Source organism: Betta splendens, chromosome 4, assembly GCF_900634795.4.
Source record: "Betta splendens chromosome 4, fBetSpl5.4, whole genome shotgun sequence".
NCBI lineage: Eukaryota > Metazoa > Chordata > Actinopteri > Anabantiformes > Osphronemidae > Betta > Betta splendens.
This window is the reverse complement of record NC_040884.2, coordinates 1182051-1243012: the sequence shown is the minus strand read 5'-3', so window position 1 is coordinate 1243012 and position 60962 is coordinate 1182051. Positions and strand designations below refer to the sequence as shown.

General features: G+C 48.4%; 4 protein-coding genes across 13 annotated transcripts in view; 3 read left to right on the top strand and 1 right to left on the bottom strand.

Annotated features, from left to right (window-relative positions):
* Window positions 1-253: 253 nt before the first annotated feature.
* Window positions 254-1957, top strand: LOC114854534 (phospholipase A2 inhibitor gamma subunit A-like). Of its 4 annotated transcripts, none has more exons than XM_029149034.3 (5): window positions 254-407; window positions 565-660; window positions 871-924; window positions 1137-1259; window positions 1342-1957. In XM_029149034.3, exons 1-5 carry the CDS (start codon window positions 344-346, stop codon window positions 1563-1565), a joined length of 561 nt encoding a protein of 186 aa, XP_029004867.1. In that variant the 5' UTR covers window positions 254-343; the 3' UTR covers window positions 1566-1957. The 4 variants fall into 4 exon arrangements, with proteins under 4 accessions (XP_029004867.1, XP_029004862.1, XP_055364438.1 ...); XM_029149029.2 differs by having other exon boundaries at window positions 258-407; window positions 763-924; XM_055508463.1 differs by having other exon boundaries at window positions 270-407; window positions 568-660.
* A 1621-nt stretch (window positions 1958-3578) lies between these two features.
* pomgnt1 (protein O-linked mannose N-acetylglucosaminyltransferase 1 (beta 1,2-)) lies at window positions 3579-12039 on the top strand. Of its 5 annotated transcripts, none has more exons than XR_008694552.1 (23): window positions 3579-3735; window positions 3884-4112; window positions 4518-4620; window positions 4832-4947; window positions 5129-5194; window positions 5405-5518; window positions 5632-5749; window positions 6093-6191; window positions 6295-6422; window positions 6583-6653; window positions 6761-6836; window positions 7245-7328; window positions 7488-7529; window positions 7615-7673; window positions 8419-8491; window positions 8588-8716; window positions 8842-8967; window positions 9058-9122; window positions 9236-9280; window positions 9367-9502; window positions 9594-9703; window positions 10582-11040; window positions 11171-11212. XR_008694552.1 is itself a non-coding variant. In XM_055508368.1 (23 exons), exons 2-23 carry the CDS (start codon window positions 3993-3995, stop codon window positions 11382-11384), a joined length of 2193 nt encoding a protein of 730 aa, XP_055364343.1. In that variant the 5' UTR covers window positions 3579-3735; window positions 3884-3992; the 3' UTR covers window positions 11385-12039. The 5 variants fall into 5 exon arrangements, 4 of the variants coding, with proteins under 4 accessions (XP_055364343.1, XP_055364345.1, XP_029004480.1 ...); XM_055508368.1 differs by having other exon boundaries at window positions 10942-11040; window positions 11171-12039; XM_055508369.1 differs by having other exon boundaries at window positions 3615-3764; window positions 10942-11040; window positions 11171-12039.
* Window positions 12040-12883: 844 nt separating this feature from the next.
* LOC114854213 (tetraspanin-1) lies at window positions 12884-20896 on the bottom strand. The gene is given in 9 exon segments (XM_041070466.2): window positions 12884-13191; window positions 13297-13380; window positions 13453-13596; window positions 14009-14107; window positions 17470-17544; window positions 18500-18615; window positions 18618-18699; window positions 20080-20142; window positions 20487-20896. Coding segments are annotated over 8 exon segments (732 nt in total). The 5' UTR covers window positions 20137-20142; window positions 20487-20896; the 3' UTR covers window positions 12884-13116.
* A 29819-nt stretch (window positions 20897-50715) lies between these two features.
* The window catches only part of pik3r3b (phosphoinositide-3-kinase, regulatory subunit 3b (gamma)), an 83460-nt gene continuing 73213 nt past the window's right edge, over window positions 50716-60962 (top strand). For 2 of the 3 annotated variants that reach the window (XM_055507761.1, XM_029149448.3), the window contains exon 1: window positions 52460-53780. In XM_055507761.1, coding sequence (XP_055363736.1) covers window positions 53450-53780 — 331 coding nt within the window. In that variant the 5' untranslated portion in view covers window positions 52460-53449. Of the gene's footprint in view, window positions 50927-52459; window positions 53781-60962 lie in introns of those variants that run through there. The other variant, XM_055507762.1, reaches the window with a different exon arrangement.

The following is a 60962-nucleotide window of genomic DNA, read 5'->3' as shown; positions in this document are numbered from 1 at the left end:
ACGGAAGGGTTACTCGCAGAGTGCTTTATTGCGTGGCGTGTCCGTGCGGTGCCGGAGGCACGTCGGCCGTGGCCCTGCACCCTAGCTCCGTGAGAGCCGTAGCTTCCCCGCTCGGAGCGGCTGCTGTCGTTGTTCCATCTCCACCGCATCTCCTGCCCCAGGGTTCCGTCAAGCCCGGTTCAGAACCGACGGGGCGAGTCCGCAACATCTTAATGATGGAGTTTTGCATGTGTGGTTACACGTTTAACCAATCAGGGCTTCAGACACGTTTTCCTGTTTCTTGCACCAATAAAACATGTTGTTCAACTTAAGAGGAGAAACTGATCTGCTAGTTTACTAGCAGATGAAGCTGATGAAGATGAAGCTGATTCTGTTTCTCTCTCTCGCCTGGATGATCTGCAACACAGGTAACTGGGCTCACAGATTTGTGCAGGTACAAGAAGTTCTAACTGCATGTTTAGAGAGTGTGTGTGTGTGTGTGTGTGTGTGTGTGTGTGTGTGGCTCTCACACAGATAAGGTCACACAGAGTCACTTATTATCTTACTGTCTGTTCCTCGTGGCAGCAGAAACTCTCCGGTGTTTCAAAGGTTTTGGTCCTGGTGTTCTTGGCCCGTGTCACTTTGCTGGTGATTGGTGTGCAACTTTTACAATTACTTCAGGTAAAAATGATGAATCTGGTTAACTCATTTACTTGATACTAAATCTCTTGTGTGATGATTTTGTTATTCACATTCGAAACCTGTGCTTTGTTTAAATAACAGCTTTTGAAGGAAGTCCTGCAAAAGATGTTGAGAGGTCGTGTCTGCCGTCTTTTCTTTGTTCTGCACCCAATCAGTTTTTGTCCTTCAGTAACGCAAAGTTGTCTTTAGCTGAACATCTTCACTGCTGCAAAACAGGCGGCTGCAACCACCAGGATTTCCCATGTGAGTGAACGTGGCCTCAGCTCGATTCTGTTGTTTTGTCTCCCACCGTTTTGGACTTGTCTGTTGTTCTGTCAATACATCACTGCAGTGACACACAATTGTCACAATCTGCTGTTGTGCAGTGTCTGGTCTCCGCCATCCAGATGGCATGCAGAGACAGCACTGATGCCTTGTCTTCCACCGATTTGGACTTGTCTGCTGTTCTGTTCCAGATCCAGAACTCGGCAAACCAAACGGCCTCAAGTGTTTGACCTGCACTGGTTTGGGTCCTGATCATGTGTGTAACAGCACCGTGGAGTGTGTGGGAACACAGGACCGCTGCGTAGACGTCTACGGTAGGTTTGATGTCTGACACGTGTTCCTGTCTGTGAGCCAAATAACAGCCTGAATAATCTGACTGGTGTTTGTGATTCACAGTGAAACATGGACACGAAGTTGCTCCTTACGCTGGCTGTGTTTCTTCAAACGCGTGTGATTTGGTTTCTCAGTTGAAATTCCGACAGGATTTTGCTGCTCGTTTTAAATACACCATTACACCACGAGTTGCAGGAAGCAGCTTCTGCAGCTCCGCTCACATTACACCAAGCTTTACAGGAAGCAGCTTCTGCAGCTCTGCCCAGGTTTGTCATTATCAACCCTGATGTTGCTGCTTTGCTGCTTGGTTTGTTCACTATGTTCGTTTTTCAGAACCACTGTTAAACTCAAGATCAGACTTTATTAATCCCACGATGGGGAAATTCGTTTGTTTGCAGCAGCGATATAACATTGAACAAAAACAGTCAAAAACAAGATAGAAACAAACAATATTAAGATGTACAAGAAAAGACAAGGCACTCGACTAAAACTGAAAAATACAGAAAGAGCACGTCTCATCTTATTATGCTCTGCTTATATGATCTTATTTCTGTTTTGAATCTGTATGATGATGCTGTAATCAAATCATGGTTTTTGCAAATTTTTCAAATCCTGTCAAACATTCTTCTGCGTCTCATATTAAAGCTTAAACTTCTTCAATAAAGCCTTTTCATATTCAGTTTCTGATCCCAGTGTTTCTTTGCTGATATTAGTCTTGCCTTTTTTTATATTACAGTCATAGTCACAACTGTAACATCATATTTTGTGACGGTTTTGCTGATGACATACATTTATGTATGACAGAAGCATCTAAATCGTAAATATACAAACATACTGCATGTATACAGTACGTAGAGCATAGACTTTGCTTTTCCTGTGCAAGAAAACCGTACCGTTCAGTTGTTTTTCGAGGAAGTTTAGACTTGTGTGGTATCAACCGCTCAGTGTGGTCAGAGACTCTGCAACAGGTTTAACCATGCACCTCCTTCAGCTGCTCTGCCTACATACACCCAGTATGTGACCTGCCCCACCAGAGACAACAAAACCCTGGACTTACTCTATGCCAACACCAAAGAGGCCTACGCTGCATCCTGCCTCCCACCGCTGGGCAGAGCTGACCACAACATCCTGCATCTCCTGCCTGTGTATAAACCTGTTGTACACAGGCAGCCGGTGGGTGGTGCCCCGCACAGTGAGGAGGTGGACAGCTGAGAGCGAGGAGGCTCTCAGGGACTGTTTTAACACCACTGTGTGGACGGAGCTCTGCGAGCCACATGGGGAGGACATTAACGCAATAACAGACTGTGTAACGGACTACATAAACTTCTGCTGTGAAAACACTGTTCCCACCAGGCGGGTTCGGTGTTTCACCAACAACAAGCCGTGGGTCACCCCTGATATTAAAGCTCTGCTAAAGGAGAAGAAGAGAGCATTTAAATCAGGGGACAGGAAGGTGTTACAACGGCTGGCTAGTACTGGTACCCAAATGCAGAAAAGCAGGCGGACTACTGAATATGTTTAGGGCATTTAATAAACAAGAGAAAATATATACAAGCGGCTTGCAATGGTAAGGTAAAACACGAAAATAAAGTAACACAAGGAGCGTGCAATGGCACGGTAAATATCACACAAATGGCAGTACTGCTGAGTACTGGTTCCCCTTAACACATGTAGTCATCAATCAAACAAAACAACATCTGGAGCATGGCAGCAGGTTCAAAAGCAACTCACAAACGTACATCAGACCTGGGTCGAGTTCTAGGCAGGACAACTGGCTTCTCAAAGACAATGAGCACTGAGACTCAGCTCTCCCTCATGGTGAGGAGAAGACCAACACCAGGAGGAAGATGGAGGAGCAGCTGCAGCAGAACAACGTCAGTGAGGTGTGGAGGAGCCTGAAAACCATCTCAGGCTTCAACGCTCCACACCCTCAGACTGAGGGGGACCTGAGCTGGGTCAACGAGCTGAACTCACACTTCAATAGGTTTGACCAAGCACGGTTCTGGAAGACCTCCTGTGTGGTACCAGTGCCCAAGACACTGCACGCCAAAGACCTCAGCAGCTTCAGACCAGTGGCTCTGACGTCACACCTGATGAAGACACTGGGAAGAAAATTTCCCCATTGTGGGACTATTAAAGGTTTTCTTATTCTTATTATTCTTATTCTAATCAGACCAAGTTAAGACTTGAGGATACGAAATAATTTGATTCACCTTATTTTATTCAGAATGTTATTGTCTCCAAACGTTTGTTTGACGCTTACGTCAGTAAAGAGCGACGCAGTGTTTACGCAGAATCACAGACAGAGAAGTAGAAACGCGCTATATGACGTCATTTGCTCTGCGACACAAACACTGAATGTAACATGTAGCATAAGACCCATGTTACATGCGGCTTTTCTGGATTTGAAAGCTACTATGAGATTGTTCCAGTGACCAGACGATTACAGACGAATCTGTGAGTGCGTTTGTTAAATCACAGCAGAGGTTAGACGCGTCAGAACCGGCGGGGAAGCGCCGAGCGGTTAGCTAACGTCTGCTATTGTTGCCGTTAGCTGCCTAAACTTTATTTGTGATCCGTGTGGTGTTTTATCCGCGTGCTTCAGATGACGATGTGACGGCCAGTGTAGCTGGAGGCGAGGAGCAGCACATGTTGAAGCGGCGGGCCTTAGACGAGGACAGGCGGGCGGTGTGAGCTCCGTGTCGGCGTCCGGGATGGAGACGTGGACCCCCAATCCCCGAGCCAAGCCGTTCGTCCCCCGCCAACAGAGGAGCTTGTACCTCAGCTGGAAATACAAGATAACCAACAAGAGGACCATTCGACGGCTTTGCCAGGTTGGTCAAACGTCCATTCCATAATGAGCATTACAGGCTTTGAGAATCATTTGCAAACTGTTTTTCTTTCCCTTTTAACTCTGGAAAGTGATTTTCTAACCCAGAACGAAGCCCCAGTGCGTTGAAGACTAGAGAAATAAGGCGCATCTAGAAGCAGCTGATTGGTTTAGTTCTCAAACTCAGTTTGAAAGACTTTATTCAAACAGTATGAGACCTGGACGTGCCTTGACTGCACCCAAATGCTGCTTCTCCACGTAGTTTGAAATGTACCAACCTGTTGTCACGTTTTCCTTTACTAACGAGAGGCGTGAACTGTGCCCAGCGTCTAAATTGTGCAAAGTAGTCGAAACACATCCCAGCTCATTCACACTCATTAGTACTGGACATGTCTTCTCCCTTCCACAGGCTGGTGCCGTGCTGTTTCTTCTGATAACGGTTATAGTCAACATTAAGCTCATTTTGGACACAAGGCGAGTAGCTAATGAAGATGCAGAAGCACAGGAATATGGTGAGAAACACGGCAAATTATATTGTTCACTCCCACCACTCTGTTTGCTCCAGGCTCTGCTGAAGTTAAGACATGACGCTAACAGCCTCACCTTTGGCAGATGTCACGGCTGTGCTGTCAGATCAGCCTTTTCATTTGGGTTCATGGAGTTTTTGAGTGAACATTTCATCCTACGATGTTTGGCTTCATTTTTATAGCTTTTATTTTTCAGAGGATGCAGTGCCCAACATGGAGACACCACGCAGGCCTGCTAATGGACGGAAAGTCCTCGACATCGAGGTCTACTCCAGCCGCTCCAAGGTCTATGTGGCAGTGGATGGAACCACGGTGAGTTCATTCATTGTTTTTGCTAACCTAGTTGAAAGACACCCCACATATCTTTGAACATGAAAGTTAAATATTATTATTCTTTTCATCGGTTTCTGAAACTCTCAGATGAAATTTCAGGTTCAAGGGAAAAACAATTAGCACAGTTTACATGGAAAGCCTTGTTGGTTGTTACCTGCAGGTTTTGGAGGATGACATACGGGAGCAGGGCAGGGGCATCCACGTGATCGTTCTAAACCAGGCAACTGTGAGCACTTACCGTTTTATAATAATCACAACTAATTTCTTTTTATTTTATGCATCGTTCTAATGACTGTAATCTATGCCTCAGTTTTCCCTTGTAATAATTTTCCAGTGTGATATGATCATCATTCAGTAAACAGCAAAGAAATGAATACATCAGTATGGACACGCTTACCTGTTTCTTCTCCTAATGGTGTGTGCGCGTGTGTGTCAGGGTCATGTGATGGCCAAGAGGATATTCGACACCTATTCTCCCCATGAAGATGAAGCCATGATCCTCTTCCTAAACATGGTTACACGGGGTCGAGTCCTCATCTTTACTATAAAGGTCAGTTACAGCTTCTGTCTTAGTGAAACCAGGGGTTTTAAGTTATTGCTCTTTATGAACTTTAAAGGAATAAATTCACAATGAACATTTGAGGATTTGGGTTTTTGTTGCAGGATGAGGGAACATTTCACCTGAAGGATGCTGCGAAGAACCTGCTGAAGAGTCTCGGCAGCCAGGTGTCACTCGGCTTGAGCTGGAGAGACATGTGGACCCTGGTGGTGAAGAAAGGAGGTAGTTACCATTTGCCTTCAGTAAACTCTTGTTCTTTTAATCTCGAAGGTTTTCGTGCTTTGGCTTCTGTCTCCACCTCAGTGAAGTTGTTTGTTTCTTGTCATCAACATCTGGAAAAGTCAATTTGTAAATTACATTTTTAGAAGCTTCATTGATGCCTTAACCAAGTCCATTAAAATAAGGTTGAGAGAACATTTACAAACCTTCACACATTTGTATAAACAAACAAGATTTCTAGATTATATTTCATTGTCCCCCATTGTGTTATTCTGCTCAATACAGTCCTTGAGATTACAATCAGTCACTGTGTTAAACCTACCTGTTTGTGTGCGTGTGTGTCTAGGTCAGGTGTATGGCGAGAAACAGTCAAAATCTCCAGCTCTGTCCACGTGGGGCGACCCAGTGCTGCTGAAGACCGAGGTACAACTCACTGCCTCAGAAGGTAAAATACAGAATGAGAAAATGAAACATGTATTTATCCTGTCATGATGTCTTAACTAAGATAAAGGATACATTTTATCCGTGTGTGATCCTCCCACCTGCAGAGGCAGAGTGCCACTGGGCAGAGACAGAGCTGAATAGGAGGAGGAAGCTGTTCTGCAGCAAAGTAGAAGGATACGGCAGCATCTGCAGCTGCAAAGACCCGGCACCCATCGAGTTCAACCCTGACCCTGTGAGACACCGAATATTTTTATTGTTGTTTTTGTGGTGTGTTTAGTATAGAGTGCAGTGTGTCGTTCGAACAGTTGGTTAAATCAGGATTGTAGCTACTGTGATTACTGACCTGAGGCATGGATTCGTTCATTGGTCAAATAATGTTCTTTCCCCCTCAGCTCCCCAACAATAACGTCTTTAACGTCCCCGTGGCCGTCATTGCAGGGAACAGACCCAACTATCTGTACAGGTAGGATCTTAAAATCGAGGAATAATGTGCTGTTCTACCCACTTAATTCATACTTAATAAAGATGTGTAGATGGAAGGAATCACACTGACTACTGCCGTGTTTCCAGGATGCTCAGGTCGCTTCTTTCTGCTCATGGTGTGAACCCTCAGATGATCACTGTCTTCATTGATGGATATTATGAGGTAGTAGTTTTGTTTTTACTTGACTTTCAATCACTTTGATCATTTCACTCAGTCCGTAGTAGGTCAGACATTGAAGCCATTATGTTCATTCAGGCTGTATATTTTTGTGACCCACTCATTTGAGGTGTGTTCTCATTTCAGTTACCAATATCGATGTTTGTCACTAACAACTCACTCACTGCAATGAATGCTCTGGACAGGTCCACACTGGCTGGCTTTTCAACCAGACTGAGCTTTAAGGGGATGGCAAAAAAATTAACATTCAATAGTGAAACAGGATTAATTAATTGACAATTTTTGTTTAATATTTTTAAAAGCTAATTGCGCCACAGTGCGGAGCTCAAAGGAGCTCATGTTCTATGTACTGAAGCATTTTCCACATGCTACCTGTTTGTTTGTTTGATCCAGGAGCCTATGGATGTTGTGGAGCTGTTTGGTCTAAAGGGGGTTCAACACACACCCATCAGCATCAAGAATGCCAGAGTGTCCCAGGTAATGAACAGAAGGCTTGACTCACTGGTTTTGCGTTAAGGCTGAACTGTGGGTCAGTCAGACGGAAAGCAGTAAAATGAGAGGACATTTAGCAGCTAAAGCAGCTCTGGAGTTGAGTTGGTGATTATGAGCTCAGGTCTCGTTTTTCGTCTACTGCAGCACTACAAAGCAAGTCTGACTGCAACCTTCAACCTCCACCCAGTAAGTTCCTCTTTCCTATAGAGCAACAATGTTTCACAGGTTTATTAGTTTTATTATGACTGTTTGTTTGTTTGTTTGTCATCAGGAAGCTAACTTTGCCATTGTCCTAGAAGAAGACCTGGATATCTCCATTGACTTCTTCAGGTACTGATGATAAACTGAATGACTGTTGGAGAAAAACAGAATAAATCTTTTATTTTATTAAATAAATTACTGATATAATTTTTGATGGGTAGAACAGGATTAGCAGCCATAACAATTTTTTTAGATGAGGTTTATTTCGTTAAACCATTGCGTGATGAACCTCGCAGCAACCACATCATCCACTAGGTGGCAGGAGATCAGCAACGATGAGCAGTTTAAATCTTTAACCTTCCTTTATTGGACCAGTTCATGTCTGGACTGTGTGTTTGCTGATTAAAAGCTTCACTCATCCTCCTGGGTTCACCACTGTGGTGTATTTGTTCAGGATTGCTTGCAGCTGTTAAATTGGTCTTATAGTGTTGGTGAAATGATCTTCAGGCTGTTGGAGAGCAGTAAAAAGCTAAGGTGGACAAGACAACACAGCTTTATGTTTCTCTTTCTTTCCTCTTGAGAGAGAGAGATTTCCGCTGCAGAATCTTTACTTGTCTCATTAAGAGTCAATTTAAACCTGCTTCATTACCCTCACAGACAAATCTGTGTTCTGTTACAGCAGCAGGATCTTTATTACAAACATGACATTATCCATGTCTTATTCTTATTATTGTTTGCTATAGTTTAGAAGAATAAATCTGAAGTTTGTCTTAAATGACGTTTTACAGCTAAAACTGTTTTAGTGAAGCACAACAGTTTTCTGATAGGGCTAAATTTGTCTGCACTGATTTGATTTATTTTGCATTTCCTGCAGTTTTCTGAGTCAGACCATCCACCTGTTGGATGAGGATGACAGCCTGTACTGCATCTCAGCCTGGAACGACCAGGTGATGCTCTCCATGTCCTTCTGCTTCATGGATGTAGATTTAGACTTCATGTTCTTAGAAAGGTCGTCACTGACGGGTGTTCATGTTCTTGTGCAGGGCTATGAACACACAGCAGAGGATCCAGCCCTGCTCTACAGAGTGGAGAGCATGCCAGGTTTGGGCTGGGTGCTGAAAAAGAGCCTCTACAAGGACGAGCTGGAGCCCAAATGGCCCACACCTGAAAAGGTGTGTGTGTGTGTGTGTGTGTGTGTGTGTGTGCGTGCGTGCGTGCGTGCGTGCGTGCGTGCGTGCGTGCGTGCGTTGGACTCTAAATTTCGGTGTCAAATTGTGAGTTCTGCTCTGTCTTGTAGCTGTGGGACTGGGACATGTGGATGCGAATGCCTGAGCAGAGGAAGGGCAGGGAGTGCATCATCCCTGACGTGTCCCGCTCGTACCACTTTGGCATCATCGGCCTTAACATGAACGGATATTTCCATGTAAGTCCTGAACAGGACTTGTACGGTGACCTGCTGGGGACTTTATTCAGTCTGATTTGTTATCCTGCTCTCGTCTTGTCTGTCTTATAGGAGGTTTATTTTAAAAAACACAGATTCAACACCGTCCCAAATGTGCAGCTGAAGCATGTTGAGAGGTGTGTTTCTCACAGGTCACATTGAAACCTGCTCATTTTCACAGGAGCTCCTGAATTATATCTGAAACATAATTTGACAAAGTGGTTAATGCCTGTGGGTTTGAATTCTGCAGCTTGAAGAAAGATTCTTATGAAGTGGAGATTCAAAACTTGCTGAAGTGAGTCAGACTTCAGTGTCTGTGAGTGTGTGGATGTTTGTTAGTAACTGTTGAGGCGGTGGGTGTAATCGTTCATGTACTCCCAGAGAAGCCGAGGTGCTGGACCACAGCAAGAACCCGTGTGAGGACTCATTTGTGCCAGACTCTGAGGGGAAGGTCTACGTCATGTTCATACGGATGGAGACAGAGACGGACACGTCCACCTGGACCGAGCTCGGCAAGGTGCAGATATTTGTGGGAGCAGGTCATTAATTTAAGTACCAACTTTATAACGTGTGTGGAATGAGCCGCGTTTGTCCTCTGTTCCCTTCAGTGCCTGCATGTTTGGGACCTGGACGTGCGAGGCTACCACAAAGGTCTGTGGAGGCTTTTCAGGAAAAGGAATCACGTCTTGGTGGTCGCTGTGCCAATCTCCCCATACTCGTGAGTAAACTAAACTCTTCTTCTCTGTTGTGACTTCTACACGGCCCGATGGGAGCTACAGACGTCTCAGGGTTTAGATGCTAAACATGGAACTTCCTGCTGTATTGATCCACTTGCTGGCAGCTAATTATCTGTGCAGCACTGAGCTGATTGAGCTGGCGGAGCTCGCTCGGCTGCAGCCTCTGGCTGTGGATGCATTTAGCCACCGCTTTGCTGTGCGCTGCCGCCGTCATGCTGCTCTGTTAGAACTTAACAACTGCGCTGTGGAGCCATTTGCTTTAAATCTGCAAAATGTATAAGAAGCTGGAACAGATGAAAAGATGAAAATGTTATCGGACCAAAACCTTGTGACACTGAGACTTCCTTAAGCAGATGCGTTTTACATCAGCCAAAAGCCACACAAAATCAGAATGAAATGAATTTCTATATAAACACGTAAAAAAAACATGCTTCCAGCCTTGCCTGAGGTAGAGGAGTCATCCAAACACCACTAACCTGGTAACTAGCGTACAGGTTAACGCGCTGAACATCCCTATGTGTCTGCAGAAGGCATTGGCTGCATGTTTGCCCAAGTTTACGACTCTTGCCCTGTTGGCTTTTCTTTTCTTATTCTTTTTGAGAACTGAAACATGAATGAAGCAGAAGCCACCACCTGCTTCAGACACATCTTACAACCTAATGCTGCATCTTCTCCTGTTGTCACTGCCTGTCCACTCTCAGTGTGAAGAAGCCGGCCAGTGTCACTCCTATTTACTTAGAGCCTCCACCTAAAGAAGAGGGCGCCCCCGTGGAGCAGATGTAGACCAGTGTCACTGAGTCCCTGTAACCAGCCCAGGCCTCACTCCACTCATAACCTGGCTGGCTTGTGTTGTGTGTAGGAGGGACGTGGGCTCAGCAGCTGCACCACTGAAGCCAACGGTGACGCTGGAGCCGGTTCTGGTTAAACGTGCAGATGCTCAAGCAAAATGGAGGAACTGGACTGTTTAATTTCAAATGTTGACGAGGGTACGAATGACAGGCACTGAGCAGAGCCTCTGTTCTTCTGTCTTAGTTTGTCGGTTTAACTACTGAGTTATACTACTAACTTATTTATTTCATCTGTCAAACGACTGTCACAAGAGTTTTTTTTTTACAGAAACATTCACTTTTATCAAGAGCATTTTTAAGGAGTTTACAGATAATGAAATATTGTATATACCTACTACATATATTTTTGGATGAATTGATGTATTTTTCAGCATTAGTGAGTTTGCGTCAAGGAGCAGGTGCTCGGGTCAGATGATGATGAGTGTTGAGCCTCGGCACTTCCACAAAGTGTCCAACACTAGAATGGAACGGTGAGCCACCGCTAACACTCCAAACAGACAACACTAGTCCCGTTTAGTATTTAAGACTCTACAGAGAGAGTTTCTACCAAAATGTCCTCCTTTGTCCTGTGTGCACATCCGGTCTGTTTCATCCCTGTAGCAGCTGGGGCTCTGCAGCGACATTAGCTACGTCCTGCTCCTCATCCAGACATGATGGTGCAGGCCCTGATGCTGCCGATCACCCGAACCAGGTGCAAAGAGCAGCAGGGTTGGCTGCTCCCCGGTCTGAGAGGCCACACACACTAACCTGCTGTGACCCAGCAGGAAGGAGCAGCAGTCCCATCGGCCGCGTTGGTCAGGTGCCATACTCTTAAAATCTCATTAACAGCATTAGTTTGGTCATGGTCACTGCTACGGTATTAAGTCAATGTTCAAAATTGCAACTTGAATATCAGAAAACACATTTTTGTGGATTGCGTTACATTTTTACAAATGGAACTGGGGACACCAGATCTGAGGATAATTAATGAAGTCATAAATCCTGTTTGCCTCCAGTTAATGACAATTTAATCTCAGAGTTGACCTGCTCTCGTCACCAGCAGCGTCTGACTCGGGCTTCCCCTCGTTCACCAATGTGTGGATCACATTTCAATGCAGCTCCAATATTTGCACAGTCATTTGAATTCAATGCCGAATTTGTGTATTTAGAAACCACCTATTTACTCTGTGCAGATAATCCTCAGACAGAACCACTGTCGGCTCATCTTAAGTAATTTGTGTCCTGGACATTTCAGTGTTTTTTGATAGATTTGAATATTTTTTTTTATAGTTTCATCTCCAGGGTTTGTGGTGTTGTGTGTTTGTCTTCATTGAAAAGTTCAAACTAAACCATTGTTCTCTCAGCAATACTGTTGAATATTTTACTGCTATAAAAAAATGACAAAATCCCTGAATGATGCCTTTGAGTGACAGGCAGGTTGTGTGGACATACTGTAAAATGAAAATAATAAAGAGTTTTTACTGATGTTTCTTACGGCTTCTTCTTTGGAGCTTGGCCCTTAAATAATTCATAAAGCTGGGTTTATTATTAGTGCGTATTATTCATGGAATAAGCCTGCGGCTGTTATGGTGGAGTTATTCTAAGCTCAGATTTTTGTAGAGATGCTCTGATTGTCTGGCCTTGTGGCAGATTTCCCAGGAGAGCAGCAGTGAGAGGAAACTCGCAGTCAGGGAAATGTATGCAAATCCTGGGCTCGGATCCAGCCGCCGCGGCCGCCGACCGGGTGCAAATGGCTTCCTGTCCTCTGACCTCTGGCGGATCAGAGCTTCCTCCTGTCAATAGGAACAGTAAACGGCTTAATCCATTCTTAAGTATCTTTCTTTGAAGCTTCATATTTGAAATCATTGACCTCCACGTTATTTTTAGTTTTTAATAAGTCTGTCCAGCGCCTTTATCAGCGTGTCGGTGTCTGTCTCTCCTGAGTGAATGTAAAGTAATATTCATGGAGTGTCCTGTTGGGGCTGCGGCCTCGTCCTGTCTGTGCCGTGTCTACGTTAAATGACATTTTTGACCTACATCGCGTTCTGATTAGCAGAGCTTGGAGGCTGCGACTGAGATGTGGATGAAATATTAATTTATTTGTGTGTTCTGTGGAGACTGTTGAACAAGGAGCCCAGCAGCACAGAAGATGACGGATTGAACTGTAAACACGTCTCCTCTAACTAGTGGGAAGAGTGAGCAGCTTATGTTAGAGCCTTTGCTGTTGCTTTGCTGTTCATCTGCTCAATGTGTTGCTTTGAGTCATTGAAATCGTCCAAAACCTCAAACAAAAGTAAACAGAGATGTGAATGTGTTAAGCTTTAATCCACACACAGCGTCCACAGAAACTCCTACAATTAATTACGTGTTGAAACAAATGGTCTCCGTGACTCGACCTCAAAGCCTGTTTAAGGATCATACACTGCAGTTAAAGATGAAGCTCAGGGCCCAGAAAGCAGAACCTGAGAGATGGACTCGTGTTCGCGTTACAAACAGGTGAGATTTAGAAGACGGTTCCAGTGACGCCCAGTGTTGATGGTGATGTTGCTTTGAAAGCAGCTGAGGCATCAACCCGTTCCTCTCAGTGCGTCGTCGTGGTCCAGGTGGAAGTACAGGTACATGCACATGCTCATCAAAGCAACCTGAGGAGTCGTGAAGCAGCTTGTTCTTAAACCTGCTCCATGTTGCTGATGCGCTGGTGGGGTCTGATTTGGCCTAAATTATTGTTGTGACTTTTATTATCTCACCTGTAGGATTCCTGCTCCTGCTGCGATGCTTCCCACGATGTTGGCGTGAGCTCTGAGCGTGGTCAGGATGCCTTTAGCACAGCCCTGATGCAGAGGTCAAAGGTCAACGTCACCAGAACCCCATCCCAGTATTTCGGGCCGCTGGTCCGGTCTCACCTGAACGCCGCTGCTCCGCGCCGCGTCCCGACTGCAGGCCGTGCTGTGGCTCCAGCAGCAGCTGAGCGGGAGGCGGCCTCCAGTCTCCTCCTCAAACATGGAGCCAACAAAGTCTGTGTAGTTGTTGAACCCGCAGCACCTCAGCTGGGAAACCAGTGTAAACATACTGTTATCGCAGGAAAATGCTTGAGGCTTTTAATCACGGAAGAGCGCTAAAACCAGAACGCCTGCTCTCTGACGGTGGAAAACCCACGGTCTGACGCTCAGTGCTGTTGTACTTGACCAAAGCAAACGTGTGCAGGTCACGCTGCTGCGTCTTATCTGCAGCCAGGGTTTGGTTTGGTTCCGTTTAGAACCGATTGTAGCAGGATGAAGTGGCTCAGACTGATGAGTGAGATTCATCCTTCGGCTGCTGATGTTTGTTCAGTTCGGTGAAGGACAAAGCACAGTTCCTCTGGAAGGAGAATGTGCTGCTTCAAATCTGAATCGTGTCTAGGACCAGAGTTAGAGTCAGAACCGCTGAAGCTGCTCATCCAGCTGCTTCCACATGCTGTACCTCTGTCATGGTGGCGTTCCAGATGCTGGTGGCCACAGGGTCTCTGCCGTATTGGTTGTGTAACACTGGAGTGGCCCAGGCCCTGAGGATCAGCGCCGCCTGAGGAGAACGCGGCTTTAGACATTACATCAAGCAACAAAATATACTTCCCAACACAAGTCTCTTCCATCAAACATCTTTCCAAACTGTCTTAAAAGGACATTGCTGCATAAATCCTCACATCAAAAAGTCATTTAAGATTCTAAAATATGCCCGGCGTTTGTGTCCAAGTGGCCGACGCTCCTGAGTGTGAGCTTGTATTTTTTAGGGCTCATTATGTAGATGAGGTCTGTTGTGGATGGGTTTAAAAGCACATCACTCCCTGGTGGAGCTTTTACTGTCACACACACACACACACACACACACACAAAGTAAAACAGCCGAGCTGATTTCACAGGCAGTGGGAGTAATTCTGTGGGAGTCACCTATTCATCAGAAATTAAATAAATCTTCTCTCACACAAAGCACCTGGGAAATAAACAGCCGCAGGCTGGCACCCGGGAAAAATGAAAATAAATCAAAACATGCCCCGACCATTACTCTCCATTCTTCTTCCCCTTTCCTTTTTTATGGGGACATTTACATATATATTGATGCTCCTGATGGCTGTGGTCAGGACACATTTTGTCTGATATCCGTGTTTATTCAAGGTGCCGACGGCAGGTTGGGTTTCACTCTGGCCGCGCTCCTTGTTTCCAAAGCAAACACGCAGGTTAGTGTTTCCTCCAGTGTTTCTGCGCTGTTTTCCCTTTTGATTAATAATCCCGTGGCAAACTGTCAGGCCGTTTGATGAGGAGCGATGGTGTGTGCGTCACTGTGTGTAGCGGAGGGGGCGGGCGTCTGATGCCCAGAGGCATGCTGGGAAACACGCCATAATTAAAAGTGCCCCCCAAGAAGCCGGGAGCGCGGCTGGAATCAGAGCGTTATTAGCAGTCGGCCAATTCATCACCGCCACGCGCCACGCGGCGCCACGCGGCGCCACGCGCCACGCTACGTTAAACACACGCCCGCTCAGGCCGCGGACGCAGGACGAAGCTGCAGCAGGCGATAACTCATCTGTCAATACACCTTCCACAAACAGGGCACAAATCTTCATCTGCACCATCGATCCCTCGTTGCTGGAGGAAATTAACTCGCTTGTTAATTTGGGGAATGTTGATCTGAATTATTATGCACACTCAATTTAACCACATTCTCCCACAGAGAATTAACTGTAAATGAGTGAGGCAGCGAGTCTATATGAGCTGGGCCTGTGATGTGAGTGTGGATACAGCCAGGTTTACGTCCTAACAGTGAAGTAGTCATAGCTGGTGGCTCATGCGTGATCCGGCATTGGCCAACGAGGGAGTTCCACAAGGCTGTTGGCAAATGGACTCGCCGGGCTCGGCCTGTTGTTCTGTGGGGCCATCAGCGATGGTGACCTAAGGTCCGTCACCGTGCTGATGAGAGACGCCTCTGGCTGCATGGCGTCTGTTGGGTTTGGCTCTGTGGAAGTCTGGTGTAGTAAGTGGCTGGTTCATGGGGTCAAAGACGCCCAGCTGGGTGGTTAAAGACCCTCTGACCTGCCTCGTTCAGCCTGTGGTGCTGTGATAGGATCCAGACAGCTGCTTGGTTTAGCTCACTACTGCCACCTGCTGGTGCGGAGGCTTTGTCCTCCTGCATCTTGGCTCAGTCAGGTTCATCTTCTGTTTTTTTAATGTTTGTCACACACTTCAGGATCCAACAGATACTGATAAGCTCCTTCCCTTTTAAGCAAAGCTAATGATCAACTCAGGTCACTACTAATGAGCGATTAGCAGATCCTGCTCTGGACCGTGCTAGGCTTCCTCCACCGACATCTGCGTGATTCATGAGGAGCCACAACGTCCTTCATTAATCCACCGGCCACCGGTCTATACGGCCCCAGTCATAAATCCACACTGTGGTCACTCGGGGGAGAAAGAACAACCATGACTGCTGACAACCTCTCATAATGCCGCCTGGAATTGCTTATTAAATCTCAGTTATTCTGGCCACCTGAAGGTTATTGGCTCTTTGCTTAGATGAGCTGCAGAGGCCAGGCGGCCATAAGGCAGATTTATGCTGCAGATAAGTAGATGAGAATAGATCAACGCTTTATTTATTGTCTCCCTTCATTGTCGACGCCTCGCTCTCTTACTTATTGACACGGGCAACTATATATATGCATATTAGATGTACATTGAGCATATTCATTATTCTAATGCTGCTGTGTTTACTGTGTCTTATCAGAAGCAGGAGACGGACACCTCCTCTCACACTCGTATCCGCGATGGCCCAGACGATGTCCTTTGTGTTTGTAATGAACAGACGACGCTAAAGCCAACAAACAGCGCGTTAAATTGACTAAACCACATCTGCAGCGTCCTCGTGGAAGACAAACCTAAGAGGTTTCACTGAGCTCCAACCATAGCCGGCGCCGGTTAGCGGCTCGGCGTGTGGACATGACAGCAGAGAGACGGGCAGATTGATTTCCACAAAGCTGCTGCCAAGGACACGCACACGTTCACGCTCAGCTTCTCTGTGTGATGTTGAGAAGACAATAAGATCTGTTTACTGCAAAACCAGACTTCATTTATTTGGAAGCCTTAACTGTAACCTGATCCAGTCCATCACGGGCTGCGTTCGCACGCGTGTCTGACAGTCTGTGATGACGTTGCTCTGACCTTTGGGACTCCAGCAGCTTTTGTTGCTCGTGCTGCAGTTACGGTTCGTTCCTGATAATAGATAATAAGGCTTTGGTTTCGGTGAAGGAACAGTGACCTTCGGTTTCTGCTGCCGGTCTGGTTGAAAAGTGCTCTTCATTCGTCTTCGGAGCAGAGCGCCAGCGGCCTCCGTGCTGTTTTTCCAGGAGCTACAGCTGATCAGCGTCATTTATTCATCCCAGAGCAGCGGCGTCCAAACGTCTGATGGTAAATGCGTGGAACGACCTGCTGCACAAAAGCTCCAGCACTGAATTCCCCGAAGGTCTGCTCCCGTCTGCACATGGACACGTGTTCCATCAGCTGCTCTACCTGGGGACCCAGATGTGTCTCTGATTGGATAAAGCACAACTTTTTATTTCTTTATTAGGATCCGAGGCTCCTTTAAATCTCATCTGAAATCCTCGTAATTATTTTATGTGGCACTAAATTGAAACGGAGCGTGTGAGAGAGCAGCAGATATGTAAATAGGCTCTTCTGCATATAAAAAGCTTTAGCTTCAATATTCCCCAGTAATAAATTGCTCAAAGGCAGAGACAGCTCGTAGCCCAGGGCTGTCCCGGCCTCATTAGGGCTGAGTGTAGTGAGCTGGACATAACACCAGTAACACAGTAATGGAGGACTGACATGAAGATAACACCTAGAGAGTGAGACACAACTTCAGAAAGACAATCGAGGACCATGAGGATAAATGCGACTTACACCAGAAGAATAGACCAGAACCAGGACCCCTGCTGTCACTTCAGCCATGAAAATGACGAGGATGATGGAGAAGAACTGCAAGAACAACAAGACAATGACTTCCAGAACAATCCTCAGCCTCAGCTCAGTCACGTTCAGTGAAACACTGCACTGAACCTTCAGCTTGACATTTGAATTCAACCCGACGTCTGCTGCTGCTTCATTATTGACCAGCAGCAATAACACAGCTGGAGGTGGTATGTTTGTGATAGCGTCATCTTCTGCTGCATGGCTCCTTCCAGCTGATTACCCAGTAGGTCAATAGCAGACCCTCCTATCGGCTCATTCCTTGCCTTTATTCATACTGGGTCCTGGATCAGCACCGGCATCCGTCACCTCGATGGGACATGATGGGGCTCTGTGCTGACTGTGCTGCTCATTAGGTTCACTGCAGTGGACTAAGAGGCATAACTGTCAGTAATGGGACGTCTAGCGCTGCGGTGCCGTGCGGAGGCTGGAGGTTTGTCTGCGACCGGATGAGCAGCAGGGATTGGTGGAAGCACCTCATGAAGCCTCACCTTTTCTTATTATTGGTGGCAGAAAGTAAAATCACTGGAGGGACGATGAGAGCATGAGCAGATGATTGGTGTGGACCTTTGCTCTGTTACTTCTGCAGCATTAGAGTCTGACAGAGGCGTGTTCTACAGTAGGTTCACCGTCACTGTCATTGTTCTAGTTGATGGCAGCGGTTCATTGAGGCTTGTTAGATGAACGTCGCTGCCTGCAAACACAGGAGGAGGGACGACACAGCACTTCCCCCATCAGTAACAGGAGAAGGCCGGAACCCCCAGACCAGCTGCCTGGACTCTCCAGGTCCGATCAGCCAGTTAACCCCGTGCTGCTTGGACAGTCCATGCAAAGCAGAGCCACAGGCAAAGCAGAGCATGCGCCACAAACCTCCACTGGTCAAAGGCTGCTATGGCATCAAGTCACCATCAAGGACTCAGCAGCAGCGCGATGGAGTGAAGCAGCTCACGTCCTGGTCACCTACCATCAGCAGCAGGCACTTGCTCTCCCTGTGGGCCCCGCAGCCGCCCAGGAGCCCCAGCAGCAGCAGCAGCGCCCTGGCGGCGGCGCTCAGCGCGCCCACGTTGACGGCGTGCGTGCGGAGAACGGAGCCAGCGTTTGCAGGAAGACGCTCCCGTCCAGGCTGGACCACACGCCCACGGCCAGCAGGCGGAGCCCGGACAGCTGCAGGAGCAGGAGCACAGTGGGTCAGGGCGTGGAGAGGCCGTCACACATCACACAGGAGACTCTGATCAGTGGCTCTGACTCCCACAGCAGGCTTCACTCTCCCCTGCAGGAAAGGCCCCTTTGCTGCCGCAGCCTTCATGTCTCACAGGCACAACGGACAGAGTGAGGGGAGCGAACGTCCTCCTCTGCTCCTCCTTGGGTGGATTCACCCTGAACCCCTGGGACTGGTTCATCCTCCAGTTCTCTCATCTCCTGTCTGACGATGACGTCTCCACTTTGCTTTTATCTCTTTTCATTCCCACTGTGTGGCGGCTCTTCCTCTCTCCACCTCCCCTTCCCCTCATCTTCATGAACCTGCTCAGTGCCATCATTGCAGCGTTGGCTAAATGTGATACGACAAGCATATTTCCCCACTAAGTCCATGTCTGCCACCATCACCCCCCACCGGGTGTAATTTGACCTGGCAGCAGAGTCATTTTTAATGGTGCCTCTACAGCACAGGTGAGACGCCTGAGGGCAAAGAGACGAGGTGGAGCAGCTGATGAATGAAGACGGGACTGAGGGCAGGTGGGAAGAGAGACATGTATGAACCTCATCTTCACGGCTCAGATCAACTGACCTCCACTTCACAGGGATTTGCCTCCCCAAAATGAAATCTTTGTTCATTTACAGTGTAAAGTGGTTCCAAGGAAAGACGTGACCTTGGAGCTAGAGGTCAGCGCTTCTGTCTTCTTCAGGGTTTGTGTTGAAACTGAAATCTTTCGTTTATTGGATGAAGAGGCTGCTGTTCATCCAACCTCTTTTCTGCTCAGAGCCGCCTAGAAACCTTCAGCTTCTTGGCAAAGTAGCGTCACTTCTCAGAAGGAGCTAGAGAAGATGCCGCTGTGTTTCTGTCTGTTTTGGATTTAATCAGCAGCTTCGTAATCAGAGCAGGTTCCAGCTGATGTTGTTTAACTGCATCTACACTGTTTAACTGATCGATGGGATCTGAATTTCGTCCACAAAGTGATTGTGAAGTTGATGTATTTGATGTTAGCTCACGTCTTTATGGGCTGCAGAGAATCGCTCCATCCTTCTGCTCAGCTGGTTCACGTGTCAAAGGGATGTCAGATGTCTCCAATTTTTTTTTAAATTAAAATTTCCATTAAGCTAAAGGCGTTAGTGGTAGAATTAGACACTTTGAAGATAATGAGGTGGAAATTGCTGCAGTGAGAGACAGACGGTGGCCTGTTTGCAGACAACAACAATGATTTCTCACCTGAAGTTGTTGTTTTTAACTCCATACGTGACTTCTAGTGTAAATACTGTATTTCACACCGTAAATGAACCCAAGCTCTTCCTCACGCAGTCACGTAATCAAAGCAGAAACATACTCACAGAGATAAGCAAGTTGAATGAGACCGTCATCAGTCTGACGAGTGTGAAGCAGCGCATTTTAATCTGTAATAACAGCACAAGATAAATTATAGCATTTCTTCTATCTTCAGCCCAGAGCTTCTATCTCGCCTCCACACACACACACACACACACACACACACACACACACACACACACACACACACACACACACACACACACACACACACACACACACACACACGTAAAGTCTATATGGCTGCGCTATTACATCCAGCCCACATCCTGTGAAATTACTGTGAAAATTACAAGGCTAACAATAAGCCTAATGATAACACACAGCTATGAGAAACAGTAAAGATATCTGTTAATGGAAGATCTACAGAAGAAAGGGAAGGAAATTGGAAATGAAATTGTAAAGTGTTTACGTGTAGCAGAAGCGTGAAGGCTCAGAAATCTCCCCCTTAATCCAATCAGTGCTTCCTTCTTCCCAGAGCAGGTTAACTCTTGGCTTCCTGGGGTTCAGAGAACCGGAGAAGCCGCCGTGTCAGCGAAGCAGCTGCCTGAGTGTGTGAGTGCAGGGATCAGAGGTCAGCGACGCAGGAGCAGCTCAGCTGCAGGCGCTCACGCCTCAGTCATCGAATACGCAAATGTGCAGAGTCACGTTAAAAGCCAGACCCACGGAAGAAGCCCAACAGTGCTCCGTCTGGACCCAACACCACTGATGCGTCAGCCGTTAACGAATGCACACTTTATTTATGTGGAGGCGAATAACTGCACAGTAACCGTGGGCAACAAGCACAACACATAATCTCTACAAACACGTCAGCGTTTGGGACAGTTTACGAATTTAAACAGAGCCTGAAACAGAAGTGACTGGTCAAATAGTCATCAGCTAAGTTGCATTGTTACACCATTATTACATTATTATCATCCTATAGTTTGCGTCAGGCTTCATTTGACTCGTCGTTTGACTTCTGTTCCTATGAACCTTTTCTGTCTCCGGCTCCATCGGTGCCTTTGCTGTCGCCTCTTTGTTCCTCCTTCCTTTGTTCCAGGGCTCCGGAGCTGCTGTGGCCTCTGTTGACCACCAGAGGGGAGTAGTGAGCTTCCTGCCACAGCTCTTCTCGGATGTAGAAGGTAATTACTGCTTGTGTGAGTGCAGGAATGTTCCCTCCTTTGTACCTGATGAAGACAAAGATGTTACTTGTCTCCACAACCACAGGATCTTCATTTCAGTCATGAAGCCGGTCACTGCAGGCTGTGGTTCTAATGGTCCAAGCGTGGCCTCAGTCAGATGCTTGATTCCAGTTGCTGTGGCTTTGTTGCCTCTTGTGTTTCATGGTTGAGTGCAGCAGCAGGAGCTTTGAGTCTCTCTTTGTCTCATCACTGGGTCTTATCGGGATTCAGTCCATTTTCACTGAGCTGCAGGCAAGACAGGAAAAAACTGGAGAGATTGGGGCCGTCGGCCAGAGCCTCCTCGGTGCAGAGTTGCGCCCATATCGTGTGAAGTCTTTGCGCGTAATATTACTTTAATGGCCTTATTGTGAGTTATGACGATCTTAGCCACACCGTCATTAACCCGGCGGTGCTTAATCTCAGCGAGAGGAGCACCTGTCAGGCCATTAAACTGTTAATAATGTCTGCGGCGTGGAAAAGAAACGATTAGACAGGAGCTTTTTAATCACCTCTGATGGAAGCAGTGACAGGCCACCGACACCTGCTGCAGCCGGAGAGAGGAGGCGCTGAGGTCACACTCACTTCCATCTACTGCCGGTGCGGCTGGACCTTGGGAATCCCTCGCCATTTCATGTACTATCACTGTGCGCCGAGACCTAATGCTCATTAAAAGCTCTGAGTCCTCGCCGGTTTCACTGACCCTGTGATCAGTCTGGAAATGGGCCACAGTTTGTTGTCTGTAGCTAGTTACAGTCTACAGTCCTTTAAGTGCTACTGTAGCTTCTAGCTAAGAAGGAGTTTTAAAACCTCCTGGGGTGATTGTCTTCTGATAAGAAGCCGAGAGGCTGCAAAGTCACTGAAGCACAACGACACAAACCAAGCTTTATAAAAACAGGGTTTCCTCTGTCATGTTTTCCCATGAAGCCGCTAATATCTGCAGCCAGGGTGACGTCACAGCGGTTACGGCTCGTGACAGCGACGTCTTAATCACCACAGTAAAAAACCTGGAGGCAGAAACGTCAACGTTGATTGAAGAGTCTGTCAATGATTTTCCACTGGTCTCAGCAGAAAATGCTGAAGGTAGAGAGCACTGTTGTTTTCCTTTACTTCCTGAATGTGTGTGTGTGTGTGTGTGTGTGTGTGTGTGTGTGTGTGTGTGTGTGTGTGTGTGTGTGTGTGTGTGTGTGTGTGTGTGTGTGTGTGTGTGTTGTTTACGAGCTCTTGAACCATAAACCACCAGCTTGACTTGACATAAATAGCCTCTGGTTATTGTGTGTGTGTTTGTGTTCGATGATGATGATGATGATGATGATGATGATGATGATGATGATGTGACAGGATGCGTCTCTAACCTCTCTATTGTTATCCTTACATAACAAAAGGAGACTATGAGCTGATGAATCATCTGACAACGGCCTTTGGTTCCTACAACAATCTTTTTGAACTTCCTAATTATTTCCACGTGGCCGACGATATCGAGAGGCTTCGTATAAATGAGCGCAGCAGTCGCTCTATTTTTCTTCATAATCTATTACTTCCACATAACAAATTGATCACTTTGGAATGAGGGATGAAATTTGGAGTTTGAGCGGCGCCGTTTTAAACGCCATCAGCACAGAAGCGGCTCCTCTGTGACCTCTACTGTGTCCTCTGCTCTTTAATTTATCACGCACACACACACAGAAGCGTCGCATAGTAATTGGCAGCATCCATTAGACGGCAGGAGGTCCGCGTCCATAAATCAAAACTAAAGGGCTGGCTAATTGACTCACACACAAAGGATCAGAGTGTCTGCAGGCGAAGAGCCGAGGAGGAAAGGGTTAATGGGAGACAGCGGCGCAGCAGCCTCTGACCCGGAGCCTCTTTTGCTCCATGACTGATGGCGTCTGATGGCGCTGACACACGTGGAGCCTCCAGCTCCAGTGCAGCTGCAGCACAAGGCCAAACCTCCAGCCGCTGCTAATTAGCTAAAAGGGGTGGTTTGTCTGCGGCCTCTGTTATCTGAACTGGTCTCAGAGTGTAACGAGTCTAATAATTAACATAACGCAGGTCTAGTTGACTCATTCCATCAACGTTCCCAACGCTGATGCTTGTATCTGTTTGTTAAGTTGATATGGTTGAACACACAATCCAATAAAATAAATGAGTTCCATGAGCAAATAAAAACCCACACTGTCCTCTTATATAATATAACATTGTGATGGATGGACCGTTGACCTGTCCAGAACCGGACAGGGACCAGAGACTGCTCTGAGGATGAAGTCAGCGCTTAATGAAAATGATTAGTGGAAGTCTCACTGTGACGTTCTGGAACACGAATCAGAAAGTCTGAAAATAGAAAAGTAACAGGGAATCGTTTCACGTCCTTCCAAATCGTTTTGACCTGTTGAATGTACAGATGCATAAAGAAACTCATGGAGACGTCTCTGTCCTCAGACCCCGCGCTCTAATTTAATTTGTTCCTTTTCTCTGATGCAGCGTCCTCCATCTGTTCCTCCTGCTTCTCTCCTTTCTTTCTCCTCCTGCTTCTCATTTTTTCTCCTCCTGCTTCTCCTCCTTTTTTTCTCCTACTGCTTCTCCTCCTGCATCTCCTCCTGCATCTCCTCCTGCTCCTCCTTTCTTTCTCCTCCTGCTTCTCTTTCTCTCTTTCTCCTCCTGCTTCTCTTCCTTTTTTCTCCTCCTGCTTCTCTTCCTTTTTTCTCCTCCTGCTTCTCTTTCTCTCTTTCTCCTCCTGCTTCTCTTCCCTTTTTCTCCTCCTCCTTCTCTTTCTCTCTTTCTCCTCCTGCTTCTCCTCCTTTCTTTGTCCTCATGCTTCCCATCCTTTCTTTCTCCTCCTGTTTCTCATTTTTTTCTTCCTCATGCTTCTCCTCCTTTCTTTCTCCTCCTGCTTCTCCTCCTGCTTCTCATCCTGCATCTCCTCCTGCTCCTCCTTTCTTTCTCCTCCTGCTTCTCTTTCTCTCTTTCTCCTCCTGCTTCTCTTTCTCTCTTTCTCCTCATGCTTCTCCTTCTTTCTTCTCCTCCTGCTTCTCCTTTCTTTCTCCTCCTGCTTCTCCTTTCTTTCTCCTCCTTCTTCTCATCCTGCATCTCCTCATGCTTCTTTTTTTCTCCTCATGCTTTTCATCCTTTCTTTCTCCTCCTGCTTCTCATTTTTTCTCCTCCTGCTTCTCCTTTTTTCTTTCTCCTCCTGCTTCTCCTCCTTTCTTTCTCCTCCTTCTTCTCCTCCTGCTTCTCATCCTTCTCCCTCCTATCCTGCTCCTCCTTTCTTTCTCCTCCTGCTTCTCTTTCCCTCTTTTTCCTCCTGCTACTCTTTCTCTCTTTCTCCTCCTGCTTCTCTTCCTCTTTTCTCCTCCTGCTTCTCTTTCTCTCTTTCTCCTCCTGCTTCCCCTCCTTTTTCTCTCCTCATTCTTCTCCTTTCTTTCTCCTCCTGTTTTCTCTCTTTTTTCTCCTTTTTTTCTCCTCATGCTTCTCCTCCTTTCTTTCCTCCTCCTGCTCCTCCTTTCTTTCTCCTCCTGCTTCTCATCCTGCATCTCCTCATGCTTCTCCTTTCTTTCTCCTCCTGCTTCTCCTCCTTTTCTTTCTCATCCCTTGTGCTCCCAGTTCGAATGGGAGTCGACCCTGGGAGGCTGTTATGGACCTCGCTCCCTTCCCTCCACTCCTCCTGCCTTTTCCTCCTTCCTTCCTCTCCTCGCCCCCATCCTTCACGCTGATGCATGAGCCAATCTGCCAGTGCTAGCAAAGGCTTTCCCAGGACATCACTCCTTGTCCTCCTTGCAGCATGTCTCCTTCCTCCTCCATCTCCTCCTCTTCGTCTCTTTGTTTGGCTAGCTGAATGAGTTATTTCCCTGCGTGGTTTCATCAGGCGTGCAAAGTGTCTCATCGCGGCATCATGGACAATGAGTCCCCGTGGCTCATGAAAGGTTAATGCGTTGGATGATTGTAAATTGTTCGCCTATTTCAGCGGCTGTGAAAGGGACAAGTCAAGCATAAAATTTGATCGTCCGGCTCCCTGCTCCTCCTGCTGCACCTCGTCGGCAGCTTCCCCTGTCACTTCCTTCAATCATTCTAATTTCCTTTCTGTCTAGTTTTTCTCTTTCCACCTCTTCCTTGCAGTTCACTTTATCTTCATTTTTTGGCACTTTCCCATTAGTTGCCTGAACAAAGGCCCGTTCAGAGAGCTGGGCCCGGCTCCCTGTGCTGCCCACGGCGCCTTTGTTCCACCTTAAGGGGTTTCATGAAAGTTGGGACTCTCGTGGTCCATCGACCACGTTTTACGGCCTGGGGATGTGAGCACCTCTCTGCTGCAGTGGAAGCTGATTCTGTTTCTTTAATCTGTAGGATTTGTTTCCTGGGCGTTTTTGTGGTTAAGGTGGAGGTTTGATCACAGCCACGTGGCTCAGTTCAGGCCCAGTTATAGCAAACATCTACGTATGTGTATATCATTCTCCATGTTCCGGGCTCCATAAAGGCCCATTTAATTCCTTGGGACGAATATGTGACAAGAAAAAACACATTTCCAAACAATCCATGACAGCAAATGAATTAAACTTGTAAATTCATTCCTTTCATCGTCATTCAGCTTTGAAGACAGATGCTGTAAGAACAAATACACAGCCAGTGTTACTCAGCGGCGACCTTTTAACCTGAAGGTCCAGAGGTTAAAGCCGTCCTGCAGCTGATATGTAGCAGGAAGACGGGTTTAACAACTAGCACAGGAAATGCTGTAAATCCACATGTGACACAACCAAGCCAAGAATGTCTATGTTATGACTGGGCCTCCACACCACCAGGGGCAGCCTGGATTCACCCTTTGGTTTTGTGTCCTTGTTCTGTCCTGTGTTTCCTGTAATTAGTTTGATTGGGTTCACCTGTCTCGTCTTGTCATTGTGCTCCCTGTGTGTGTGTGTGTGTGTGTGTGTGTGTGTGTGTGTGTGTGTGTGTGTGTGTGTGTGTGTGTGTGTGTGTGTGTGTGTGTGTGTGTGTGTGTGTGTGTGTGTGTTAGCGTTCTTAGTAGGGTTGATTTTTTTTCCTGATCTTTAGTTACCCAGTGAGTTATGTGTTAGTTTTGCGCTGTTTAGTTTTTGGCAAGTCCTGCACATGCAGCGTTCTTAGTTTATTTCCCTCTGTCTGTATGTCTATTTATTAAACCATTATTTGTTGAGTCCTGTCTGCGGCTCGTGCATTTGGGTCCTCCTTCCTTGTCTGTTTGTCGGCCGTAATAACCCGTTCCCGGCTCATAGTGAGCGCAGTTCAAGTTCAAGTCTTAAGTTCAACTTTGCCCCGTGCTGGTAACGGTCTAAGCTCTGCAGATACTCAGCGTTATCTTTAGCCTCATTAGCAGCTAGCAGATAAAGAGTAAATACATACCAAGGTCCAAAAGACGAAGCCACAGGCTCATCAGCCTGAAAACGCTTCATTTGTATCAGTCTCCCTGTTCAGCTGCTGAACTGGATGCAGATAAACACACGATTGAAACCTATAAATACTGTTTATGAAACTCCTTAAAACAGTCAGAGATGAATATTTCAGCGTGTGCACGTCCTTCATTTGCAGCAAATGATGGCAATCGGCCGTCGCCAGGGAGCATCTTTGTATAAAGAGCCTTGGGGCATAATATGGTCATAATCACCCACACGCCATCACGAGCTGCAGCGATCTGTGTCTGCACAACACACTGACACACTTTCTCTCCTCGACTTCATTGGATTAGACGCCATATATATTCCAGGTCTCATGAAGTAGTGAGAAAGCGAAGGAATCTGTTATAGTTTCTCATTTCATGCTGGTTGAACCACGTGCATCTGGACCAGGACGATGTTTATATTAGATGAATGTGCAGGGTACGATTTATGTCAAATGTTAATCTGGTGCTGGTGCAGGAAGCAGCGTGACATTTAGACAGCGACACCAAGAGTATGTGTGATATCTCTGGACTGGATACACACTGGAGCGTGGTGAGCAGTAATTAATGTCACCTCAGCTAAATAATTACTGAGTGTGAGTTCACGGGTTTGAGGAGTAAAAGCATGGGGTCGACAGTGTAGCATCTCTGCTGTTCGCTGATCCTTTAGAATCCTCTCTGGTGCTGGTGGAAACTGAACTGCTGGTTGTTGCCACTCGTGACGATTGAAACTGGACCCATGAGATCACGTGACCTTTTTCCCGAGGTCATTAGCTGCTGGAGGCCGAACCCGCTCTGAAGCCATCACACACATTCGGCTCCAGATTAGTCAAAGTCCTGACTTTGGAACCTACAAAACTTTTATACGTGCAATCAGCTCTGTGTCCAGATGTTGGTGTTGGATGAAGACAACGGTGAAGCAGAGACACACAGCCGTCATACTGCAGGGATTAACAGCACACACAGCGTCTTCTTCACACTTTGAGCTCTGTGTCCTCCATACTCTAAAACCTTTGACTGAGACGCTGAGCAGAAGCTAAGAGTCCTGCAGGGACCCACAGCAGGAGAACTACCTCCGGCACCAGGAAGTATGTAAAAGTAGATATTTACAGTTTATTGGACACTCAGAGCTGCTTGAGGATTGTTAATCATCTGCCGTGTACATGGCTGTCGCAAGGAGCCGTACCGTTGAGTTATGACAGCCATAAAAACCGTGCAGGCCCTATGAGGGAGCGGGAGCCGAGCCACGTGAAGGCTTGTCTTTGATTGCACCAAGTTGGCTGTGAATCTCTTTGTCTGCGCTCAGCCCCTCCCTCCCTCCCCTTCACCGCATCTGCCCTTGCAGCTTTTTGTTGTGCATCTTCTGCCCTCGCTGCCGACGGTCCCCTGTGCTCCTTGGCTGCTCAACAGATGGCCCGCTGGCTCATTAACTTTAATAAATCCAACATCAATTAGACCGGAGGTAATTGGGATGCCGCGGAGGTGATTGCAAGGTAGCAGAGCTGCATAAGAAGCTCGTGGCCCTTAATGAATGGCTCTCATCACGCCCAAACGTGGCAGCAAGTGCCAAAAGTGTGGCATTGGAGCGCAGCAGTGCCAGGATGGCGGCGGGTGAGCAGATGATTGAAGGACAGAAGAGACATGCGTCGCCCCAGCGTCCTTGATGACACCTTCTCTTTGTCCAACCCTGTCCCACCGCTGGCCTCCCGTCCGTCCATCGCTGGGAACAGTATAAATCAACTCCCGTTTTCTACCTGAGCTTCGTTCAGGCGTGGTCACAGTGACACATCTTTGCCGGATGGTTTCTTTGTTTTGTACCCGTCTGTATGTATTTGTGTATCAACATTATCTGCTGCCAGCTACCCATGTATCTGTCAGACGATGGCGCTGACTCAGCCAATCGGGGCCGCGTACCTTCATAAGCAGCAGATGCACCTGCCAAGCTGCCTGTCAGCGCTGTAAATGTGGAGGGATCGTGTGTTTGTGTGGACGCACACACTACAGTGGATGATTACAGATGCTCCAGTGCACGGCGCTGCAGAGAGCCACTGTGCTCGTGCTCTCGCTCCTGTCTTAATCTGAATGGATTGTTTGCATGGATCCCACTGCTCTGGGCTCTGCAGCTTTCAGCCTGAACGCAGGAGAAAGAATGGCCGCCTCCCGTTCGCAGCGTTTGTCTGTGTGCTGAACAAAGCACATTCACTGAGCTGCTGCAGGGAGCTCACAGCGTCACAGGACTGACCCGTGAACACAGACCTGATTGAAGGAAGGGTTGGAGCAGCCGCTGTGTGGAGAGGTTGAAACACCCTGATCAAAGGCTCTCCGTGGTTGTCTCAGCATGTCAGTGTGCTGGGGCTTATGTGTTTGGCTGCTGTTGGTGTGAATCATTGTGACTTTTAGCCTGTTTTTATATGGCACATCCTCCGTCTGGCCACTGATGCACCTTTCCACCTTGGCGGCAGCTGGTGCAGTTTCTCCTCATCTCTGTGTAAATACCAGGGCCCTCTGGGCGCCTGCATGTGTGGATGACAGATAGGCTGATGGGGGTGGGGACGGAGCACAGTGGAGAAGGTGTCTAACAAGGCAGACAATAGGGAATGGCGTCTACGCTGTGAGCTTCAGGGGCTGCACTCTTATTTCCATGTGTTCAGATTTGAGAAACTTTACTTGTAAAGTAGAGTCAAATTTACCCATATCAATTTATTTACTGAAAAAATGTGCTGCTACTTTAGCTACAGCTCTGCAGGAGCTCTGAAACAAGACGGCTGTGATTTTGTACGACTATTTGCTTGTATCCAAATCAAAACAAAGTGACACTATCGTATCACACTGTTCAAAGTGAAGATAACACTAACGAGGTGGCAGTTCAGCACTATCTGACTGATCTGATGTATTATCAACCATATGATTACATGGTTTCTGTGCCTAAATACAGGGAGAGAAGAAATAGAATAGAAAATAACAGGACATCCTGGATTTGAACATATGGTTTCAGTGACTGCTTTATATTATTAGTTTTCATGGATAGATATAACAAGGTGCCCATTTGTACAAAAGGAAATGAATGGGCCTAAGCACAGAACCCTGTGGAACTCCTTAATCTTAAACTGGAACCTAACAAGATCAGATCAGATCGAACCTCTGTAGATTGTTGTCTGGCGCTGAAAGAAAATCGTTACGACTTTGTGCTGCTTCTGGACTATGATTAATTGTAAGCAGGACCTTGAGCTTTTCAAGTGAGAGTAGCTTTACTTTGCTTTTTTGACAGAGCAGTTCCATCAGTTAAACATTGGACCAGAACACGAACTTCAAGAGTGAAGCCATAGGAACAGGATGCAGACTCTGCTCGGTTGGTTGTTATGTACATTAAATTATGTTATTTGCCTTCGATCTATTTCAAAGCGTCTTCACACATCTAATGCAAACAGGTTTCAAACCAGCGCCTTCACGAGCTGCATTCCCATTTTAATAATGTGTGGGGTTCTGAGGCCCGTGTGTTCCCACAGGGCTGCACACACCGTATGACTTCTTTATTATTCTAACGCAGCGGTGAGAGCATCAAAGGGCAGCGGTGAGAGGAGACATGCATTTCATTCGCTCTGTGATCCAATTTAAAGCTGCATGACTAACACCTACCACTGCTTGTGTGGCTTAAAGTTTGACTTGCAAAGAGTGTATTGGTTTATGTGGCCCTGGGCAGAACATTACAGTGTGTCTGTGTGTGTTCTAGGGATAAAGACGTCCACCTGGGAAATAAAAAAACACACTACAGCTGCTTTAAGAAGCTCATATTACATAAGTTGGTAAAACAATGAGCCTTGAGCTCAGTCAGCTGAGAGAGATGAATCACTGAGGAAATCAAAGGAACAGAGATGAGCACACGCACCGACAACAAAGATATTACTGACTCTAAATTAAAAATGGTAACTCCATAAATTATTAAGTGAAACCCAAAAAAAAACAGAAGCAACTAATCTATAACTAAAGAGCCATAACTTTACACACACATGCATGGTGTTCTGTAGAAGGGCCGAAATAAACAAACAGGGAAATCAAGTGGAAAAATGAGTCCTTTATTCAGCAAAAGCCACAAATTACTCAGGTTCCAGCTTCCAGCCATGAGATTCCCTGCGTTTCTGTTTAATATGTAAATTAAATACTGTGTTATTGGGTTTTGGACTGTTGTTCATGAAGAGGAGTAATTGTAATCATGAGCAATGCTACGGCCGGAGAGGAAAAATATGTAGTGCACGTAGGAAAACATATGCAAAACACCAGGTTTCCAGTCATGCAGGTGGATCAGGACTCAGTGGAACGAGGAACAACATGTCAGTAGAGTGTGACAGCAGCAGCATTAGCTCTGCAGGTGCTCAGCCTCAGAATGCAACCTCACAGTCCACCTGACCTCCTGATCTAACCAGTCATTGAACGCATCACTTCACGGATGTTACAGCTTCTGGATGTTGCTGTAAACTCAAATGACCACAACTACACAAACAGTCAATTGGAGAAATGCTGCTGTTGTTTAGACAAACCTCAGGGTTCCCTAGTTCCCGGGTTTCATGTCGTAGTCGTGGGGCCTGAAGTTTTACAGCGTGGTGTCGGACTGTGTCCTGTGGGAGCTGAGTTGAAGTGATGGGGAGAACCAAAGCAGCAGCGTTAATCCTGCTTCAGACACAGCGCTGGCTCTGAAATCATCAGCATGTAGCAGTGCACGCGCTAACATGCATGGAATCAACAATGTGGCTGTGATGTGTGTGAGACGCGAGGAGCCCAGGGGGCGTGTGAGGCGGTGGTTCTGGGTGGTTGACATCAGGAGGATGTACCAGCTGAACCACTGTGTGTGTGTCTGTCAGTGTTAATTCAGACCAGCACAGAAACACATTCTGCCCATTTGCATGCTCACTGACTGTAAAATTGCCAACTCCCATTGAATCAAGTTTTAACCGTATGCATCTAATGGTTGCACATTACAATGAGATGGTTGTTGTTTTTCCCAGCTTTTGTGCCGTTTAGTTTGGGGATCTGGAGCTTTGGGGGTGGAGGGTGTGCGTGGAAGCTAAATTAAACCCTGAGACGTGGAGAAAGAAGAACTTGAATAGGTGGCAGATGGAGGGTTTGTGTGGGTGTGTTTGTTTTTGTTCCTAACATTTGTGTGTTTTGATTCATGCGGAGACTCTGGGGAACACGCAAAAAAGCCGTAGGAGTGTAACGCTCTCGGAAGTCTCTCGCTCCCTGCTCCTATTGTCCTGTTAACTGCTTGGATTTGTCTTCTGATGCCTGGCTGATGCTGCACTTCACTGCAGCAGCTGGAACAAAGAAGGCGCTCACAGCAGGTCCCCGCAGCGCCTCTAGGGGGCACTGTAGGACACGGCTCTGCAGAGCACAAAGGCGCAGGATGGAGCCTATAGGACGCAGCCTCCTATACACGGCTGCCTTCACCGCGCATTACGGCTCCGCGCTGAACCTCGGAGAACTGAAACTAACTTTAGTGTCGGATTTCATTTTTGCGTGACTGTCAGATAAATGTTCCACCGCTTTCTCCGAGCTGCATGTATGGAAACGTCAACCTATCGTCCTCTATTTATCTCTGTGTAAACCTTTGTAGTGATGAAAGAGTGAGGAGAAACCAGCCGATGACAGGAGAGCGAAGGACGCCGTTGGCTGCAGCATTTGGTCATTGGTCGGATGCGGCGTCCATCAGCCTGTGTCCTCGTTGAGGTTTGAAGCTAATTCCCAGACTCACAGGAAGAACTGTGTCATCGCTGTGTCCCATCGTTTGCTGCAGCCACACGCACTAACAGCAGGCTCATTATCTGAGTATCTGTGGGCACTTCCTGCCTCGTGGTGTCTCATTCTGAGCCCACCTGTGTTCCTCTCGCTAAAACCAGCGTATGACATGAAACACTTTCAGTGTGCAGAGTCGCTCTCGTAGCGAAACAGTGTTTTCAGACATAAAAAGCTCCAGCCAAAGATACCGCTTGACTAACGTGGATTCCTATTTTCAGCTTTATGGTCCTTGTTGGTGTTAATGCAGCTGTAAAAGGCTCCCGCCAAGACTCCAGCTATTAATAAAAGAACACACTCCTTGGGCGAGTTTTTAATTGGATATAAAGCAACTCCCCAAATTTATATGCTAATGATGCCTTTGGTGGGTGTTGGAGGGAGGCGGGATGTTCAGTGGGATGAGACGTCACCTGTTGGGACTTCTCCCGGTGCTGCAGATGGATCTGTGGCTGTTCTTCTCCTGCACTTCCTCGCTGCCTGGAGCGACTGCTGGGAACGCTGCGTTATCAGTGACAGCAGCTAACAAGGACGCTGCCGGAGCCGCGGCGCAGGCGCCCGCACTTGCGCCAGGGGTCATGGATGAATATTTAAAACCACTTTCATATCAAATTAGATGTGACCTTGGAGCGCGCAGCCTTGTGCCCGAAGAAGCCTAAACAGAGCCTAATTAGCTCTAAAAGCCTCCCTCTGTCATACAAATGCCTGGAAGGAATTCCCAGTGCATGAAGCTAGAAAAATCCTAGGCTCCTCACAAACAGAGTGGAGACGGCAACGGAGGCCGTGTCAGTGTAAAGCACCAGTACGTGATGATGCTTGAGCACAGAGACCATGCTGGAAAAGCAGGAAGCTGCTCATCGAGGGCTAAAGACTCTGGTCACAGTTGATGCTTTTAACTAAGGCTCAACCTGGACATTCCTGTATGGAGCGAGGTCTCAGTCACCGCTAGTAAATCACAGTCCAGTTCAGCCTCTGAGTCATCAGTCATATCTTCATTCATTGCCTGAGCATAACACGCATTTCACACGTTTGCTGTCTAATTGTCTCATTTGATTGAGTCAGACAGAATCAGTTCCCTTCCGTTGGTCCGACAGCCCTGCCTCCTCCCGGACTGGAGCAGGGAGCTCAGGTGATCCCCAGCGCCCGGCGCCGAGGCCCGGTGGTGTGTTTGCGCCTGTGTGATTAAGGGTGTGAGTGCACAGATGGAGGCAGAGTCGCGGCTGTCGAGACTCTATTTCCCCCCATTTGTCTCCTTAACGGCTTTGCCTTAGGCCTCGGCTGCAGAATGGATTGTGTGTTCAGACTCGGTTCGTTCTTGGGTGTGTGTGTGTGTGTTCATTTGGCCTGGCTGCCCCCATAAATATATATATTTACAAAGGACACATACTTCATGCTCAGAGTGGCTGCTGTGTGGGCTTTAATGCCCGGTGGCCAGATTTCATTTCAGCACTACGTCTTCATCCCTGTTTAACTGCAGCTGCTTGTCGACATGTGGCTTTAGCTCCGGGTCTTTTCAGCTTCAGGTTCATTCTGTAGCTACAGATGCAGACGTAACCGACCCTGATCCAGAACCTGTTCGTCACCAGCCTCGGACCCACAGACCAACACGCTGAACGCTGGGTTAGAAGCAGACCTGAGCTACCACAAAAAGCAAAGCCGCATGAAAAGGGAGGGGAAAGGCTGGAAATTGGTGTGCTGGGCTCTGATGAATGAACCCTGACGCTGGTCTGAGGGGTGAGTGGCCCAGGTCTGAGGGGTGAGTGACCCAGGTCTGAGGGGTGAGTGACCCAGGTCTGAGGGGTGAGTGACCCAGGTGTAAGGGGTGATGACCCAGGTGTAAGGGGTGAGTGACCCAGGTGTAAGGGGTGAGTGGGCCGTGACTCTGGCCTGAGGGGTGAGTGACCCAGGTCTAAGGGGTGAGTGACCCAGGTGTAAGGGGTGAGTGACCCAGGTCTGAGGGGGGAGTGGGCCCTGACCCAGGTCTGAGGGGTGAGTGACCCAGGTGTAAGGGGTGAGTGGGCCGTGACTCTGGCCTGAGGGGTGAGTGACCCAGGTCTAAGGGGTGAGTGACCCAGGTGTAAGGGGTGAGTGACCCAGGTCTAAGGGGTGAGTGACCCAGGTGTAAGGGGTGAGTGGGCCGTGACTCTGGTGTAAGGGGTGAGTGACCCAGGTGTAAGGGGTGAGTGGGCCGTGACTTTGGTCTAAAGGGTGAGTGACCCAGGTGTAAGGGGTGAGTGGGCCGTGACTCTGGTCTAAGGGGTGAGTGACCCAGGTCTGAGGGGTGAGTGACCCAGGTGTAAGGGGTGAGTGACCCAGGTCTAAGGGGTGAGTGACCCAGGTGTAAGGGGTGAGTGGGCCGTGACTCTGGTCTAAGGGGTGAGTGACCCAGGTCTGAGGGGTGAGTGACCCAGGTGTAAGGGGTGAGTGACCCAGGTCTAAGGGGTGAGTGACCCAGGTGTAAGGGGTGAGTGGGCCGTGACTCTGGTCTAAGGGGTGAGTGACCCAGGTCTGAGGGGTGAGTGACCCAGGTGTAAGGGGTGAGTGACCCAGGTCTAAGGAGTGAGTGACCCAGGTGTAAGGGGTGAGTGACCCAGGTGTAAGGGGTGAGTGACGCAGGTGTAAGGGGTGAGTGGGCCGTGACCCCGCCTTAGGCTGTGATGGCTGTGAGTCTGGACCACCAGCTGAGGCCTCTTTGGTTTCTGAGCTGCATTCCTAATTCGTCCATTAACAGTGTTTTGAAGAGAGTTGAAGTCGCTCTAAGCTGCTGAGGTGGATTCACAAAACACTCGGTTCTGGAGCCAGAGACTCCAGAGAAAAAGACGCATTCAGCTTCACATCAGCTCAAAATGTAGGAACTGAGACCAGAGGGATCTGCTGTATCTGTTGCTCTCTGGAGAGTTTAACAGAACAATCGTACCAATAAATAGCGTAGAGTGGAAGCAGGATCAATGGTCAGTACAGTCCCTGTTCATAGAATTTACTAACTGTGGTCTTAACTCCAGATAAACCACTCAACTCCAAAATCAATTCTTAATCTTGTGTGCACGTAATAAAAGGCAGTATGGGAACCGGAGGCTCATCTCCGCCGTACGTCAGGACATCAGGCCATGAGCAGCGTCTGTATCTACAGTAACATTATAAGGTACGTGACAGGATGCTTTAGGCTCCTCGAGGGGAACCTGCTCTTGGATCCGGGGCTGATCCACCATAATTACGAGCTCTCGTAAAACTACACAGGAATCAATGGAGCGGCCGAGCGTCCGATCAATAATAATATCCACAGCGCTGAATATTCCCTCATCCTCTCAGACGTTAAGGCACGGGCGCTGTCATCGCTGAGGTTAGAGCTCTAATCCACTAAAGCTGAGCAGGAAGAGGGTCTGTGTCTGCGTTAGCTTTGAAACCTGCCTGTGGTCTTGGTTTAGCGACTGTTTTTATTCTGATGCCATTCCCTGTGAGGAGCTGTCGTATTGACACAACCTGCTGGTTCCTCTCACACACATGAATTAAATAAAGCACTGCTGGGTTTTCCAAAGCCTTCCACCTTCACTCCATCACTCACTCCTCTTCGTCACCGCTTCCACTTTGCCGGTAGTAAATCACAGTCCAATTAACCTTTCTCTCTCACTTCTTCTCCCGCCAAGGTAAATAATTAAAGGCTGTGTGTTCCTGACAGACTCACGGCTCCGCTTTCCTAATTTGATTAGAGCAAAGATTAATGTGCAGCAGGATCCTGAGGTCGTCAGCAGAGGCGGAGCAGCTGGACCCACAAAGACAGACGCACACAGTGAAGACGCAGTTTTAGGTGATGTGATTAAAAATGCTTTCCTGTTGAAATGACTGAGACGACTGAAATTTGGGAAGAAGAAAGAATAACAACGTTGTTCCACAGAGTTGTTCTGGAGTCGCGCCATCAAAGCTTCGCTCTTGTAACTAAGGACTTTGAGGCAGAACATGACACGTTTGCTCTTGAATGAAGCGAACGCGTGTTAAAGCGCTCAGCATCCGCGCTGTCTGTTTAACGGAGCGCAGCCGCTGCTGCTGCGATGGGCTTTAACGGGACGGGGGCGTCCAGCTCCTAACGACTCCACTGGGCGCTCAGTGCTGATGGCTGCGATCCACTCACTCCCAGCGGGACGGACGCTCTGAGCCCCGGGGCCGTATTGATAAGTGGTAGAACGTGTCCACGCGGCACCTGCTCCACAGGTGTCAGAGCACACGTCTGGGAGCCTGTGGATGTGCTGTTGTGCTCCTCAGTTCATTCAAATATTAAAACGCGAAGGCAGCAGTGAGAAAAGCTGCTTGACATGAGCAGCGGGTCTCTCCTCCCCTGAACACGAGCACCCACATGAAGGAAGCAGGGCCTCAGTCCATGACTGCGTCATTTCCATGGAGGTTCTCAGCTGACCTTTGGAGCCCGTCGAGGTATGAGCGTTCGGGCTCATCAGCTCATCGAGCACAGCCGTTTGCAGCCGCTTGGGGAAAAGGTCATTCGTAAACTGCTCTCATCACTTTCCGGGCTTCGTTCTGCTCCGCGGGTGTTTGATGGAGCTGATGTTTGACTGTGAGGCTGATGTGATGCTGTTCCTCAAAGAAAGCGATTACATGCGTCTGTCCACCACCACGCAGAGCTGTGCAAGTCGGGGGAGAGTTTGCTCCAGCATCAGCAACTGGAATCTTACAGGCGCAGGAGGCAGACGGGGTTTCTGATGTTTGGTCCCTCCTGTGGATGCTGATGTAGAACATCACGCCTCATTTGCAGCTGTGAGTCTGTGGAGCCTCCAGAATGAACAGCAAAGCCTCCTGCCACCCACCACCTCCACCTCCACCTGTGTGGTGAAGTGGGGGAATGATGCAATGTAAATGTGAGGATGTAAGCCAGCTAACAAATGGTTTCACTAATGGTCACTGAAATGGAGGCTGACTCGATTAGCTCACTGGTGCAGCGTCAGTGATAGATGTGACCCTGGTGACGGGCTCCTGAGCAGCAGTCCACACAGATTACATTATCCCAGACAGGCTGTTATGATCAATCTGTCTGCTTTCTTAGGGTCTGACCATCTAACCGTTGCATTGGATTCATAACAGCAGCACAGGACAAGCAATTAGGCTCCACTAACACCGAGCTGTTCGATTCAGCTTCACCACGTGTTTGCAGAGGCGTCAAACTGATCAATAGAGTGGGCAGAGGACATTATGACATCATCAGGGCAGCGGACACGTGTTGAGACGCATGAGCTCAGCATCGACGATGAGCAGCATCGACTGCAGCGTCGACTGCAGCGTCGTCTGCAGCGTCGTCTGCAGCAACGGAGCATTAGTCTGAAAGAAAGAAGTTAGCATGTTAGCATGTTAGCATGTTCCTCAGCAGGTAGGAGGTCGCCCAGACTTCTCCAGCTTCCTCCCACAGACAAGCAGTCAGGATAAGTGGAGACTGTAAGTATCAATGTGTTGGATAAGGACTGGAGGAAAGCGTGAAGTTAAAAGATAAAAAATATAGAAATTATAGGAGTAAAGAATACAGACAAGCAGAAACTCATGTGCAGTATTTGAACTTTTTCATCCCATGAGGGATGATTAGCACACAACAGGAAGCAGCTTATTGATTATAGACACACTGAGATTAGAAGCATGTTGTGACCTATTGACCTGTTCTTCACTGCAGAGACATGGAAGACTAATGGTTTTGTCGCAGCATCGTCACACTTTTCCTCACACTCATGCTAAACGTGCTGCAGCGTCCGTCCAGCTTCGCTGTATCTCTGCTCAGTAGCAGTTCTGGTTTCATCCTGGCTGTGAGTGAGGCTCATAGCCGTGGAGCCGCTCGACCTTTACGACGGCAGCCTTCAGAGTCGCTACGACACCTGCTAAATTATATCTCATACATCACTCTGAGCCTTTGTCCGTTTACATGAGCTGCAGTTATGGCTCCTGTGGATGACCTCTTCCTTCACGTGTGATGGATTCATATTAAACTGGGTTCTAACATTAAAAATGCATCTAGTTGAACTAAGTTGTCAGGTTGTCACAGTAACCATCTTTATTCATGGGGAAGACATGAGCTGTGGCCGTTCCTGCGTCAAAGGGTTCACTCTGTTCATTTGCTCAGATTAAAACCCCATTAACAGTAAGAGCCAGAGTCCAGGACGAGTGCATCCTCTGGAGGAGCGAACGGCGCATCTGGGTCTGTTTGCCTCGGAAACCAGAGCTCACCTCACATCAACTGCTTTACATAACCAGTGTCATCCAACAGAGGAAAATGTTTTACATAACCCACAGGAGTGAGTGTAATCCTGGGCTCCTCCAGCGCGGCTGCCATCTGTCAGCCAGCGGTGATGGAGGCAGCAGCTGGGCCTTTTAGTCCTCGTATTCACACCACACTCACAGAAACTGTTCAGGCTCTGTGCTCTGTTGACCTGTAATGCCTGCGTAGACATCACATCAGATTCACAACAGAATCACATGCGGTCATTCGGACATCCTGCTTCCGTTTCCCACTAAAACAGTGTAACGTCTGTCATGCGACAGCAGACGTAGTGGGTTTTATCCATGTTGAGGCTGGGCCTCAGTTAAAACAGCTTCATTTTCCCAGTGACGCGATGCGTGTCAACATGAGCGAAGCAGGAACCCTCTGACTGTCCAGAGCACAGTGATGTCCTCTGTCTGTACCTCAGCAGACGCTTTATCCTCCACTTCTGCATATCAGTGAGTTCACCTCTGCAGGACATAAACAGTGCATAAAGCCGCCTGCCACAGCTGTGGGCCATCACAGAGACAATAAAAGCCGTCTTAAATTGCTCTGACCTTTCCAGAGAACATTATTTGTTCCACATCAAATGGCCTTCTGGTTAACTTGGCCCCTCAGATCCATGTGTTTGTGTACGTGCGTGTGTGCGTGGTTAGCAGATGCTGCCTCTATCTCAGCCCCTCCATCATAGAGGTTTAATAGGCCATAACAATAAAACAGGCATATTGAGGCAGCCCTGGGGAAATCAGCACCGGAGTGCAGCAACTTCAGACACACCAGAAGGATGCAAAGAAAATAGTGGCGGGTTCATTTAGCACCGCTCCATCGCTGTTCCTTGCTGCTGATCAGCGCAGACGACAGCAGGACGGACGTCCACTCGTGTGTGAGCGTGAAAAAGCGCGTGAGCAGAGGTGATGGTGCCACATGTGGGTCCCTCTGCGCCGCCCTTCATCTCCCCTCAAACAGCCTGGGCTTCGCCTTCTTTCCTCCTCTGCGCTTTGTTCTGTGTGTTTCATGTTCCTTTCTTCACGAAACACAAGTTCAAGGTTAATGTTTGTGCAGCAGCGGATACACTGCACCCACTAATGATTATTACCCCAATACCCTCATCTGTGAAGAGCATCACCAACGTGTGCTTCACTGTAGCTCTTTCACTCTTCACTCTTTACTGGGCTGCACATGCGTGTGTGTCACGGACTCTGTTCACCTCCTGAAGACGTTCACTGGAGCTGCCGACCTCAGGGAGCCTCAGCGAGGCAGCAGGTCGCTTCAGGCAGGAGGGTGTGGACCGTCCACAGCATCACGTCTGCATCAGGTGAGCAGTCTGTCCAACGTTTATCATAACCAGACGATGAAGGTCAGGTCCACCGCTTGTAGAGATGCACGTTCATACTGCAGACATGAATCACACACTGACACGCATTCATATTGGGCCGTTCATGTATTCATCAACTGTGGAGCGTGAGGTCGTGCAGGACGCTGCCCAGACAATCAGGTTGCTCCATATTCAAGGCCACAGCTTGCTGTGGAGTCGATGGGGCCACAGGGAATGAGCTGCCGCTGACATGTCTGCGGCGCTGGTGCTGATGAAGAGCTGACCCTCCACATTCTTTACTGAACCGCTGCCAAATGAAATGGTCCACAGGCTGCAAATTGAAACCGGCGGTGTTCGGCCGCTGATGGGGTTGGGCGTGATTCATGGGCCTGTTATCAGCCTCCTGGAGACGCGTGTCTGTGATGGTGGAGGCGCTGGGCTCGTCACTGGGCGGATGTGAGGATTCACGCGCATTATGGGAGCTTTAATAGAAGCGCGAGTGTGTGAGAGCGATGTTTGAGCGGCGGAGGACGGGGTCCGTGCTCCGACACCGCTGAGCTCAGTGGGAGGACTCTGCACACGCTCCGTCCCACAGCTGAGCTGCATCAGGCTGCACCGTCACACGCCGTCTCACAATCAGAGAGAAGCTGGTGTGAACCACATCACTGTCGCCACTTTATCCTCCTCAGAGACGTCTGAGCACAAACAGCCGGCTCATCATGTGACAGTGGGGACGTTTAGAGAAGCTGCAGCTCGTGGTTAAAAGTCATCAAGTCGCCCGCTTTAAATGAAAAAACGATGAATGAAATGTGCTTCAGTTTATTAAAGAGAAAATCAAACCCAGTCATGAGCTGCACTAGATTCTACACAGTGACAGAAACGAGATGATGACGGACGGATGGACAGATGAGCGTCCACCAGGTGTTTATTACTAGTATTGATAAAGTATTAATGCTATTGTTCAATGAATTCCGTCCCCTCTCAGGTCACGTCCACGTCTTGTGTTTTATGCTGCATGTGGAGAGAGAGGAGAGCCTGGTCCTACATCAAGCTGACAGCTGATTACATCCTGCTGTCCTCAGGCAAGAACCATCAGACACACAGGAGATGATGAGGCCAGCGCCGCATTAGCGTCGTATTTCATCCTAGTAAAGTGGGCTGAAGACAATTACAGACAATTACAAACCATGTCTTCTTTATGGAGAACAGACTAACACTCCATTGTTTGGCTCCGAGGCTGTTTGGAGGCAGATGGAGTCCTGGACAGGTCGGGTCCAGTGGAACCTGGACATCATGGGTGTGATCAACACTAGTTTCTGCAGCCGCTGGACACATATTAACGTTAGCGAGTGATGCCTAAATAAAGTCAAGGATGGATGGTGGGTGTGTGTCTCCCAGGGCGGTAGGACACCTCCATCAGCACAAAGGAAGGAATGAAGTACACGTCGTGTGGGTTTCGTCGCTCCAGAAACCAGAGAGTACATCAGTGTGGGTTTATCTGCAGACAGGAAGCGTCTCCTTGGTTCAGCCTGTTTGTGTCTGTGTGTGTTTGTGCTCAGCCATTCGTATCGATCGGCTCCACGTGGTCCTGACGGAGGAGAGGAGGAGGTCCCTGCTCAGCACGAAGGCGCTGATGACATCGGATCTTCAGGTGGAGACAGATGGAGGCTGATGGTGGTGAAGATGCCCTTGACTCCTCCTCCTCCTCCAACCACCACCACTCCTTCAACACTTCAACACACTCACTTTGTCTGCTGATTGAATCTCTTTCTGACGCCCGCTCATTCATCTCAGCTCTATTCCAGCTTCTGCTCCAGCTGCTAAAGATCTGATCAAACTGTTTTAAGTCAGACCATCAGTTACAGGCGACTGAAAGCTGCTTTTGCGGTCAACCCTTAGATGCACAGCCTACCAATACCTGCACTCTTCCACGAGTGCGGTCAAAAGTGACCCAAGTAAAGTGAATGAGTTTATGCATTAACTACTATAAAGATCTTTAAGACGAAGAGTTGTAATATTTTCATATTCCAGGTATTCATCATAAAACATGTCTTTGACATGAGGCCATTTGCATCATTATGATTTTTTTGATACATTTTTAGAAATTGTTTTTGTATAACTACCCCACTGAATTAAAATCAATGCATTTTTTTACAATAAACTAGGCAATTCTTTCTTTTTGTGTTAAGATGATACATTTTGTTGGAACAAAAGAGTAATTGTATTTTTGACATGCACATATTTTACTTTTCATTCACATTTTAGCACTTAATCAATCAATCAGGTCCAACAACATGTTTGTGTGTCTGGAGGACAGGTCCAGAGACATACAGTGACACTGTCCATGTGAACACACAAACATCTGATCTCCTCTCACTGTGTGCAGCTGTCACAAACTACTTGCTTCTGGACAGGACTACTTCAGGACTACTGCATTTCCACCAGCAAACAGTGGCGTCGTTTCGTGGACACAAATGGAACCTCTTTCTCTTTGGCCTGGCACCTTCCAGTCGACTTTTCATGTGAGAGCTCTATGAGGAAGTGTTGTGTTGTAAAATTCAGGGTGCGGAACAGGCCTTCACCATGGGCAGCTCTGCGTCTGACGACCAGCTGGTCCATAGTATCTACCCCTCCGTTGGTCTGGTTGTAGAAGAGGATCACTTCAGTTTTTTCTTTGGGCTGTTTTCACGTAGCTGATCGTGGTCATGCTGCCACTGAACCCAAACAGAGCTACAGTATGGACCTTTGTGGACCTGAAAGCCTTCATGACTGGAGGAATTTCTGGCTTGTTCTGTCGCAACGTTCCCACAATAGTCAGATCCTTCTCCAGGAGGGTCACACTGGTGAAGAAGTTGTCAACATGTCTGTTGCTGTGTAGAAATGACGTCCTGGGGGGTGAAACTGCTGACATCAGATGTGTAAGTGGGACAGTCTGTCACGATTTATGTCAGTTCCTGTTTTATGTTGAAAGGACTTCCTGTTTCATCTCAGCTGTTTTCTGTCATCCCGGTTCACCATGCACACCTGTCAATAATTAGCAATCACACCCAGTATTTGAGCACCACCTCAGCCAGCAGTCAGACGCCAGATTGTTGAGTCCTAGCACCACTTTCATGACCCTCATCTGTACCTCCACCCTGGATTGTGATATTTGTTTGACCGTCTGACCCGTGAGTTTTGCCTAGCAAAGAAGGACAAGTCAGACGTCATTGTAATAATGACAATACAACCTCCTGACATCTATATAAACAATATTATATATAGTAGCAATATACAGTAGAATATATACAGTACAGTATTGGAGAAAAAATCATTGTCACGGCTCAAATTAAAGATTAGACACTGGTCCCTGAAGGCTGAGGATCGGGAGAAGAATTGATTTTTGTGAGCCAGACGAGGACAGATGATCACAGAAATCAGCAGGGAGGAGGAGAGGATGAGGATCAGAGGAAGAGTGGAGCTGATCATGTTAACATGGTGCTGAACCTGCTCATGTTTGACATCACCAGACTCGTTTCCTTCCACGGGGACCAAACATTTGGGTCGACTGGAACTGTGGCATCAGGATTTTACCTCCCGCCTGCTTCTGCACACAAACCAACATCAACTTCATAATGATTTAACCATCTTCATGGTGGCATCCTCATCATTAGTGGACCTGTGCTGTCTCTCCCCCGCAACAGGGAGTCAGATCTGGCACAGTGAGTCAGATCCAGCACAGGGAGTCACATTCGACACAGGGGGTCAGATCCAGCACAGGGAGTCAGATCCAGCACAGGGAGTCAGATCCGACACAGTGAGTCAGATCCGGCAGAGTGAGTCAGATCCGACACAGTGAGTCAGATCCGGCACAGGAAGTCAGATCCGACACAGTGAGTCAGATCCAGCACAGGGAGTCAGATCCAGCACAGTGAGTCAGTTCCAGCACAGGATGCTAATCCTCCCTGAGCCTCAGTCCGGTCATCCATCCATCGCCAACGCCGTCTCCCTCACAAGCATGATTACTGTGGCTCCATGCTGGGCCTATATGCTCATCTGTCTTCCCTTCTAGTGAGAAGGACACGTGAGTAGGAGGCAGAGATGGAGATGTGGAGATGCAGGACAGAGGCAGGTCCTCCAGTGACTTGTCCATCGCACAGGGAGTCAGATCCAGTACAGGGAGTCAGATCTAGTATAGGGAGACAACCCAGATCTGTCTCCGTCATGTAAACAGATGCCGCCACGGGCTCACGGTGTGTGAAGGCGGTGCCGGTGACGTTCCACTGATTTCCCCTGGGACTGGAACCTGTGGAGACACATTTCTTTCTACTAAGTGTTTGTCTCTGGGGATCATTTTACATGCGATGCTATTTTTGCCGGTTACACTGAATCATTCAGTCGGTTCTCCTGCGAACTGTTGCATTATGGGTCATCTCAGTCCTCACCTGCTCATTGTGCCTGCATCCACACGCTCTGATCACAGCCTGGTGACACACACATACTGTGTGAAAGTCCAAACAGCCACGGCTCAAGTTGCTGCAGCTGCCGCTGAAAACCAGGCCGTTCCACGTCTGCTCTACAGGCTGAACCTCGACCGTAAACTTGCTGCCTCTCCGTGAGGATGCTTCTTCAAGTAGCAGCGCATTGTGAAAACATGAGCTGTGAAGCGCTCTGGCCTATATCCTCCTACCTGGAAGGAAAGTCTGTTCTCTAGAGAAATTATTCATGACTGCAGAGAGATGCGGAAGACACGCTTTACTTCTCCATTTGTGCTTTAGGTGCTTTGAGCCTTTGTGGGATCATGATGTACATTCTGAGTCTGCAGCTACAGAACGAATCACCATGAAACTCATAAATTAATCCTGAGTCCAGATCCTCTGACTCTGACTTTTCTTTTAATCAATTTCAGTTTGATCAGTAAAATGGTTCCTTGATGTTAAACCTCAGTTTTCATCACAGTCTGATCAAAGTTGAGACCTACAGTCACCTCTGAGTTAACTTCAGCCACTGAGCCACCAGGTAACGCTCAGCTTTCTGTGTTATCATTGGACAAACTGAATAAAGGAAGGTTTACCATCCACAATTTTACTCTCGAGGTCCTGGTTCTGACGGGACCCATTTGTCTCCTGTTACTCACTCATGCTGCTGATTCTCTGGTGCAGAGATGCTGAGATGTGGGTGAATAAAATAAAATAAAAGCCACTTCAGCACTTAAACCAGTTGAACCAGTTTGAACTGTTTTTACTCAGCGTTCTCTGCCGCTAATTAGAACCGAAGTAGAAACAATCCAATGCAAATCCTCTTATGACGCAGGAGCAAGGAGATGATGAGTGCATTGTAATAAAGCAGAGAGGGCTTGACAGCATCTTTATTCTCCTCTCCGTCTGCACGTTTGCTTTGTGCCTGTCTTTGTTCTCGTCACTGTCTCTCTTGGCAAACTGGAACATGACCCAGTTCTTTAATCGCGTCTGCTTTCTGACAGTGTGTGTTAGAGAGCACTGCGTGTGCTGCTCGTCGTGTCCCTGGATGCCCAAACATCGGGTGGGGGGGGGGTGGGGGGGGTACTGTAGAAGTCCAGTGTTAAGGAATGTGTTTTGAAGTGTGACCTCGCTCCTTCCTTCCATCAATCCCTCTGCTCTGAGCTCGTCTTTCATCTCACCCCCTGCTGGGCCCTCGCCTCCCCCCTCTTTCATCTGCCGAGCCTCAGTCCGGTCATCCATCCATCGCCAACGCCGTCTCCATCACGAGCATCATTACTGTGGCTCCATGCTGGGCCCATATGCTCATCTGTCTTCACCTCTAGTAAGAGGGACACGTGAGCAGGAGATGTGGGGCTGCAGGACGGAGGCGGGTCCTCCAGTGACCGTCCATCGACCACACGCGACGACTGTGTACACAGCTGCACTTCTGGTGAACTCTCAGATGCATCTGACGCTCAGCATCACCCTGTTCACATCAAAGCCCTGCAACCGCTGCTCTTAGAAATCAATACTGACGTCGATACGTGTTCTACCTTCGCCTCTGAGTAACGAGCTTGAAGCTCGACACTGCAGGCGGTTTCTAAGCACTAATTAGAACTGGATCAGTGTTGGATCGACCAAACCGGGCTAGAGTTCCAACCCAGCCATCATGAAACAGGGCGGTCCAAGCCCAGAAGCGTCTAAACCCTGCAGGTGCTACTTTCAGCATCCCCAGAATCCTGGCTGTGGTCGGAGACTGGAGGTTGATATTTGAAGCTGACGTGACATCGCTATTGGGTCAAACTGCTTCTAGAACTCAGTACTTGATGTTCTCCTTTAGCTTGTACAGAATCTGCACACATTCAGTCACTGCAGCTCACACAGACTCAGGTTTTGCCTTTGTGCCGTGGCCTTTGAGGCTGACAATTCAAAACCTTTTCACTCTGTCTCTGAAGATTTCATTGATTTGTAGACCAGGCCCAGGCTCTTGATGTGGCAGCTCTGTGTCCACCATGAACACGAGCCCACAGGATCAGGAAAGAACATTTATCCTACATTCAGTAATGTTTGTTACTGTGAAGCTGTAAATTTTATTTTAATTACCCAAGTGTGTTTCACTTCTTACAACCACTTCAACCCATTTACCAGGTCGTGAAGTTTGATTTATCTTGATTAAGAAATTCCTACTTTAGTTTTAATTTATGCCAATTGTGTTTTTGCTGCTTTTGTATTAATGAGGAATAGTTTCATTATACCCTTTGCCAACACAAATTTAATTATACATGAAATGCACAAATACAATTCAGATACTACTGAGACTGTGTCTGTGTGGTTTTAACCTGCAGTCTGGACAAAGCTACGTGACTAAAGCCGCTGGAGCATTTGTGTAAATGTGACAGTGATGCTGTGGTGAAATACGACCTGATGCCGGCGGAGCCTCAGCCATTAGAGCTGTCTGCTAGTTTAGAAGCCATTCATCACAAGAGACACAAACAGGAACAGACTTTTAAAAAAAAACACAACTGGACAAACGTCAACCTCAGGATGCTGATACGTTAGCATGTTAGCACGTTAGCACGTTAGCACATTAGCATGTTAGCACGTTAGTGTTGCCTGAGCAGCCTCTATGACAGTTCAACAAGCAGCATGTATTAAGCTGAATGTGATATTTCAGTGTATATAAATAATCTAAATATTTCTCTTGATTACTAGTTTCTTCTTTGTTTAATTGGTCCTGTCTGGAGTTCACAGTGATGCCTTCACTGTCTCTGAGGCTCACGCGTAATTGCTGTCACCCTGTCGTTGCCGTTTCCTGACAGGAGTTAAAAGCAGACCTGAGACGCGAAGAGCTTGTATCTTTGTAACCCAGTTTCTCTGTCGTCCCTCATGAGCTGAGATGGAAGAAAGAGAATGAGATATTCACCTCTGAGATCCAAAAAAGAGCAAGAAAAACCCCACCTTCAATCCCATAAACTTTCAGCTTTGAAACTCCTTCTTTTATCGGTGTTTGTCGTGCTGGCACAGCAGGAGTCGTGCACTTGAAGGCGTCGGCAGCAGACTTTCACATTTCCATCTCCGCTTTGTGTGAACGTGTCATTTTGTTCCTGTTACTGGTGCCTCAGACTGTGGCTGCAGCGAAGCCTTGTGCTGTGGTCCCGTGTATCTGAGCTGAGCTGTTTCCAGCTGGAGGAGACAAAAGCAAAATGTGCTCTAGCTGCACAAAACCAAAGCCTGGAAATGATGCTCACCAGAAAACAGAGGAGCATTTAAATGTAAATGAATTCACCCCGACCCGCTGTGGCAGATGGACGCTCACCTGGAGCCTGGTCCTGGTGGAGGTTGCTTTCATTAGACGTTTTCCTCCCACTGTTAAGATTTAATGAAATGGATTCACGCTTGAGTCTTGCCCGTGTGGGATTCGCTGGGTTTATAGAGTTGTCTAATAATAAATCAGATGAGGGTCACATTTAGCTACTGGACGGTGGGTTACAGAAGCACAGGGCCAGTGATCAGAGCTTAGTTCTGTTTCAGCAGGACCAAACCTCTTGTAAATCATTGTACAGTAATTATTATTACTGTAACGTAAGCAAAGGGCAAAAGCTGTAACTAGACTAATTATAACCACAGCGGTTCAGGGGCATCGTGCTTGTGTTAACTCTGGGATGAGGCAGCGTCTCCTCCCTGTACTTTGATAAAATCTTTCATAATGTGTAAATACATTTTCCCTGATGCATTGGTTGTGTCGCTTTTTCATTTCGTTTCGTTTCATCTGTAGATGTTCAGCTGTGTCTGTTCACTGCGAATCTGCCCCAAAGGATAAATTAAATCGTTGCTTGTTTTATCGTCGCTTGATTAAAATGTGTCACATCTAAAAAAGCATTTCCCCCCTTTGACAGTGAAAGACGAGTTATTAGCTGTGCTTTCAAAATTACCCTAATATATTCCAGCTTTATGTCATCATTTGTGTAAGTGATATCGGTTTTAGTGTCATTTAAATTTTTCAAATCATCTCAATTTGAAGCTCAGGCTGCCTAAGTGACAGAATGAAATCACCCGGCTGAAGTGCGGCTGCGTCTTAAAGGAATATTATTTATGGCTGCGTGTCATTTAACTTTCTCTCTTCACTGATGACATAAATCACAAGGAACGGCTCTGGGGGAGGGGGGCGTCAACATGGGGCGTCTGATTTCATTTCCGCTCGCTCTGAGGCAATTTGAGAGCGTCCGAGGTGCCATCTCTGATGCAAATGGAACAATAAAAGCACAGCATGCAGAGATGGAGCGAGGTAAAACAAGTCTGTTATTGCAGTAATGTTCGGCGCTGAGGGGTCGAGCGCTGTCACAGCCACCGCTGATGAGTTCACGTGACGTCCTGTTTTGGCCGTCGTCCTCATGATGCCAGAAGCTTCCTCTGCAGTCAGTGTCCAGCGTTTAGGCCTTTGGTCCTTTAACAGCGACGGTGAAGGGAGAGACATCGGTTTCCTCTGTGTTTCTGTGTGCAGGAAATCAGAGCAGGAGCTGTGCTGATCAAAGCATGAACAACGAGGCGGCGCTGCCTTTGTGCGGCTCGTTGCAGCAGCATCAAAGCAGAGGGCGCGTGTGGCTGCATCAGAACCAGGCCCAGATGAAGATGCAGATCTCTCCTGCTTCAGCTGAACCCCTTCTCTGTGTTGTGGGGCCTCTCAGAGCTGGAACAGGCGCCATTAGAAATGCAGACCTGCGTGCTTCATTTGAAGCCTGCTGCACAGAGCTGCCTCACTCAGGACCAGGACGGTGAAGCTGAGTGAGTGTGTGTGCGTACGACGGCCTGGTGACCTGGAAACGTTGATGGATGGATACAGTTAGACTTCATGGGAATTTCTGTTTGTGCAGCATGAATTTCTGTATGATGCCCTCCACTGGATCGACAGCTTGGATTCTGGTGTGTCATCGTCCTTTTCTTCACAGCAGCTTTCAATTAAAGGCCTTGAAGTTGAGCAGCGAAGGTAAACTGGGGGAGAGAAGGTGAACTTCTCATCCCTGACACAGACGAGGCACAGTCTCACTCCACTCATCACTACCTGATCCCGGCTCGTGTTTCAAGCCGCGGCCGGCGAGGCGTCACTGAAGCCACGTGAAAGCGTGGAGGAGAGAGACTGGAGTCACTGCACCACAACCTGCAGGTCTCCTTCATAAGAGATGAAGTCACTGAAGGTTTGAACCAAACCAGGGCTTTAATGTCAGACAAACTCCACGTTGAGCTCTCATGAATCAGTTGTGAGTTTCTGATACATCAGGGATGAGATGACGTTGCACCATGACCTGCCTGCACCGAAGCAGGACGCTGTGACGGCTGCAGCAGCTGGAGTCGTCCTCTGCACCTGTGGTTCATCTGCAGTGAACTCTGGGCCGTCAGTGTATGGCTTCAGGAGAAGCTGGTTCAGGGGACGGTCCCAGCGTTCATGCCTCTGCTCACAACACGCCTGGAGCCCTACAGACCACAGCATCAGCACTGTGTCATCACTGTGACCACGCGTGTTCACGCACAGCGTGAGTGTCACAGCCCGTCGCACAAACGCACACAAAGATAATAATAAACACCCAGGAGAACGAGGAGCCAGCGGCAGACGGGAAGAAGGAGGCTCATGGAAGGAGAAGGGAGCAAGGAAGGAAGCAGGGAAAGGAAGGAGGAAGGAAGGAGAGAAGACAGCACTCATACTGTACATACAGAACATGAGGAAGGAACTGAGCTGTGATGACGTCAAACTGAGAGAAAGTGATTCCCATTTCATTGCTATGTTCTTTTCTTGATTAGCGTTAACGGGTTCAGGTCCTTCCAGCTCAGGCAGAGGAAGCCGGTCCTGGTTCTGAGGCTGCTCCCGCTGTTCTGCTTGATGTATTCAGCACATAGACGGCGTGTTTCCACTGGCGCCTGCTGTGAGCGCATCCATTTTTCAGTGATTCTGCTGTTTAAGCCTTATTTGAATGTGTTTTCATGCTGTTTGCTATGATCTTCTTCTGTTCCCGGAGCCTCGGCTGCTGTTTGTCAGAGCCCAGAGGAGGCGTTTCCTTCCTTCCACTCCTTCTGCCGCTCTGATGCCAGTGAACAGAGCGATTCTGCTGTTTGATTCGCCGGGTTCTGGTTCTGACCGAGCGGTCCACGGGCTGCAGATCCAGGACCAGTGTCCTGGTGACATTCAGCAGATGGACTGGGCTCAGACCCACGCAGTGACGGGAGCCTGTGAGTCCCAGCAGCAGCAGCCTGGACCGGTGTCGGTGACTCATCCATGACTCGTCTTCATCCGCAGTGGCTTCACACTTTGCTTTAAGAAAACACTGATCAATTGTTTTCAGTCACTTCATTGCTTCTGAGTGAAGTGACCTTTAACCCTTTCATCCTCCAGGTGAACGTTGTAGAGTTCTGTGGCTGCACTGACGAAGGTCCAGCGTCGGCGTCGCCGTCGAGGCCCGTTTGGATGAAGCTGAGCTCCTCTCATCACTCGTATCCGCTGCTCTGGGAAGTGACAGGTGAGGAGACGGACGTTGACGGATTTGGGGTCGAACCTCCTCCACAGGAACACGCTGTTCCCTCGTGCAGTCAGTTCACACCAGCGCCACTGGTTTTATGAATTACAAATCGCAGTGTTGATTGTGCAGATCCTTCTGATTGGGTGCAGCGCCGCCGGCACCGGAGCACGGACGCTCCCCGTCTTTATTCCGTGGTTTCAGCTGCATGTGTTTGTTACATGTGACGTGACAGAGACAGAAACGAGAACAAAGACGTGTCTGTGCCGAACACAGCGGGACTCAGTCCCACAGAGACGCCACAATCCGCAATGTGGACCACATGAGAAGCAGCACTTCCTCCCGTTTGGTAGCGTTTGACGTAAACCTCATCTGTGCGTTTGGAACCACTGATTGTTGAAGGACAGAAACTATGGTGCCTCAGACTCAGTATTAATGTTTGTCATAATGATATTCAAAAGCTACAGAGCAGCATGCAACACATCTGTGTGCGACGCGCCTCCAGAGCATTTTACCCATAATCCCTCTGTTGCAGCGGCTGCACAGTTTGACCGGAGGCCTGAAGCTGAAGCAGGTTCTTGTGTAGTTTTACATCCTTCCTCCTCTTTCCTTCGGTGTCTACTGATTCCAAACACACGTTTGCTTGTGATAAGTGAATCAAACGTTCCCTCCAGTGAAGCGAACACCTACAGTAGTGTCTTATCTCAGCGTTTGGGCCAAGAAGCAGGGATGCCGACCCGCTCCCGGGCCCCGGACCAGCACCGAGCTCGCTGCAGGACAGAGGAAAGGTCACAGCAGCAGCTCCTCCAGCTGTAATGAAAGCTGCTCACGTCTTCTGATATCAGCCGTGAACCAGCACCATCACAGCAGCACCTCCAGGCTCATGGACACAATCACAAACCTGCCGCGATGACGATGGACCCAGTTTGAGAGAACCTCAACAGACACAGATCATCCTGAATTCTTTAGAATCTGGGTCAGTACACGGGCTTTGGCTCAGAACCTCCGACCTCCGGTTTCCTGCTCCTTAGTTGTTGATGATGTCATCAGGTTGCAGTGTGACGCTCCTGACGTCAGCAGTCTGGCGCCGCTGCTGCGTCATGCGTCACGTGACAACGCTGTTCTCCCGTCGTGCGCCTCAGTCCACGACGTTTAGTCACGTCTTTTCACCTGCAGCGACTCTTTTCCAGGTCACAGAGCTGTTACAGACTAACTCGCGTCCTCCTCGCATGCGTCCAGCCTCCTGTCTGTCGGCTCTAATGGCACAAAGTCAGGCGAAAAACAAAAATACACCTAAAAAACCGGAACGAAACCGGGTCACGCGGTGTTGCTGCAGCTGCGGCGCGACGCATTGTGCCGCGTCTTGCCGCGTCGTGCCGCGCCGCGCCGCGCCGCGCAGTCTCCGCCGCTGGCGGAATCAGCAGACGGAGCAGGAGGAGGAGGAGGAGGAGGAGGGGTTTACTGACATCAGCACCGCCGCCCGCCACAGCGCCGAGGAGGCTGCCTGTGTGCGGGACCGGCCACGCCATCCACTCACTGAGCCTCACGGATGTCTGCGCTGGCTCTGCGGGGTTCGGGTAGTGCTGGAGCGGACGGGTTCGCGCACCGCGGCGTCAGAGGACGAAAGCTCACGTGTGAGCCCTGAGCGGTGAGTTCATGCTGCGTTCGAGGACCGCAGTGCGAATGTAGTCGGACACCGTGTCTGAAGTTGGTTTTCGCAGAGTCACGCTTCGCACAGACGGAGGAAACCGCTCATCATCATCCGGACGCTTCCAGCTGCTGGAGCGAGTCCCACTGGACGCGATGCGCGCCCTCTCACATGCACAGACGAACCCGAACGCGTGCGTGTGCGTCAGTCTTCCATCGTCCTAAGTTGGCAGGTTCAGGTTGGGTCAGGAGGCTGCACACACACAAGCCAAACTGCACTGCAGTGGATTTCCTCAGGCGTGCGTGCGTGTGCGTGTGTGAGTGTGCGTGTGCGTGTGAGAGTGTGCGTGTGTGAGTGTGCGTGTGCGAGTGTGCGTGTGCGAGTGTGCGTGTGCGAGTGTGCGTGTGTAAGTGTGCGTGTGTGGCGGCTTTGGACTCCTTATCTGTCGTCTGGAGGTCACTGCGTCCTAGAAAACTGTGCCACCCCACGTTTCAACCAGCGTCAGGCCTCATGGGAGAGCTGCGACCCAAGTTGGGATCCATGCTGTGTTTTTACAGAGCTCGTTTACTTGTAACCAAAGTCTGCAAAACCATTAAGCTCGTGACGTTCAGGTTTATGCACGGAGGGGACTTTTCTTCTTGAAGAGGACAAACACAGTGTTAAATTCCACCTCAGGGATGAGATTTTTATCGTTTCCGTCGTGTCGTCCAGGTACAGAGGACACAGCTAATCTCAGGAGTCATCACACGCTCAGCTTCGCCTCAGGGATTTTTAGCTGAGTCTCATCTTATTTTTCAAGGTGTCCACTTCCCCCTATCGCTGCAGACCTCAGGTACCTTTGGCATTTTCGCCCGTGGAGCCTCCTGCTTCTCGCCGCCATGGCATCGGACACTTTTCAGTACCGGGCGCTGTTCGAGTACAAGCGCGAGCGTGGCGACGACATCAGCCTGCAGCCGGGCGACCTGCTCACCGTGGCCAAGGCCTCGCTGGCGGAGGACGGGGACGAGCGGAGCCCCAAGGGCTGGCTGCACGGCGTCAACGAGAGGACCAGGGACCGGGGGGACTTCCCAGGGACCTTTGTGGAGTACGTCGGGCCGGTGAGGGCCAGCTGTGCTGCAGCCAAGCCGCGGCCCAGGCCCGTTCCGCCCACGCCGGGGGCTCCGCAGCCTGCGGTGGGGCCTCCGCCGCCTGGAGCAGCTGCTGCTTCAGGTGAGTTCATGTCATGAGGCTGCTTTCAGGGCGGCGCTCGCGGTGCGTTCATGGATCAGCCTGGTGCTGAGTGGAATCTGCCTCCTGCTGTAAAATGCAGGCCCGTGTTCTGAATGTGGCAGTCAGAGAGTGGATGGGATGGAAAATGTGGAGCACACGCTGTCTTTGCTGTTTGAGCTGTTTAGTATACTGGTAGTATGTTGGGCACCGGTCCAACCCGCCGGTTCTGTCTGGCGGCTCGGAGCGTTTCCTGCTCCTAAATGTGTGAATGCTCCGCTGAGAGTGAGCACGGCTCGGTTGGTCTGAGGATCAGTGATCATCAAGTATCTCGTAAATGGGTTAAAACGGGCCAGAAATGAGACGTTCCACGTTCAACATGGTTCTGAGTGGGTTTCGACTGCTGCTCAGCCTCATTTCTGGAGTTGTGATTGTGTGAAGCAGAAGTGTGTTCTTACTTGTGTCTCGGTTCGGTTCAGGTCCAACCGAACAGCCACGTTTTTAATGATTTATTTAGGCACGAGCACAAACAGCGGTAACGAGGGCGAGTGGGATTGGAGCTGAAAATGTAAAAAGCCTCCTGAAATAGGCCGCCCCACTTAAACCGCTGTTCGGAGCCCTGCAGGCTTTGATTAGCATTTTACAGGCTCCGTTTCAGCCGGCGCTGTCTGCTGCAGCGCTGTGGCTCTAGCTTCGCTAAATAGGTCAGAGCCGTGTTCTGTGCCGCTTCCTCTTTAATTGTCTGCCTGCGCGGCTCTTTTATGGGAGTGGGTTTGGTTGGCCGTATAGAAATAACCCAGCCGCTGTGGCCTTTGGTGAATGTGTCCCCGCTCTGATGACTGTAGTTGCAGCCTGTGCCTCTTCCTCCAGGCTCAGCGGTGGCTTGGCTGCTGGCCTGAGGGGCCTCATAGCAGCAGCAGCAGCAGCTCAGGTGAGGCTGTGAAGACGGGAGCTGATCCTCATCTGAGGATGCTGAGGGATCAATTCAATTCAATTTCAATTCAATTTTATTTATATAGCGCCAAATCACAACAAAGTTATTTCAAGGCACTTTACAAAGTAAGGTTTAAAACCTCACACAACTAAACCCAACAAATCCCACATACAGCAAGCATTTAATTTGACAGCAACAGTGGAGAGGAAAAACTCCCTCTCTAACGAGGAAGAAACCTCCAGCAGAACCAGACTGGATGTGGGCGGCCATCTGCCTCGACCGGTTGGGGTGAGAGGATAGAGAGATAGAAAAGCACAGCAACAGTAACAAGCAACAACAAGCAACAACAGAGCACAGGCAGGATGGTAGGACCAGGGACTGGATGCAGGCAGGATGGTTGGATCCGCAGCTGCCCATCACAGACACCAAACTTTGAGTCCAATGATACCTGTGGGTGAGGACAGAGAGGGAGAAAGAGTGGGGGTGGGGGGGGGAGAGAGGAGAGAAGCACAACTACTGGACAGAAAGAGACAAGGTTAGTTAAACATGGGACAATGATGGGAGGTTATGGGACAGAGGAGGTAGAAGGAAACAGAGGAGCTCAGTGTATAAATTAAGTCCCCCAGCAGTCTATGTCTATTGCAGCTTAACTAAGAGATGGTTCCTGTGACTAACAATAATTGCCAGTGACCTGAACCATCTCTAACTATAAGCTTTATCAAAAAGGAAGGTTTTAAACCTAATCTTAAAGGTAGAGATTGTGTCAGCTTCTCTAACCTGAAGAGGGAGCTGGTTCAGTGGCCAGTTAAGCTAAAGCCATAAGCAATGCACTGACACAGTGGGGGTTGGGTTTGGAAACTGGTTAAACTGGGAGGTGGATTTGTCTGAAATTGGGTGATTTTGCATGTAGAGGTTTTACAGGAGCAAACACGCTAAGGTCAGCATCCGCTAACTGGCACCTAGCAGTTACTTGTTTTACTTACCTTTATGTTAATCCAGACACATAGTGGAACTCGATGTTCCATTAAAGGTTTGATGTAGCAGAATTTATGTATGAGTGGATTCACACACCTTAATATTATTATAATATTATATTGACTTGGTGTTGGCAGGTGATGCATTTCAGCTTAAAAAAGGTAAAGACAGTACAACATACAACATGACATGGCACAAATAATTGGAATAGTGCAGTGAGGGATAAATTAAAATGAAGGTATGAACTCACTATATACAGTGGAGTGCTCTGCGATGGTGTGAGGGGTGGGATCAACTGGGGGGCACAGTTCAACAGACTGACTGCAGTGGGGAAGAAGCTGTCTTTGTGGCATGAGGTTCTGGTCCTGATGGACCGGCGCTGGAGGGGAGGAGGGGCTGGAAGCGTTCATGTCCTGGGTCAGAGGGTCGGTACGAGCAGCCAGGACAGCAAACAGACTGTGATGGAGGACGTGAGGATGAATTTAACGATGGCAGCGTAGAAGTTCAGCAACACCTTCTCAGGGAGGTGGAACTTCTTCAGCTGCCTCAGGAAGTACATCCTCTGTTGTCTCCTTGTCGAAGGAGCTGATGTTCTGCTCTGAGGTGTGTGTTGTGGCAGCAGATGAATCAATATGTGATCCGACTTTCACAGAGGGGGGGGGGGGGGTGCACTGGAAGAGTAGGTATCCTTAACATTAGCATACATCAGGGCCAGTGTCTTCTCACCTCCGGTGGGACAGCTCACAAACTGGGTGAATAGAGGAAGTGACTTTGTGAGGCTGGTGTGATTAAAGTCTTGAGAGATCATAAAGAAAACGTCAGGATGTCTGGACTGCCGGTTGGAGGCGACCGTCTGTATGATGTCACATGCAGCAGCAGCATTTGCGGATGGAGGAATGTGATAAGTACAGCATGTGGAAACTCTCTGAAAGTCATATGGACGGAGAGGACCCGAGAGCATGAGGGCCAATTTGTTTATGTTGTCCAGCGATTTCACCATTGAGACCAATTAACTTTTAGTTTTATTCCAAACCTGCCTCTGTTACTGTTAATGGGCCTGAGGCTCATTAACCTGAGGATGACGTTGGTCCAGTCATTGCAGGTTCTCTTATAAAGCCTCCGGCCCACATCTGTGTGCGTCAGACAGAATCTTCCTGAGTACTTGTTTCCTTCTTTCCTTTTCTTTAATCGCTGTGAGCAGCTCAGCTCTCAGATACCTAATATCCCGACACGCCGAGCAGCTCGGTGTCGTGTAACACTATCTCACACCGTGCCTCCCTGAGCCTTTGAGGCTCCACTCATCCTTAATTATCACAGGACGCTAATGAATTCCTGACGGCTTCTTATCACATCTACCTGCGTTGTGTGGCACAGATACACTTGATCTGCTGCTTCCAGCCTTTATCTGGAGATGAACCTTGTGTCTTACATGTAAACTGGGGATGCAATTAGATTTAGCCCTATGGGCCCAATGCCTGTTTTCTGGGGTCTTCTGGAGGAATGGCATATCTACTTTCAAATTAATTTATCTCTGCAACCACAAAGTCTAGTATGTAGCAGCTAACGTCATAATGTGATATGATATGAGGTGTAAAAATCATTGTGTTACTGATGCGATGTTTATGAATCATAAAAAAGTGAAATCTTTCAGTTCTGTCTGAAAAAAATGCACTTTCAGGATGAATATCTCTGTAAATAGAAGCCTCAGCAACTTCTAGCTTCCATATGTTCATAGCTCAATTAGTGAAGATTAATTCAGCAAAAATTTTGTTAGCTTAGCATTTGTTGTGCTACAGGAGCTTTGTGTGGGCTAACTCTGGCAGGACCTAATGCTGTTGGTTATCGTCTTACATACTTTTTTCTTATTGGGGCTGTGTTTGATGCATGTAGAGGACATTTATAAAGCAAGGTAGCCCGGACTCTACTGTTTAATTTAATGTTAAGCATGTCTTTGTGCCTTCAAATATAGTGCAGTTGTGATGCATTGAAACCACTGAGGACCATCGTTGGTGCCGTCTAGTCAATAGCAGAACTAGATGGCACCAGTTAACTGAACGAAGGCTTTGATCAGAAGAGATTCTGTGTCGGTCTCCCAGCAGCAGTCTGTTCTTTGTCCTGTGGTTGTGTAGTGGATGACACAAAGCTGCAGCACTTGTTGTGCAGACAAACCACAGGGGGCATGTGGAGGCTGAGGAAACGCTGACTAGCTGTATGTAACGACCCCCAGATCAAACACAGAGACAGATGCGATGGGTCCAGTTCTGAGGCGTTCAATGATGAGTGGGGAGACTTGTGTTTACTGTCGTGCACTGGGCTCAAAACATCAATAACGGCACCAGAGGCCCAACGAGTTCCATCCTGTTGACTGACACCCATGAAACACGAGGTGAGGAGACGCACATCACTTCTGATCAAGAAGTAACCAATAACCAGGATTCAACAGATTGAAGAGGCAATGTTTAAAAGTTCTGGTTAAGAGACTGGTCCAGTGCCAAATGGAACCAGAACACATGCAAACATGCTGCAACGAGCCTGGAAACCTACGCATTGGTTGAAAAGACTGTCAGCGTTTACTTTTCACAGTCGGAGTTTTAAGTATTTGGCAGAGCTCAGGCTTGTGGCAGCACTGAAGCCTCGGTCATATTCATCCTCTGACGTGTTTTTTCTGTGTGGAGGACACAGCACCCACGTGGTCTCGGCTGCGTCTGAGCAGCTCATCCACTTAAAAGCTCCGCACCTGTTACTTGTGTATCTTCAGAGTAAATCAACATTTTAAGGCTCTAACAGTCAGAGATTCCTTCCTGATCTTCAGGAAGGAAACACAAATAATGACCCTTCTTCCACTTTCCTCACATCTTTCCTTCTGTTCTCTGCTCTTCTTTGGGTTCTACTTGAGGAAACCTGCGTTCCCCTCCTGCTCCAAGCTAATGTCGTCCCTGGAGCAGGTGAGATTTATTGTGCCTTGGAAGTCAATTAAGTGGGTCAAGTCAGAGCCTAAGTTGATGAATAGGGTGAAGTGGCTGGAAGCACAAATACAAACACAATAACAAAGCTACCTCAGTGCTGCACGGCGCCAACCCACCTGAGCAGCCCGTAAAAGTCCAGGTCACGGAGCGGAGGAGGCTCGGCCAGGAGCTGCTGTCAATAAAGCTTTTATATTCCTGGCTGCCTAATTGGCCTTGGGACGGCCGCACTGAGAGGCTGCAGCTCTGGACTCTAGGAAGATTTACCTGTCAGCAGAACCACGTGCTCACGACTACAAAATAAATGAGTCAGGCTTTGGTTCTGATCCACAGCAGCTGGATAATAATACCTTTTATTTATAGGCGCCTTTTATGGCACTTAAGGTTAATGTACAGTTAAAAAATACATAATGCAATAAAATCATATACATTACCAAATAAAACTAAATAAATAAGATAAAAACAATAACTGTTAAAAGTAATCTAAAAAGATTTTTTACTTATAGGGAGGAGGATAGCCTAAAAAGGTTGTTTTTGAGATGAGATTTGAAGGCAGGGAGTGAGTTTATATTACGAAGGTCTGGGGGGAGGGAATTTCATAGTTGCGTCTGAGCAACTATGCAATAGGAGAAGACACATGCAAGCAATAGTTGTGAGTCGGGCAGAAGGGACATTGAGTCGAAAGGATGATGAAGATCTGAGGGTATGAGTAGGTAGAGTAATATGGAGGAGGTCAAAAAGGTAAGAAGGGGCCAGGTTATGGATGGACTTGTAGGTGAGTAATAGTTCAATTGAATGCTGTTGATAATGGGGAGCAAATGATGATGGAGTTTTGTACTAGCTGTAGTTTATAAATGGTTTTCTGGGGAACAACAAACAGAAGAGAGTTGCAATAGTCCAGGCAAGAAGTGACAAGGCTGTGAACCAGTATGGCAGCAAAGTGGGGTTTGAGGGAGGGGGGAAGACGGTTGATGTTGATGTTGACACCCAAGCTCTTAACCCGAGGGGAGGGAGAGATAGAGTAATTGTCAATAAGGATATTAAAACTGTCTAAGTGGATTTGGTGCCAATAAGCAAGATTTCTGTTTAATCATTATTATAGTTTACGTAGTTAAATGTGAGCCACGATTTGATTACGTGTCTGCGTAGGAAACGAGTTGGCGTCTGCGTAGGAAAACGAGCTGGCGACCGCGTAGGAAACGAGTTGGCATCCATTTAGGAAATGAGCTAGCGTCCATTTAGGAAACGGGTTGGCGTCTACGTAGGAATCGAGTTGGCGTCTGCGTAGGAAACGAGCTGGCGACCGCGTAGGAAACGAGCTGGCGACCGCGTAGGAAACGAGCTGGTGACCGCGTAGGAAACGAGCTGGCGACCGCGTAGGAAACGAGCTGGCGTCTGCGTATGAAACGAGCTGGCGACCGCGTAGGAAATGAGTTGGCCTTTGCGTAGGAAATGAGCTGGCGTCCATTTAGGAAACGAGCTGGCGACCGCGTAGGAAACGAGCTGGCGACCGCGTAGAAAACGAGCTGGCGACCGCGTAGGAAACGAGCTGGCGACCGCGTAGGAAACGAGCTGGCGACCGCGTAGGAAATGAGTTGGCCTTTGCGTAGGAAATGAGCTGGCGTCCATTTAGGAAACGAGCTGGCGTCCATTAAGGAAACGAGCTGGCGACCGCGTAGGAAACGAGCTGGCGACCGCGTAGGAAATGAGTTGGCCTTTGCGTAGGAAATGAGCTGGCGTCCATTTAGGAAACGAGCTGGCGTCCATTAAGGAAACGAGCTGGCGACCGCGTAGGAAACGAGCTGGCGACCGCGTAGGAAACGAGCTGGCGACCGCGTAGGAAACGAGCTGGCGACCGCGTAGGAAACGAGCTGGCGACCGCGTAGGAAACGAGCTGGCGACCGCGTAGGAAACGAGCTGGCGACCGCGTAGGAAACGAGCTGGCGACCGCGTAGGAAACGAGCTGGCGGCTGCGTAGGAAACGAGCTGGCGACCGCGTAGGAAACGAGTTGGCAAACGTGTAGAAAACGAGTTGGCGTCCATTTAGGAAATGAGCTGGCGTCCATTTAGGAAACGGATTGGCGTCTGCGTAGGAAACGAGTTGGCGTCTGCGTAGGAAACGAGTTGGCTTCTGCGTAGGAAACGAGTTGGCGTCTGCGTAGGAAACGAGCTGGCGTCTGCGTAGGAAACGAGCTGGCATCCTTCTAGAAAACGAGCTGGCGACCGCGTAGAAAACGAGCTGGCGACCATTTAGGAAACGAGTTGGCGTCTGCGTAGGAAACGAGCTGGCATCTGCGTAGAAAACGAGCTTGG

Excerpts from the sequence above, each read along its gene's own strand:
- LOC114854534 (XM_029149029.2), top strand. The coding sequence starts at position 344 with ATGAAGCTGATGAAGATGAAGCTGATTCTGTTTCTCTCTCTCGCCTGG. Across the intron at positions 408-564 it reads CTGGATGATCTGCAACACAG|CAGAAACTCTCCGGTGTTTC; the intron begins GTAACTGGGCTC and ends TCCTCGTGGCAG. Across the intron at positions 1,260-1,341 it reads CCGCTGCGTAGACGTCTACG|TGAAACATGGACACGAAGTT; the intron begins GTAGGTTTGATG and ends TGTGATTCACAG.
- pomgnt1 (XM_055508368.1), top strand. The coding sequence starts at position 3,993 with ATGGAGACGTGGACCCCCAATCCCCGAGCCAAGCCGTTCGTCCCCCGC. Across the intron at positions 7,530-7,614 it reads CAACCTTCAACCTCCACCCA|GAAGCTAACTTTGCCATTGT; the intron begins GTAAGTTCCTCT and ends GTTTGTCATCAG. Across the intron at positions 9,123-9,235 it reads CAGCTGAAGCATGTTGAGAG|CTTGAAGAAAGATTCTTATG; the intron begins GTGTGTTTCTCA and ends TGAATTCTGCAG.